Source organism: Ixodes scapularis, unplaced genomic scaffold, assembly GCF_016920785.2.
Source record: "Ixodes scapularis isolate PalLabHiFi unplaced genomic scaffold, ASM1692078v2 PGA_scaffold6__148_contigs__length_123643588, whole genome shotgun sequence".
In the NCBI taxonomy this organism is placed as follows: Eukaryota; Metazoa; Arthropoda; class Arachnida; order Ixodida; family Ixodidae; genus Ixodes; species Ixodes scapularis.
The window spans coordinates 88,465,876-88,529,188 of record NW_024609881.1 but is presented as its reverse complement, the minus strand read 5'-3'; the positions used below and the strand labels follow the sequence as shown (position 1 = coordinate 88,529,188).

Sequence of the window (63,313 nt, the reverse complement as noted above, 5' to 3'; positions counted from 1 at the left end):
AATAATTGTAGTCTCTTTATCTTCTGGAGTGGTCGTCGCTCACGTGACTACTTTAGAAGTGTCGGGTATATATGGCAGTGGTGTAGTCAATACTATGAATTACTGGTGTTACAAATGCTACATGGCGTGTGTATTTGTAATGTCTGCCTATGTTCACAAGGCAATTAGAGAGCGCATGTTTTTATGGATACGTTGTGAGAAGCCTAAAATAAATCTCTAGGATTGATTTATTTGGTTCTCAAAAGACTGTCCTATTGTCAATAGAAATGCAATAGAAACGCTGTTACAATACTTAGGTTTTCGATATAAAATCTATACTATTTCTGTCCAATCCCTATACACTGAATTCCATTACAAGACTACTGAAAAAACGGCCAAAAGCAATACACAGTGGATGAATTTTCTTTAAAACATATCTAGCCTCCCTCTACATTTCGTTCTCTATAGAAGTTCTATAGGAAGTGGATACATCATTTCGTAACGCTGTAGTAAATGTTTGCTTCGCAGTCACCGGAAAAAAAATAAAGCGTCAAGAAGGTCCCACTGTGTTTGGTCTCTCAACCCGAGGATTCAATAAGGATGACGCTGGAGATGCACTTCAAAAAAAAAAGCTTGCATTGAGTAAGAGGGGGACCAACATTATACTGTGGTGAAGCAGAAAACACTATTTATTTCTAACCTAGCACGAAAGCAGAGAGTCAAAGGGTCGACGTGATTTATTTATGTCCCTAGTGTTCATAATATACATGAAAGCAAAATAAAGCAGAAACGCAAGCTAAATGCAGCGCTGAAGACAAGCTGTAACCAGCATCAACTATATTAATTGAAGTAATGCAACAAAAGTATGCGCATATGCAAATACCATCGAATCGAACGCCTAAAACATGCTAAAAGGTATTATCACACGTGTCAATATACCCAACCCTGATATAGACTCACACACCGTTTACAAGCAAGGGTTCTACAAGTTCAACACTCGGCGAGAAAATAGGCAATATCGCCGACTGCCGCGATTGGCCAGAGCCAAGGCAAAGCGCGGCCCTGGCCAATCAAGGCGGCAAGCAATCTTGCGTATAGTCTCTCCCGGAGTGCCCGACTTGGAGCCCCAGGTCGACGCTTCCACCAGGTCTGTGCATTGCGTTTGTAGAGAAACCCACAGATTGCAGTGAAGCGTAGCGTCTGCACATGCGCCGTCCCGACAACAGGACCACCACAGGAACGTGAAGTCGGCGTAGCTTGTCGGTTTAGGGAAGATAAAGGTTAATCGTTTCAGCAGATGCAGCAAAAGCTTATCAGTGCCATGTTATCATCATGTCTTCTATACACACCTGCATGGAAGGAGCGCCCGGAAGGGGGGGGAAAGTCACGTGACTTTTCTGATGCGGAGGCATAGAAAATAAAGTTTAAACCGTATATGAACCCACGATTACATGAGCAAATCAAAGACGAGGAAGGCGAGGCCGAGGTGGCGAGATCCTGAGGAGCAGAGGACGAACCGCGACCAGCTAGTCGCGTCCCGACCGGCACCCGGAAGGTTTCGCCTGACAAAACTCGAGGAGCGGACGCGGTGCGCGTTGTATCATTTGTGCGCGCCGGACTTCGGCGCTCGCTCGGATTGGTAGATTTAACGAGAGCGACGAGAAGAAAAGACAGTCGAGACGTGCGGGACCCCGATGAACGATGAACCATGACGAGAGGACGAGCCGACCCGCCGAGCAGTTTGAATAAACGAATGTGTGTGGCGTTGCCTAGACCAAGATGGGGATTTGCATTGTGAACGGCTGCGAAAATCATCCGCGTGGTGTTTCGTTCCTCGGAATCCCTGTTCGATTACGTCGCGAACTTCGCAGTAGCGTGAACGTATAAACGGTTCTCTTAGATTTCCGAGAGCCACCGAGCTGCTCAGATGACGGACTTCGACCTTTTGTTGCAAGAGTGACTAAACTTCATTGAAGTAGTGTTTCGCACGCTTCAAATGTGATAAATTTAGGGGTCAAAGTGCATATTAAAACAAATCACCCCAATAAAACTCAACTGCACGGTTTGATGTTGGTTTAGATGCATACCAAGAATACCCGAAGATGTACTTCGAAGTGCTGTGAGCGTTCCACAAAACCTTTTTCACGGATGTGCACAAAATATTCGCTGTCGAAATTAGTATATTTACAATTTTATCGATGCACAACATATTTGTCAAATTGAACGGTGTTACACACATCGTTAGAACGCCGGTATCCGCTTGCACAATGGTAGCTGAGCCTAGGAAACCTAATTCCTTAATTTGCTGTTGTTACACGACCAAATAAAAGGCAGCAGGCGTAGTCACCTGCCGCGATCCCACGCAGGGCCACGGCAGAACATGGCACCGCTCAGTTCGTAGATGTAACCTTGTACCGTTCAATGGTCACGTGTTGTTCATATGTGAGAGAGGAACTGGCGAGGAGGATGAGAAACCCCGTACACTCGTAGACACTCATTTTGGCCAAACAAGAAAGCGACAGGTAGCATCACAGCACTCGACAGAGATTGTGGTATCGATGCAGACGTTGAGCTTTCCTGCGTCCTTCAAAAAAATCACACGTGTATCCCAGACGTATCTACTGCAAGAAAAATAGATCGGGAGCTTTTTTACCTCTTATTTGTGCACACGTGTGCTTCAGTACAGTCCGTAACTGGGGAGTTCTGACTGATCACTTCGCGTTAGTGGAGTATAGGAGGATGTCTGCTTTTGCTGCCCTCATCATGCTGACGGCTCTTTTACTCACCGTTTTTCTCAGGTGAAGTAACATTCATTCCTTGGTCGATGAGTCATAGTATTGTTTTCTGTATTACAAAATTAACTGTCGCGTGTTCTCCTCTTATAACCCATGCCGTAAGAACATTGCGTTCATCAATTAGAGCGTTTAAAGTTAGAGGAGCTAGCAATTTTGTATTTCTCCTGAAGTTTTATCACGTTCAAAATGTTTGATATGAAATAAATATCTAATGGCTTTGAGTTACCTATTTTTTCTTCTATAGCTGTGCTTACACTTTCACTTAAATTTTAGAGAAGACGTTCCACTCTCTTGCTCCATTATCCATGCATTTATTTCTAAAATGGCAGAAATCCGAAATGGCAGAAACAGACTTCCATTTCTAAAACGGAAGTCCGTGACCGCGAGTTGCTTTCTCGGCGCTACGGCCTGCAATATATATATATATATATATATATATATATATATATATATATATATATATATATATATATATATATATATATCTTAAAGGACTTAAGTTACGCAAGGACCTAATTTCTCAAGCATTTCGAAAGTCGCCTACAATTCGCTAGAAATAGGTCTCGCGAACAATTCCGGTGTAATTTAAATGCGTTGGAAGCTATACTGAGATCCCACCGCGTCGCGAAAATTCGAACCCGCGAATTATTCCAAAACTTCAGCTTTGTCGGAAATATCGAAATATTTAGCCCGCAAAAAAAACTAAGCTATTTAAAAAAGAAAGAACACATATATATATATATATATATATATATATATATATATATATATATATATATATATATAACTGAAGAAAAAAAAACCTCAGTGAAAACAGCAACAACGGACGTTTTACTAAAGGTTTTTTCTTCTCAGTTATATACCCACGCCTTCGTCCTCCCGCCACCATGACCGATATATATATATATATGTGTGTGTGTGCGTGTGTGTATGTGCACCTGTGTGTCAATTACAATGAAATCGCTGCGTTTGATTATCTTGCTATGTACATAAATGTTATGTCCTAATAACTGTTTATTTGCTTTTTATGGTCACTGACGAGTCAACAAAGGCAACATGTAGCTAGTCTCGATCACCTTATTGCCCCTCAGGTACCAATGAATTGCGTCATTAGCCGACAAGCTCACCGAAAAGAAAAGGACAACCCACAATATTTATATATATTCATATTAAAGACGCTCTGAGTTTCTTAAAGTGCCACCAAAGATGCTATTGAACTTTCAATTCAAGCTGCTCATAAAGTGAGTCTGCATTTACAACAAAAGCCATGATGTGGTGTTATATTGAACAAACGTGATCAATCACCTTTATTTTGTCTTATCTGAAAGGTCACTGACTTTTCAAACTAAAATCGATATGTAATCACCTACATCAGAGTTTATATTTGAGATTATACACCCTGTGAACATTTTTTCAATTTCTTTATTTTATTTTATAAGTAGTTCCTCACTGCTGCCTAACATCAGATCTACCGCCGACACCTTTTTTTAACCTCGCCGATTGAGCAGATTTGTATTTAAGACAAAATACAATATAGAAAAACGTATTCTGAGCAAGGAATGCGCTGGGAATAAGTAAAGCGGTAATCCTAAAAATCACACGCTCACACTCTTTTAACGCCCCTCAGTCTAAAACAAAACATTAATCTATAAGTTCTGTTAACATGCTCATCTAATATTATATCAAGTATTTTTTTTTCTCTAGATGGAGAAAGAAAAACTTTGAGTACTTCCGAAATTTGGGTATACCAGGACCTGAACCGAGCATTCTCTCCGGAAACCTCAGAGAATACCACCGAAAGGTAAAGGTTATTTTCGCCTTGTCCTGCCGCTTGCACCGCTTTGTGGCGGCATCGTCGCGAAGCATCGTCGCGAAGCATCGTCGCGAAGCGAAAGTCTTTATCCATTGTTGGGAAATGTATGACGTTTGAGAGCCCACAAGAGCCAAAAGGTATAGGCAAATCTTAGTTTATTTGGCCGAGGTCTGGACATATATATTTGTCCAATGTGGCGAAACAGCGCAAAAGGCAGGCTTCATTGCTGGTTGCTGGTAGTTTGGCTGTCAAATGAAATCTTTTTGGACATGCTCGCCAAACAGGTGCCAGAGCTATTCGGTTTTCTCATGGCAACTTTGGGCCTCAATTTCCAATGAATTGTGAAATTCTGGCTTCACTGCTGGAATTTAGGTTCATACATGACATCTTTGGCTAAAGTATGAAATTTTGGAATTATGTGGCGAGCCAGAGAAAAAAAAACAGAAACGTCAAGGAAAAGCTATCTGCCACTAACTAGAGCATTTAAGCAAAAACCATTTTAGACACAAGCCCTGGATTTCCAAGCCTGTGCCGAGTCAGACGTTTCGATGGCATGCTACCCGTGCAGGCTCACGTTTCTCAAGATACGCCAGACCCTTATTTTTTGTATATTATGCAATAACTTCGATAAAATATGTCATTCGCTATTAATTCTGTGAAATGCTTTAGAAAGCTTTTCACTGCTGGCGCAAATGTTAGTCGTAAGGATCACTCGTGCACACTTTCCCATTTTCAATAAAAATATTGGTCGTCTTTATTAATCACGTACTGGTTTCCGCGTAGGGCCGACACCTGGCTTTGCAAAAATGGTGTGATACGTACGGCAACATATTTGGGTAAGTGCAGTCATTTAAAGGGACACTGAGATTTAAAAAAAAAAACCTTTAATGAGCCTCGAGAGTGCATAAATTGTTCTAAATTGGTTCACAAAAAATGAAAGCCGTTTACAACTCCCCGTAACGCCGGATTAGAGCACAGCTCTTGAGGAGGAGGAGGAGGGGAAGGGAACTGAGGGGAAGGTATATCCTTCCTCCCTCCACCTCATCTCCTCATCCTGTCTGCTACTCCTCCCTCCGAGCGGTGTCGCCGTCGTATCACGAGGGTCACGTGACCTCAAGGGGGTCACGTGACGTCACTGGGGTCACGTGGCGCTACCGGGGTCACGTGACGTCACCGGAATCCCGTGATCCCTATTAGGTCACGTGAGGATGACGATGACGGTATTAGTGACGTCGCTGATGACGTCATCAATGACGACGACGATGCCGGTGACGCCATCAGTGACGATGACGAATGCGGATGTCGATGACGCCATCAGTGACGCCACTGATGACATCATCAGGGACGGCGACGATGACGATACGGATGCCGATGACGTCATCAGTGACGATGTCGATGCCGATGACGTCACTGATGACGTCATCAGTGACCTCGCGCGTCTCATAATGCACCGCGCGGTTACGCCGACGGCGACCCGACGCCAACGCCGACGCCGTCGCCGCTCAAGCCGGAAACAGGCGCCTAAGAGCTGCGCTCTAAAATGAAAGCCGTTTAGAAATCCCTGTAACGCCGAATTAGAGTGCAGCTGTTGAGGAGGAGGAGGGGAAGGTATGGAGAGGGGGCTATGCCCCTCCTCCTCTCCTGCTCGCCCCCATTTAGGGGGAAATTTTCCTGCTAAATCTAGCCGGAAATTTTCACATCATGCACCGCGAGGTTACGGCGACGCCGACGCCGACGCCGACACCGCTCAAGCCGGATACGGGTGCCTAAGAGCTGCGCTCTAAAAACAACAAAAGAAACAGGCACGTTTGCAGCGATATACACGCCATTAGACGAGGTTTAGTCGGGAGTAGCCCTGCTCTAGTCCCCGCCCATAACAAAACGTGCTTACATAGGTAAGTAGACTTTCTCGGCTCTATTTAATTGATGAGGTGATTGACGTGTGAAATGTTCGCTGTGAAATTGTTTCCCCGTGCCGTAGTAGTATTTTTACTAACAGTGTATTTATGTCTGAGAAACAAACAATCTAGATTTAAGTAAAGACTAATGCTAGAGTGCCTTTCTCGCTTCGGTTTCAAACGATAACAAGCATGGCTGCCCGCGTTTGCGGCATGCTCAACAAGCTACGCATGTTAATCTTGCTTGTTTTTATGAGCTCGAGCCGCTCTGCGTTCAGCGAGGTGTTCTGAGAAAGATTTTATCATCCGAAGTACGCGCCTTTGGAAGCGCTGTGAAGCTGCACGTTTACGTAGCGGGACTGGTTTAAGCCTAGCGTCTCACGTCAGTTATATTTCTTAATCTGGCTAGAGTTATCACAGAGCGTGCGTTGACTCTAAATTAGGATGTTGGTTCCAGTAAAAGCGACCCCGTTGCTCTGTGAATTGCCCTCCGTCGAGATTGCAACCATGGTTTCAATACCGAGAGATACCTACGCGGGTAAGAATTTGCGAGCCATTTGGCTGGAGCAAATCAGGCGTTCGCCTCGCACCACGTTTGTCCAGGTATTTTCCCGTCATCTCGCTTCGAGAGGCTCGCAAGTTTTGCCTTGCCTGCCAAAGCGAATATTTTTCATGTCACGTTTAATGGTGCGTCATGACGCTCACCACCTTGCTCGCTGATGCCCTGTGGAAAATAGAACAAGAACAGATAAGCTGGGGGGACTTCATATTTATTTTGTTGATTTTTTAGTCCTCCCGGTAACTTTTTATCGTACGTCGACAGACACTGACACACGCTTGCATTTGACCCTGGCTCGTGCATGAAGGAATGATAGAACGCCGCTTTTATGGTAGCGTCTTACGAGCGTCGCAGACGTTTGAGACGGTGCTGAATAGCACACAGATGAAGCCGAAAACGAACGCCGACGCGCACCTTCTATATCCGCGTCGGACATTGCAGACGATGATAGACGGTGGTGGAGTAGCAGATGATGCCGGAGACTGCCAGGCGTGGGGTAGCAAGAAGAGGAGGCGACATAGCGGCTCAATCCAGCGAAACGAGAAAATCCCAAGCCAAGCCGGAAGTAGAGGTCGCGGTTGCTGGGAACGCCTTGAAGGCTGCCCAAGTCCCGTCCAAGGGTACCCAAATCCATTCAATAGCGTCTTTTGGTTTTGTTTGTCTTTGGCAGTCGTTGGGGTTCTGTCCCTCAAACCAAAAGTCTCCCTTGACTTAACCTGTGGTTGCGTGATGCCGTCTCCAGAAGCTTCCTACCTCCATGCTGCCGCTCGTCCGCTCAGACGAAGAACAGGTGGTGTGAGACTTCAGACTAGACACAAAGGATGTCGCCGTAGGGTGACAATGAGCTTAGCGAGTGTGTTCAATCGATATCAACCATGCCAATCCAGTAGTAATGGGTGGTTCCACAAGTCTGTGGTAGGGGCTTAGAGCGGGCCCTGATCTCCACCTAAATTGAGTCTAACGGCGTAAATATTTTGCGAATTAATTTTTTTCGTGGAAAATCTACAAAAGGAAATGTTCGTCAGCTATATGCCCTTCAAACTGTTTTTACATAATTTCAGCGCCTCTTCAAGGACCTAAAATATATAGTCATTGGCCTAGAAAGTGCAAAGAGGCTATCTTTTTTTATGCTTCTGTTTTGATAATTTATTTTCTTAAATTACAAAAATAATACATGACCGTACACTATCTAGACTTTATAAACATCACATTTGTCAACGTATTTATTATCCAGATTCTTTCACTCGTTTTGTAAGCTAGGCATTAATTACTTTTTCACAGGTTTTATAATGGCGATGTTCCGACCCTTGTAGTTAAGGACCTTGATTTTCTGCACTACGTCTTCGTCTCAAACTTCAAAAACTTTGCCGAACGCGGGGTAAGTTTTTTCAGCAATGGTAGAAAAGATATATATACTCTGGAATGTTATCCTCTTATACAATACATGCCTTTCTATTTTGACTGCTCATAATGTGTGTCTTACCCCTACCTTTCAAAGAGGTACGGAAGTGTTTTTAGTTAGAATTTCGTTTTACATCATGATGTTTAACTTTTATAAACACTCGATTTAATTTTTTCGTATGATCGTAGAACGATCATGGCTATTAATTGCTTTTATTTAAATAACCGTTGAAACTAATGCTTTAGAATTTTCGAATGTGCCTATTATGGGTGGTTCCTGTTTCGACCCATTCCCAATTCAATCTTCCCGTTTGTACCTTCCCGTTTCGACCCGGCTTAAAACGACCTTCTCGCTTCATCCTTTGCCATTTCGCCCTATCCCGAAACATTGACCTTCCCGCTTCGGCCATCATTTCTTCGCAGTTGGGTCAGTTCGTTTGCATTGTAGGTTCAAGTGTCCAATGTGTGGTCCTCCTTGCTGACCTCACTTCTCCTTCTCCCGAAACAACCTTGGAGATGGCACCGTAAGATAAACGCGGTGTCAAGGAGGACTCACCCGAACATTTGCAGCTTCATCGATTCGATCAAACGGGATGAGGCTTTGACAAGGGTATCTTTTGCAACAGCTTGCAAATAGTGGTGCTGTGCGGGCCAGGGTGCACAAGTGGGTCAGCAAGGACCACAAACTATCAGAACTGGAGTGTCGCTTTTCTGATGGCACGGTTCCCCTGTTCGACCTTTTCAACAAGGCGAAGGCATTGTCTGGTCTATGATGTTTTCCTGTGTGCGCAAGGGTTCTCTGTTCGAAAATGTAAAATAAAATAAAGTCGCAATCATATGCCTGTTACCGTGTCTGATTTATTGCTCTCCAGGGTATCAGGATCACTAATATGAGGTTTTAGAATAATGTACGCAAGCACTTTGGGTACACTAAAAGTAGCATCGCAATGCTGACGCTAATTTTAGCTTACCCAATGTACGCAAGACTTCAAATATTGTACGTAGCGCGAACAAGCCATCAACGGTGTTGCTGTTTACTCGTAGAATTAGAAGGCTGCCATAAAAACTATTACTGTCTTTGGAAGTGCTCATCTGAAGCAGTAGCCTAAGCCCTAAAATTTGGTGCCTGGTAATACCATTTTGAAGTAAAATTTAAAAAAAAAAACGACAAGGTCGTCTTTGCAGTTTCGGTATCGATTTGCGTACATAGACATTTTCGCGGTAGCACGTTATGAGGACCATCTTAAAATAAAAAAAAAAAGCAAAAGCACTTTAAGTGGTTGAAATAAAAATAACATATAACTTCGAAGATGGTCTGAAAGAGGTGCATATTTTTGATCATAATGCAATTAAATGCAAAGGTGCAAGCGAGCTGGACATGAATGACGAAAATAATCCCTGGAGAAAGGAAAACAAGGAGGACAAAGGACAAACATAAAGCTCTAAACACAGCTAGGTGACTGGTGCGCGACCGAAAAAAAAAAAAACCCGGACCAGGCGGAGTTTTTCGGTCGCGCACCAGTCACCTAGCTGTGTTTGGAGATTTGTGTCTGTCCTTTGTCCCCCTTGTTCCCCTTTCTCCAGGGATTATTTTCGTCATTCAGGTGCATATTTGTAGAATACATTTGCATGAAATAATATTTCAGAACATATATTCTTAACTAGAAAAGGTGCGCAAACCAGGGGTAGAACGATTACACTTTTCGCGAAAAGGTGTCGATGCGCAGGGTCTCAGTCAAAGGGGGTGAAAGTGAACGAGTTCAAACGCAAAGGGTCTTTAGGGTATCGGTTGAAATGGGAACGGTTTAATCAGAAGGGTGTTGTATTCGTATATAGTCCATAATGCCGGCAATGAAAAAGAAGCCGATGCCGCGCGTAAAATAAACTGGGCCGGGCGTTTCGGGAATGGGACAAAACAGGACGGGTTCAAACGGGAAGGTCGTTTGGAGAATGAATGGAAACGGGACAAGTTTAAAAGCGAAGGTCGATTCGGGAATGGGTCGAAGTGGGACGGGTTCAAACGGGAATGGGTTGTTTCGGGCTAAACCCACTATTATTTATCTAACTGATGAATTAAACTCGACATTTCATCCTTTGGGACTACAAGAACCTGAAACTATATATCCTATATCCTAAAAAAAGTGACTAGAAAATTTCGGACAATGATTATTTTTTTATTGCTAGAAATTATTTCATGGCACTCTTGGAGGTTATCATGGACATTCTGGTGTTCGGATTAGGTTCATGATGTGTTATAATTTACACCAGGGATCTGTAAAAATAAATGATCATAAAGCACACTGAATTTTTAATTAAACTGCTTAACTCGTTACAAATTAAAAAGTGTTCCGGGTACGTTTTGCTAAAACAAGATGATAACTTCACTCTTTGCTGGTGGTTAGTCAGAGTTATAACTGGTAGTCTCATAGAAATTCCTCGTTAGTTAATTGACATCCCTTCAAAAAGTATACTTAAAGAAAGGTTCCCAATGAGAAAAACAGATACTAAAATATTTTTACCCGACTTAAAATCTAAACGCAATAATATCGAAGTCACTGATTTATAAAAGCAACTTTAAAGTGTAAATTCTTTTACAGGCAAGCTTAACAAAATTGTTATTTCAGATCACCATGCGGACAGATCAGGTGCATTCTTCCCTAGGATCGTCCATGATTCATGCCAAGGAAAGTCAATGGCGTTTTCTTCGAGGCTGCACCTCGCCTGAATTTACTTCGTGCAAACTAAAAGCGGTAACTAAAAACTCCCAACACGATTCCACTTAAGGGGGTTACGAAACACAGAAAAAAGAAACCCGCCAAGAAACGATCACTGTCGATATCATTAAGGTGAACGTATACGCTTCTAAAATGCAGTTACAACCCAAGGTCCTATTTTGTATTGTACCACGGGTCTGAAAATGTCCTCTATATATTATCGTCAAAACTTAAGAACTAGAAACTGCGTAATTGCGATGGAAGAAATATTTAAAAAATGCGTTTAATCTTTTTCATTGAGTCGAAAACGTAGATGGCGAATTGGGGAGTCCTTCTTTTTGGCTGCTCTCAAACGGAAGCGATGTGATAAGTAACGTTAGAACTCCCAATTTTGCGATGTGTATACCATTAGCAGTGTCTACGTCAGGGAGGATCATTGTGGCACCAAGTAAACAATCATTTTACATCATCCCAGCTAACTTGGTCGAACAAACAATAATATACCTTTTGAGGTGTAAAAGACACCTGGATAAGAAAATATTATCGACAGAGCGATTATAGGTGACTGTAGATCATGCCAGCTTAACTAAGAGTACAGCTGGTTAGGCCATTTAAAGTTACCATAATAATAAGAACCCGAGGACAAAGTGATGAAAAGTGCTTTCCTCCGCCAGTTCTGGCCCTTCTAATATTAACGAAAATGACCTGGCACATCGGTACGAGCTGCAAGAAATATGTATTAGAAATGTTATAAATGAGTGTTACACATTTTAACTTGCGAAATTTCTAAATTTGTTTCCCATAGAGCTTATGAAAAAGCACTAGAAAGGAGGAGCCAAGTGAATACGTATATTGAAACGCACTCCACGCACTAGCAAATAAATTTTGGTAGTTTCTATTTTGTTTGCTGGGTTGCGCGTTGAAGCCAATAATAACACAATTATTTTGTGGTTCTCAGCGGCATTTTAAGCAAAAAGAATATGTAAATAAGTTGCCGCGATAAAACCGTTCTAGCTGCAGACACAAACCATCTCGACGACATATAAGAAAAGGCAAGTGAAAAACGCCTTATGTTGAATTCCAGATGATGCCTTTCCTCACTGAACAAGGAGACGTATTCATGAAGGTGCTGGGCAAACTTGCCGATGAAAGGAGGGAGGAGTCAATGCTCGAATCCTTCCAAGCTCTGTCTATGGACTTCTTTTGTCGGGCAAATTTTGGAATAGACTCCAACTTTCAGCATACCACGGCAAGTCTGTTCTACGTCAAAGCCGAGAATGTCATCCCAGGAATGATGATAGGCCCCTTCCACGCAATTGCACGTAAGGAAGGTATCGTAGTGAGCTTGTCACCTATTGCACCACACGAGAAATTATCTGGTGCGATACCAATTTTGGTCATATAATTTTGTTTTCATACCCAGTACCTTGAACATAATGTTTTTATACAGAAAGATTGATACATCAACAATTATAATTTCCCAACCAGGAACGCTTAGTTTTAGGTTTCAAGGTAGATAATGCCAAGTGTGACTTGAAAATGTCAGAATTATGCCTAGTATAAAGTTTCAGACATTAGCAGAATGAATATTTGAACGAGTTGGTACGCATTCATTTGAAAACGTCCCGAATTAAAATGGACAAAGTGAGAGACTCGACGTAACAAAGGTCAGACGTACTTTATAGTTTTTGGTTAAAACGCAATTTCAGCCCCGTCCTTTCCCCCGTAGATTGGAGTTATGGGGTCATCCCAGTGCCTTGCGGAAAATATAGTGCGGCTTCTATAGTATTATCGCATGATCTTTTTTGTGCATGGAGCCCTCGGCATGGCTATAGAAAATGTACGGAAGAACAGCGCAAAACTGGAATTTTGACATATTACACTAAGCAGGATGTGAGCTTATGAAGTACTGTCCTCAACGCCAAGTCGGGTACATTATTTTTGATTGTAAGCAGTTTTATGACCCCATCGATCGCTAATCTTCCTTTGTGCAGCATATTTACTGGTTTTCATGAGCTCTCTTAGGCAAGTAGATGCTTCAGAATTATTTAGAATATGCAGTAGCTGGTTTGCGTTTTGGCAGCCTGGTACGATGAGAATTAAAATGCTATCCTATGTTTTCTTCTGTCCCAACCACGAAAAGCAACTATCCTTACTTGAAACAAATGGCAACGTTATGTTTTCTCAGCTAAGCAAAAACATTTGGTTTAGGTTATGCACAGCCTTAAGATGTCTTTAACAATATCCCGAAAGGGTCGAGCGCTGCTGGGACGGTCAGCGCCGTACCCAGGCGTAGTGAGGTGACCCCTGCGACCCTATTGAAAATTCCATCAAGCTACGTAATTTGGGACACTGACTGCCAGTCAGCAGCCTTGGTGGAACGTGACGGACCATCAGACGTCATCTGATGGTCCATCAGATGACGTCTGACTGCCACTGCCAAGGGAATTTCATGAACAAGGGCAGCATTTATATAAGAGTAAAGCTATACGCACTCATAAATATCGCCAAGTGCCTCGATAAAACAAAATGTTCGAGAAAAAAAAAAAAAACAAAAAAACAAAAGCAGGACCACAGCGGATCAAACCCGCGACCGCTTGCGTACAAATCGGACACCTTAACCGCTGTGCTACGCCACCGCTACGGACACTCGATTTGACTATTCGTTTTATACGAGATGCTTCGGCTGCAAATACAGTTAAGCCGTCAGCATGTTATGCAAAGCACTCGTACATCATTCGCCGTATTTCAGTTCTACTCACCTGCCATGTAGAGTACTTTCGCGTCGTAGAACGATCCTTTTCTTCGCGCGTCATCGGCCCAGTAGACCTTGTACACCTTGTCGTCTTCAACTACACCGCTAAAGTCCCTTACATCGTCGGAACTCACAACGGGCTGGGTCTTGTCGAGTAGAAATTCTACTAAAACATAAGACATTGTAGAGCCCGGGCAGGATTGACAGGTTGGAGCAAGCGGGCAAACATACGAGTCGAGAGCGATCGTTCATGAAAGCTCGGCGAAGCCTCTACGGGCGAAGCGAAGTGCGAAGTGTCGTGTTCGGCGCTTCGGCGGGCTTCTGATCAAGGTTGTCGGTCGGTTGCGTGTCACATCTCTAACGTCAGCGATTTTATGGGCTCACGTCCCGAAATCGTTTTCTCGTGCATAAATTACTTTTCGTATTCATAGATTTGACGAAATAGTGGTATCCGAACGAACTTTACGTCCTTTGACCGTACTTCTGTCTGCACGTCAAAGCTTTCTGACGTACAGTCAGAGGCAATCGATGTACAGTCAAAATCACCACCAGGACATCCTGATGGCATTTTGCGGCGGCCGACTGCCACCAGGAAACCATCAGAAAGCCGACGAGCGGGGTCTGACTGGAGTTTGACTGTCGGTCAGAGTAACTTGTTGGCCAATCAGACATGCTTGACGTACAGTCGGGCACAGTCAGCGGTCCACTAGAAAACATTGACTGCCAAACAGCGTTACATTGATGGATTTTTCCTTCGGGGAGTATGACCGTTAGCACACAAAGCACATTCATGTGCGAACGCTGTCAGCTGGACTCCTCTGCTGACTGCATGCGGCTGCTGCTTCTTATCTGTCGATAAAGCTATCCGCCTCAGTGGCCGTGTCCATGGACAGACTCCGGTCAGTAGAGTTGCGGAAATGAAGTCCGCTGATATTACGTCTGCATTCCTTCTCTCCAAGAAATATTCTACTCACGCATATTTTGGATTCATTTCAGCCGATAGATACTACGGGAGTGTATTACCGATAACAGAACAAGGCGACTTCTTTAACTCTGCGTTTTATTCTTTATCGAGAGCGTGTATCAGCGATACCTTAACTGTACAAAGATAACGTATCTCGTGTTGGCTAACTGTGCACCCTTTTTTTACGTCGACCGCAAAACATGTACTTCTTTTGCGTATTTTCTTAAGCAGGTTCGCAGTAGGTAGGTTAAACGCGATAAATTGGCGCGTAGGAGTATCGTTTTTGATGAGGCAACTGATTTTGTTAAATTCACTATTGGCGCCGAGGTATATCGCCGGCACCCTCTTATCGTTTCCGCTTGTGACATCACGACCAGGATATACCTCGCCGTGACTGGCAGAATTTGCCTCCCTCTAAGGCGGCGACTTGGTAAGCATCATCATTACACGAAGAAGCTATGGCTCGGCCAATCCCCAATGCCGAGCACAGCGCCGCTTTTGGTCGGGCACGCCGCCAATAGTGAGTGTCAACGCAGGAAATGCATGGCGTATTGAGGACCCGAGTGTCTCGTTTTCAGATTGCAGCCAATAAGGTTGCCGCATTCGCCGATTATAACGCCGAAGAAGAAATCACGAAGAAAGAAGCACACGTATAATAAGCCACTCCATGCGTTTTTTTTTTAAGCTGTCATTGAGGAAAACGTTTCTGACAGCTTAGGGAGTTCAGAGAGTGTCAAATCTCGATCGCCCTTATTATCTCTGGTTATTCCATAGAATTTCAACTTAAGCCAATAGGAACGCCAACCAACGATTCACAAAGAAGCGTGAACATTAGACGCGAATCCCTCTGCTTCTTAAGTTGTTAGTAACTCTGCATGTGCTTGGCTTGAAATGCACAACATTGCTGGAGTTGGGATCAGAGGTAGCGCGCTCAAAGATTCCAGTTAACATTGAACTATAAGGTTGTGTTACTTTCGTTTCGAGGGGCCAGAAAGATTGTAAACGATTTTTGAACGCATCTCTGTACTCTCGCCTTTTGGTCTTCATTGTTCGCACATGGAGAGATGGGCGACCCAGAAATAAAACCGGATCCACTGATGGTGATTTCCTTTTTTTTAAACAAATGAAAAAATTAACGAATGTTTCAAAGTGGCCTCTTTTCGTGTCAGCGCTCTGCCTAACGATGCACCTGCCGACTATAATGTTTGAACCTTTGCCACGTACAGAACAACTCCAAATGGCGAGAGCTAGAACTATGGTTCGAATCCGGAAGTGCAGTTGTGTTAGCTCTCCCGCCTCCTCCACCGCGGAGGAGGAAGGAAAGAAAGCGAAACACTTCCTCCCGACGCGAACTGTAGTTCTAATGTTCGCCGCTGTCACAGAATTCTACTTGTAACTGCACCAGTACTCTATGCACCAGGCTTTTGGTATATGCGTGAGACTTTACTAAAGGCTCTTTCATTACACATATATGGGACAAAAGAAGCAGAACCATAAAAAGAGGTATCAAAGTAGATAACTCCAGCTTCACGTACCGCGAACTGGCATGATATTTTTTTTATTTTATCAACATGGTAGAAGGTGCGTTGCGGGTATATCTGCGTCAGACATATTTTAATGCACAAAGCACAAATATTAAATAAGAAGTCAAATTCAGTAGGTATACCAATCAGATCAACTACAACACTCTAAATCGTGACCTGCTGAGTTTGAAGCACGTGCCCTCAATTGCATATATCTCTGTTTCAACACGAGTTTAATTTATGAGATGCAACTTATAACTAGATACGCATACTGAGTAATTTTCAACTATCATTTAACGGCGTTTTGTAAAATCAGTTTGAAATATAACTTTAAGTTATGTCTCGCATTACATGAAAGACTAAGCCTGCACAAAACGCCGGGCGCGATTAAGAAATTGGCTGGTGTCTACAAAGTACTCCTTCCATAAAACTAAGCGTCAAGACAAATGCACATCTAGCAAAAAAAAACTTCAAAGCTAGCTGATGCCTTGAAGGACTCATATTTAAATTTACTTAACTACCCTAACCGGGATTTCAGATACATTGTAATTAAAATATACAAAAAGCAATCTTAAGTGTCATAAAAAACGACTTTTTATTTTTGCTTTCATGCAGGTACCAACAATAATTTTGAAAATATTTCCCATCTTTCTGCAGAATGCACGACGACACTCGGAGTGTTTATGAAGCCATTCTTTTGGATTAATCGAATACTCGGAAGTTTTACCATGAATATATTTGCCGAAGAGATGAAGAAGGTTGTTCGACTCAGAACGAAAAATCCTAAAGTATGCGGCTTGTTTCTGTGACCATACCGCCCATGTGTCGAAGCAAAGCTTTAAATTCATTCTTAAAAAGTTTTAAAGATTGAATTTCGGCATTGCAATGAGCACGTGGATTGCAATACTCGGTTATACTACTTTTGTTAATCTTTATTGTTACTGTTAATGCTATAAGTGATCTGGAAGCAACCTCTTGCACTGCGTTTATTGTTATCATAAGCATATGAAAGGACTATCAACGTTTTCAGGCCGATGTTTCTATTATAATTTGCATTGGAAAAACCTTGATATCATTAATCAGCAACAAAACTATCGCGTCTAAAATATTCTAGTTAATTACTATACACCCGAAGTACCAAAGTAACAAACTAGCAGCTTTCAAATGTAATAGCTTACTTTTAATACCAGTCTACAACTAAAAAACAAATTGCCACGCCTAATTGTTGTGTACCTTATTAACGATTGCTTATGTGAGGACTGGTAGACTTTTTTCAGTTTTTATCACATTCATAGGCTATTAAATTTTTAATCTAAGTGCCGGTTCAGCCTCTTGTGACGGCTTACGTCTAAAGATGTTTGAAGTCATTTATAAGCTTCTGCAGATGTAAGCAGTCCCAAGTGTGGGAACCAGCCTTAAGTGAGGGCCTCTGATGTTTCTGCAATGATTCGAATTGTACACGTTGGCATAATTTAAAATTTTTCTCAGATATATACTTTGTAATTTAAAATAAAACTTTCGTCTTCATGCACATCACTGAATAAAAACTGCCATATGCCTTTCAGCTACGAAGAAACGACATGCTGCAGAACCTATTGGAAGCCGAACTGCATTCCAAGCACTTTACGAAAGGTATCGAATTCGAATCACCTAGGTGGTTCGTGGTCGAATGTTAAATCACATCCTAGTTTAGTAGAAAAAATAAGAATAAGTGTCTTTTACAATATTTTGTACTCCCAAAATACTTTGTTTGAAAGTAGACGCGAACACTTCACAAAAAAACCTGCCATGATCATGGTGATAAACTTTAAGATATATTTAGCTTTTACAAACCTCTTCTCAAAGAAACTTAAGATTTACTTAAAACAGCTCCAAGGTTTACAGAAAAAGGTTTTTTAGTCTCATGTTTGTGTACATAATACAAGGTGAACGCAAAAGAAAAAATCTAGGCATGGAACCATTGTGTCTTTAACCTCACTCTTTTTCTAATATGAAGGATATCTTATATGCAAATACACATATATATATATATATATATACTTTAAACAAACAGGCGGGCTTCAAGAATTTCGGCGCCTGTCCGAAGAAGAGTTGGTGTTGCTGACGACAGTTCTCTTTCTTGGAGGGTAAGCGAAAACGTTCGGCGACATTTTGCCTTTTAATAAACACGTTTCTAACACCCTTTATCTTCACCACGGTTAATAAGAAATAAAATCTGATTAGTCGTTTGTTTCCTTACGGCTTCTGAATGCTTAAAAGATGCTTGGCGAGGCTTCTGATATTCACCCTTCTTGCTTCTTGATTCCTTCAGTTATTGGCCTGTAATGCCTAAATATTACTGCCAGCTGTGTAAGAATAAGACGCTCAAAACGAGCCATGGCCAGTTCATCTTAAGCTCTGAGTAACGGTAAGAGTGAGGAAAGCCGAAATTTATATGTCGCAGACAGCCAACCGGAATGCGTCCGAATTCCCAATAATGGCGTTGTCGATCATAAAAGCGCTCAAACGAAAATGATTATTATGCTTTTAGAACTAAGCAGAGCGGTTTTATGACATGCCTTTACTGTAGTGGTCTGTGTAGAAAGGATTTTTTTTTGTTTATTTGAGCATGTCAGCGTCCAACTGAAAGCGGGAATCTCCAGCCGTTTGTGGGAGCTTTACTTTTTACAGCATCAACTCAGGTACATTTAGAAATAATTATTGTAGATATTTTTGGTAAATCCGTGGTTCCAGAATTGGAGTTTCGCTCCATCTAGTTTAACGCAGACGTCGCAACGCGTTTTTTTTAATTTTAAATCTATTTGAGGTGTCAAAGACAAGGGCGATCTTTGAAATGCCGCTTTCTCTTCACACTTTTTGCCACTGATGATGATAAAAATATTCATGGGCATTTGGAGTCAAAGTGTGGTATCACATTTGATTCGTAATTGATATATGTATACAAAACCGAAAATTAGAATGAGCTGGAAATGCATATTTAAATACCATAATTCCAACAGTTTAAGAAGATTAAGAAATAAAAATTGACGGATAATTTTAGATAATGTCTCATCCTGAACATGTAACAATTTATAAAGTTTAAATGCTTATAAATCAATGATTATTTTTACAGATTTCAGACCACTGCGGTGACATTGAGCTTTATGTCCATGTTACTCGCTATGCATCCAGAAATTCAAGAGAAAGTGAGGCAGGAAGTGAAGGACGCAATTTCAAGCTCGGTAATGCTCCTGTAATATTTACTCACTACCAAGGGTACTAAATATTTAACTACATTACCTGTCAAACAAGTAATTCACTGTATGCCTTTTCTTTGTCGAGACATCAAAAAAGTGAGATCAGATCTTATTATTTTTCAGTAAGTGACACGTTACATTTTATTAACAGCGTGACACGTTTTGTTTCTGGGATTAAAATGTGAGAATCAAAAAGAGCAAACAATGTATTGGCTCATATTTAAGAAAAAACAAGAACACATCACCAATTTATGATTTAAGGAAAAGTCATAAGAGATTACACAATAATATTTTATTAAATTCAAAGAAGTCATATGAAGACGGCATTTATTCATGTTTATAAGTAAATTTAACACAAAAACAAAAATTGACGCCACCTAAAAAACTAATTTATTCCGCAGCCGCTCACGCACATTACATAATTCGGAAAACTGCTAGCTAAAAAAATCATAAAATGAAGAAAAACAATAGTAAAGCCTTCTTCCTCCAAATTCTAAACGCCCACGTCGAATATTTTTAAAATCTACACGAAGAATGTATAGTTCGTCTATATTAATATATATGTGTTCCTAATTTGCAACAATAATGTTTTCCTATAGCAGTCCATAGGTTACTCATCATTTAAATTATTCTTATTCCAAGTTACACTATATGCATAATCTTCATATTACACAGCGAAAAATCTTATTTAAGCGCATAAAACCAACACATAATATTATATAATATTGTACATCTGAGCAGAGCCGTGCACACAGAGAGTTTTGTCAATGGGAGGCGCGGGCAGAGCCAGGGCGTACTTCGGATTCGGAAAGAGGGCTTGGCATGCTCTCTTGACCAACCAGAATCCGAAAAGAATGCCCTAGCGGTGGTAGCGAGAAACAGTTCTGATTAAAGATATATGTTCGTATATGGTTTTAATAAGCACGTAAGATGGAAGTGTAGTGACTCTTCGTGGTTGGAAATAGGGTGCACGTGTTGTTTTGATCATGATCATGCAGAAAGATGTAAGAAGCAAATGCGCCGCTCAACTCTGTTTTGCTCGGACAGAGTGTGACCGCTCAGACGGCAGATTCCCGGCCCTCGGCACTTGGCGTTCGGATTATGTCGATCGTTCCGCTAGTCACACTCTTCTACCATCATTTTTAATGAGCGCGATTGAAACATGATGTGTACCATATTTTCAGTCACCGAGAGTTACTCCGATGCAGTTATCAGGTTTGTTTCTCGCGACCACCGCCAGGGTATTATTTCCGGCTTCTGGTTGGTCACATTCGAGTTTCTGAAGACGCTCTGGAACACGCCCAGCCCGATTTAGGCCAACAGCACCTCCTCATTTCTCTACTAAACTTTCCAACGAATGACCAAACTCTCTACATATACGGCTCTGCATATGAGCACCTACCCCTCATGTGATATATGTAACATTTAACATTTAATTTGACGCATTTTAAATTAAATCTTTCCTTCTTAAAAGGTTAAACATCTGGGTCGTTACGTATATGTTGTTACTCTCCTAACATGCGTCCATTTCTACATATTACTTAAATAGCAGAGGGTGTCTTATTTTACCCAGGTGTGTTGCGCTATTCAACCCAGAAAAAGGCGTGTTGGCTTCGTGTTATTAATTATATTATTTCTTGAATATATAATCCAACAGGGATGTCTGGATTATGACACCACGGTTCACAAACTGAACTATATGACGCAGGTCATGAACGAGACGCTGCGATTATACCCCCCCTCACTTACGTGAGTTGGCATCCCTTGGCTCGAATTCTTGAGGCAGCACTGTTTTGCATTTTATTCTTCCATATTTTCCAACGGACAAAGCGTAAACATTAGGTAAACAAAACTCAGGTATGTGATCAGGAGTCTGTACGTACCCAGAATAGAGTGAAACCTTTCAGACGACGCAGTTGTTTCGGGTAGGTTCACCTAGGTACTCTTAGTATTAAAATTATGTGCGTTTTTATAAATTTGTAAAATGTGGTAGAAGTCTAGATTGAATGCCCTCGGCTTTCAGAAAAAAATACTGACCTGTAATACTAATAATATGTGTCCTCGTGGTGATTGTAAACTATAAAATTGTATACTTTCCGTCTTCACACTTCCGTGAGTAAGTGTTTCAAAATAAGCTAATTTTCGTAGAATAACCATCCATATATTCAATTTACGTAATTCAAATGTGGCACCTTTATTAGTTAAAAAGCTGGCAATTTTTAATACTCGAGAACTGATGTGCATCAAACATTAATGTGGAGTCAGTTACATAGAAGGGCTGCTTGTTAAGCCATATAAACGCCTCCCCCATTTAACACAAATCTGCTCATTTGCGTGAAATGTCATCCATATTCCCAGGTTCCACACAAGAACTGCAAAAAACAGCTTTGAGTACAAGGGTACAACATTTAAGGCCGGAACGTGTATCATGGCACCCGTGATGCAACTACATAGAGATCCACAATATTGGACTGACCCAAACAAGTTTGATCCTGACAGGTAACTATGCACAACGTTTTAATGGCGGGTTGGTTTACATCCCTAAATATTAGTTTTACCTTTCGGGATAGCCTTCACTTAATGCGTTAGAACACCATCATAGATTCATACATAGGCGTAGACTATGGGGGGGGGGGGGGGGGGCAACGGGGCTCGTGCGGCCATGTTGAAATCCGGGGGGCGGGGAAGGGGAGCACCCCTCCCCCCCCCCCCCCCCCCCCCCCCCGGGCCCGGGCCGTGATCCTTACCGAGACGCTGTTTACGTGCCGTGTAATTAGCTGGTAGTAGCGGCATGTAAACAAAATAGCGCGCACGATGCTTTTATTCACACAATACATGGGAAATGGAATTCCAGCGTGTTTTCCTTAGCTTCAATCTCCAGTTCTTGCGAAAAAACAACGCGCAGCACCCCCCCCCCCCCCCCTCCCCCGGAAGAACTCAGCCTGCCCCCCCCCCCCCCCCCCCCCCCCCGGGAAAATTGAAAGTCTACGCTGCTGGATTCATATAAATGTACCGCTGAGAGACTAATATCATCCGATATGCCGAAATGGCAAGAACCGTTTTACTGAGAAATGCTGACTTCAAGTTCTAAAGAATGTACCAACCTGGCACATTTGAAGTAGCGCATGCATTGAATTATTGATTAATTCGCTCGTTTATTTGGAAGACAACTACCATCAATACATAACATTAAGTGCCCTTAAAACATTGACTATCCACGGTGGCAGCTTTTACTGGGTCGAAAAAAAATTAAAGCAGTGAGGGTGGCTAGAGATATGCCATATTTCTTCGCTTCGTTTAAGCGAGGATCCTAACATTTGAGCATTTGTACCCAAACTCTCAATAATTGAATGTATAAGAAAAATTGGTTTTCAGGTCATGGTCGCCTGCCACACAAGTAAAATCTACGCTTGTTTTCACTTTAGCGTACGTAATCTTATTCATACCATTAAACTAATTCAACAATATCTGTGCACGTTCTATCTGCTGCTTTGACCTCTCAATACTGAGTGTAGAAAAAAAAAAAAAAAACGTGTGCCAAAACTTTTGGCTTACTGCCCATTTCCTTGTTCTCCGCCATTCTGGGGAGTATTCAAAACCCCTATCTGTTTACCAAGACTGATCCGGTGTTGCGCACTGTCATTCATTATCTTACGGGTAATCAAAAAAAAAAAAAGTACCTTCTAATATATTTATTTAAACTTTGAAGACAAACTTACGGATGTAGTTGCGCGGACACTACTAGTTGTAACACGGCAGTCGTGGCCGTTCTGTACCCCCATCACCACACAGAATGTTCATTCCGAAACACCGCGCCTACCCCGCCTACCCTCTGCGGTTAAATCACTTATCCGGGTAGCGATCACACTCTCTTCTTGTCGTCTGCTAGGCGACACCGCCAGAGCGCTTGCCAGTGTTTGCTTCCGCTTTTTGGGGTGCCTCTTTCAGTACGATGATTCCTCGACTTACCGAAACGAGTCAGGCAAACAACCAACGAAATGGAGACACCGAGCTAAGCATAACTGCAGCCGCCTGTTCCTGGTGTGTCGTTTGTCAGAATCTGGAGCACGAGTTCGTCTGCTTCTTTTGCAAGGGTTGTGATGACGTCTGAACGCAAAAACCTCTATTGGCTCTGATTGAAGAATAGTGAGCTGAGCTCAAAGCAACCTGCCTTAAGATCTACCACTATCCTTATATCAGAGTCAGTCAGAGCTCGGCGTTTCGAAGTCAGCAAAACCCCTGCAAAAGATGCAGACGAAGTTGCACTCCCATTGTTTTGCTAATTGTGCTTGTCTCGGTATGCCCCCTTCGTTGGATGATTGGCTGATTGGTTTCTATCACACTGGGAATCTCAGTACCGAAAGAGGCACCCGCAAAAGCCCGTGAAGCAAACATCTGCACGCGCTGCGGCGGCGTCTGCTTTGTACCTAGCACACAAGGAGATCGTGTTATTGCAACCTGAAAGAGCAATCCCGTCGCGCAGAGTAGGCGGAGTAGGCGCGGTGTTTAAGAATATCCCTGCCATGTGGCACTGCGGGTGCGGAACGGCCACGGCTGCCGTGCTACACGCCTCGCAAATGGGCTCATTTTTGTCTTCTGCGCATGAGAAAGGAAATCGCGGTGATGTCAGAACGCCGAGCCCTGATTGGCTGATCGCGACCCCCTATCTGAGCGTCGTCTGCTCCTTTGCAACGTCGTCTGCTTGCAACGTTGCCTGCAGATTTCTTGCGACTTTCGAAAGTCGAGCGAGCTCGACTTCGCCTTTCAGAGAGGGCAAACGAAATAACTCGAGCAGTACGTTGTTTTTGTCTAACAACTAGCAGACGCGCATCAAGGAGGGAAGTCAAAGGACTTACTGGCGAGGTGTCCCGAGGCGCCGAGGTTTGTTTGCTAAGAACCAAGAGTGAGCGTGGTTAGTGTCCGCAAGTTCCCTCCCAAATACTGTTTCCCTCCTTTCGTGTGCGGCGAAACTTCTCACTCTTTAACGGCGTCGGTGGGTTGGCGCAGTTAACGTCGTCTGCTTTACGTCTGCTAGTCAAAGCGATGGCTGCTTTGCCTTTCCTGCGTTTGTCGGAGATCCACCGCTTTTTTACCGGCGAGAGTCACCGTTGCCTCGGAAAACAAGGAGATGACAAGAGGAAGAAATTGACCTCTTAACTTAAAATTGAGGTCAGCAATCAAAGTATAAGACGGGAAAGGTTCACAAGGGTCGCGCGGGCATATTCCATTCAGCACGCCAGCCGGTCGTGGGCAGACGGTCGCCGAGTCGGAGTGCCTGCTAAGCCTATCTGCCGAGCTCGCTTGGTCGTTGTCGGTGGAATCGTGGCCGTTGGAACTCTTCCCGGGTGTTTGTGGATCCAGCGTTCTTGTTCGTCGTGGTCTGTTTTAAGTACTTTTACGTTTTTCTTGCTGCTTGAAGTCGGGACGCGTGAGAGGGGCACGGAGAAAAATAAACGTCCGGTGGTCGTCGCGACCGCGACGCTGTCGGCCACGCTGATTTGATCGTAAGAAATGCGTAAGACAGCTTCGGAGCTGTCGTAGGATTTCGTCGTAACCTGCGCAAAACTTACGAAAATTTCGTTTCGGGAATACAAATTTGTACTCAAGTTTTGCCTTACGCATATTTTTGGCGTAAGATCGTTTTGTGAACCTGGCCTCTGGTTTCTGCACTTTCGAAAGTGGCAGGAAAGGTAAGACAGACGCAGACGACGTTGCGAGCAGACGACGGCGCAAAGGAGCAGACGACGCTCAGAGAGGGGGTCGCGATCAACCAATCAGGGCTCGGCGTTCTGACGTCACCGCTACCCCCTGCGCAAAAAGCAGACGAACTTGCCCTCCGCATAGCTTGCGAAAGTGCTTGCGCGGAAACTATAAGCTGAAACAACCCTTCAGGCTTCTTTAGTTTACTGGTCTATTTGTAAAGGAATTTCCATGAAAACATGTGATAGAACGCAAGGCTGGCCTCTCGGCTTCTCGTCGATTAAAAAGTTTAACCCTATTGATCGCCATCCTATAATCGAGTATAAAACCACTAATCGGTTTCGTTCATTCCCATGCAAAATAGTTTTTAAAAAGTAAAAATTAACTGTTTTTTCTCTGCTGAATATTTAATAAACGGCGCAGTAAAAATTAAAAGTTTAAATCAATCTTGATATGGGGTTTACAACAGTCAAAAGACACCCACACGCACAAGTTATTACTTTAATCTCAGGGAACCGAGATGCGTTGATAATCTCCGGCAATAGTGAACTCCTTTGATTGTTCAGAATTGTCTTTGCTCTGCTAAACGGACACTCGCACGTGTTGAAGTTGCTGGGACACGTATAACCTTCTCCATTCGTCTGGAGTTACAGTTTACTTTAAGTCGACATTTTTTTGAAAGTTTGCCTTCATACTGGTGTACTCGTTCACGTCTGCGTGGTCACACGTTGAAGTTTTCCTTCATTTTCTCAAATTGATCGGCTTAACTGGTTAAAAATATTAATCGTGACTAAAGCATTGATTTATTTATCGGTGGGTCGATTCGTCAAACGCGTAGCCGTCGTCTCAATCTTTAAAATATTTCATAATTTGAGACATAATATAGCCTGTGGCAAGTGATGCCAAGGAAGAGTTCGGAGTGGGAATTTCAGCCCAAACTGTATAAGAAGCGGACATACTGACACAAAGGTACTGCGGCCCAGACGAACATCAAAGTTTACCACCTAAGTTTCGCCCCGAAAACTCAGCGAATAAATATTAAACCATTCAATCATGAGGAAAAAGCTATGACTGGCGATCGCGAGCTTGTTCCAGACATGTATAGTTACTGCAATAAAGTAATCAAACACCGTTACATGTAACGCAATCAAAAAGTAATTAAGTACGTTACTCTTTACTGAGATTTAAAAAAAAAAAATTACGCATTGCCTCGGCTTGGAAATAACGTGTCATATTATCATTGCTCTGCATCTGTCATTTTTCAGACAGTAGCATAGCATCTCCCAACATCTGTAGTTTCTATATTTTTGTTTTGTTTCTATAACGCCTTCATTTAGGGGTAACTGTAGCTATGTTGATGTACCTTGTGTACAACATTTTACGGCCCTGTATACAATAAAAGCGCTAAAAAGACAACTTATAGGTCAAAGGACGACGATTAGCGCAGAACGCTTTTCGTCGCCCTTTAACTACTCCGTCATCTTTTTAGCGCTTTTAACCTGTACAATAAATCTCCAAGTAGTCCAAGTACATACCCTATTTATGGCCTATTGAGCATTTAACCGTCGTGCAGATTACAGGCGCGAACTAAGGATGAGAACTTCGTTCAGTATTTTTATTGCAGACGTTCCCCTCCAGAAGTCATTCAATGCCATTACTAGTTAGTTTATCAAAAACACAAAATACTTTTACCCGTTCCTTCTTTTAAAAGTAACTAGGTTATTACTTCGTTAGAACGGGTAACTAGGTAGAAGTAAGCCGTCACTAGGAACGGGTTGCGTAAGTCTGGTTTGCTCCACGAGTATCACGCTCGCATTATGATTGTCGATTACAGGTTTAGTCCCGAAAACGAAGGAACGTACTGCAAGAGAGCATTCCAGCCTTTCGGTGTCGGACCACGCTGTTGCGTCGGATATAAGTTGGCTCTTTTTCAAGTACTGTACTTCACCGCTAGAATGGTGCAAAACTTCAAGATGGAACTCGGAGACGCACACAAGGTAGCTTCTGTATTTGATTCAAAATTAGCTGTCATCTCCTAGATATTGCGTTAAGATAAACATTAAGGGTTTCGAGAGCACTTATTGGGCAAGTTAACCTCCTTCGTTTAAAGACGAACCATAATGTAGAGCAGCTCAGCTAGGGCAGCTAGATTAAAGATACTTGTCGTTGTTAATTAAATTTGCTTCCGAGTCATTTAATAACCTTCTTGTCCAGTATCAAGACATTTAACGGACATATTGCGGTTCAGTTTGATTGGTGGAACTGCAGGGAAGACGAATATAGTATTTAGCCTTTAAAACTTAATTCGCAAGGCTACCTGCATAAGCAACCTAAAGAATGCAGTTAAAGAGAAAATGTTCTTGTCAAGACCAGCTTCCATGAATTCTATTTTATTTGACATTTTATCTACTTTAGAAGAAGTAGGAAAGAAGTCAGAAGTTCTATAAATCTTTCAATATAAATTATTACAGAGACTGCTTTTATATTTACTGTATTGCTGTTGACCTTGATATATGCATATATATATTTAGGACCATAAATAGACCGAAGAAACTATGATATACATTGTCCCCACAATTAGCTCTCTGACCATGAATATTGTCACGGGTGGTGACAAAAAAAAAATAAACAGAAAAAAATAAACGTTTAATGTGGCGAACTTGTGCCAAAAATAAAAGGGTACGAAAGAAAACAGCAGAGCGTCGTGGGCGTCGATGTCGGCGAAACCGCAGGATCGAGCGCAGGGGCGAGACTGACTCGACAAGGTCGCGAGCGGCGTCTTATCTAGAGTGAGTCACTATCTCGAAGATTCGGCGGAGAAGGTTCGAGCGTAGCACGCGCGGGGCGAGAATGAACACGCACTTTCTAGAACGACATAAGCAGGGATAAATGACATAATTTATGTCCGGAGCAAGAATAAACGAGAAAGTTCTAGAAGTCCGTGACCCTGCGCGCGGTATTATCCCCTGCTTTAAAAGCGCATCGTCCCGATGCAGCACAAAACGAAAAAAACAAAACAAAAACAAATCCAAAACAAAACGACAACAGAATCGCGAGCCACAGTTTAGAGTCCACAGTTCACTCGTCGACAAGAGTAAAAAGTTCTATCGTTCGTAATACGGCTTCAGCCGGACGACGTGCACCACCTCGGGTCGCGGCTGACGTCTTGCAGATGGACGCGTTCCGTCGGGAAGGACTTCGTAGTTCAGATCGCCGAGCCGTCGGATGATCTTGTAGGGTCCGAAATAGCGTTTCAGAAGCTTCTCGCTGAAACCGCGGCGCCGTATTGGTGTCCAAACCCCTACCCGGTCTCCGGGTTGAAAGTGGACGTCCCGGCGACGAAGGTTATACCGGCTTGCGTCGACTCGCTGTTGGTCTTGAATCTTGATTCTTGCCAGCTGACGAGCTTCCTCCGCGCGCTGGGAGATCAGTTGAGCGTCGTCGTTGCCATCATCGGTGGGCACGTGAGGCAGCATGGCGTCGAGCATTATGGTAACCGCCCGGCCGTGTACCAGTTGGAAAAGCGTCACTCCCGTGGTTTCTTGAACCGCTGTGTTGTACGCAAACGTAACGTACGGCAACACCTCGTCCCACGTCTTGTGCTCCACGTCGACTTACATGGAGATCATGTCAGCGATCGTCTTGCTGAGCCGCTCTGTTAGTCCGTTGGTCTGCGGATGATAAGTGGTGGTTTGTCGATGGTTGGTGTGACTAAGCCGAAGAACCTCTTGAGTCAGGTGTGCCATGAAAGATGATCCTCGATTTGTGACCAACACTTTGGGTGCGCCGTGTCGAAGGAGGATGGACTCGACGAAAAACTTTGCGACTTCCAGCGCTGTTCCCGATGGCCTTCGTCTCGGCGTATCGTGTAAGATAATCGGTAGCGACGATAATCTACCGATTTCCTTGCGTCGATGTTGGGAACGGTCCAAGTAAGTCCATTCCGACCTGCTGGAAGGGCGTTGTCGGGGCGGGTATCGGCTGCAGGAATCCTGCTGGCTTCGTCAGAGGCCTCTTTCGTTGTTGGCACTCATGGCACGACCTTGTGTACAGATGGACTGTTTTCGGGAGTCTCGGCCAGTAGTACTTGTCACGAATCCGGGCGAGCGTCCGGCTGTAGCCAAGGTGTCGAGCCGTCGGGTCGTCGTGGCATGCTTGAAAGATTTCTTCTCTCAGGCTGGCCGGAACAACCAGCAGCCAGGCAGGGTCGCTCGTTCCGAAGTTCTCCTTAAAGAGCACGCCTCGCCGCAGAACGAAGCTTGACAAGTCTCGGGCCAAGACTCGCGGAACTGAACTTCCTCGGCCTTCAAGGTGTTCGATCACGGCGCAAAATTCCGGGTTGTCTCGTTGAAGTGCTCCCATGTCGGCATCTGTCACTGCGCCGAGAAAACAGGCGTCATCGTCGTCGTCAGTGCTTTCGGGAGGAGATTCGACTGGGGCCCTAGACAAACAGTCGGCGTCGTTATGTGCTTCGTTTTGTGCTGCATCGGGACAATGCGCTTTTTAAAGCGGGGAATAATGCCGCGCGCAGGGTCACGGACTTCTAGAACTTTCACAGATACACGATACGGCTACCGATGAGCAGGAAGTGCGTCGTCATCAGTAATAATTCGATGTTTCGCAACCGTCGTTTGGCGCACCTTTGACGACGTGGAGAAGCACTCACTGAACTCGGCGAGAAGGTCACTGAGTTGTCATCGTTGTGGGGTAGGCAGGACTGGATCGATGTCAAACTGCGAATGCGGCGTTGTCCCGTGTGGCCCCGAAGAGATGTCTTATGCTATTCCGGCGATTGCGGCTCAGTCCATGAGTTCCTCGGCGTGACCCACGGCGGTGCCTTTCGTAAGGTACTGAGCCTCCTGTCGGAAGTTTGTTACGAGTGCAAAAGTGTGTCCGTCTTGGAGCTCCGCGAGGCCTCTTGCGACGCCGATTCCTCTTCCTAGAAGCAACTGGAGGCTTCCCTCGAGCAGAACGTCGCCGCAGAAAGCCCCGTCGATCCCGATGGGTACAAAAACACTGGACCGCGGCGGTAAGTTCACGTGATCTGCGAGGACACGGACCGCGGATGACGTCGCTTCGGGTTCCTCCGGTGGTGAAACAGGTTTTCGCAGAGTTAGCCGGCTTGCTCTGAGGTCGATGACGGCGCCATACTCGCAGGGGAAGTCCATTCCGAGGATAACGTCCCTCGAACAGTCCTGCAGAATGACAAACTTCACAGGGCACGTCTTACCGTGGATCTCGACGCGAGCAGTGCATCGCCCGACTGGTGTGATGAGGTGCCCACCGGCGGTTCGTATTTGAGGGCCTTCCCACGGCGTTGTCACTTTTCGCAGGCGGCGAGAGAGCCTCCCACTAATGACTGAGTAGTCCGCTCCGGTGTCCACGAGTGCCAATGCGTCGTGGCCGTCGATAATTATATTTAGGTTGTTGGACACCGATGCAGGGACGTCGTTGTGATACGTAGCGTCGAGAGAGTGGGAGCGCTCCGGCGTTCTTGGAGGCTCTTTACTTCGGTCGTCTTCGGCAACGCCACCTCCAGGCGTTGCCGCACTTAGTTTTCCCGGCGACGCAAGGGCGACAGTCTCTCTCTGCGGGGTCGTGGCGCTGCAGACGCTGAACGTCTGGGCGACGGTGAGCGGGACTCACGGCGGAGCAGCATTGAAGATGGCAAACGTCGGAGGTACTCCTCGACGTCACGGGGGCGTTCGTCGTACCTTGGGCGCGGGTCGTTGGGGTAGAACCCGCGCAGCCCCAGTTGTCGGTAGGGACATCGACGGTAAATATGGCTGGCTTCACCGCAGTGGAAACACAACGGGCGTCAATCGGCCGTCCTCCACACGTCGGTCTTTCATGGAGCAGCTGGTTCTGAGCGGACGTACGCCCGATCTTCATGGCGTCGTGAATACTGCGGCGCTAGAGGTTCACGTCGAGGTGGCCCCGTATACGGGAGAGCAGGGGGCGGTGGTCGTCGGGTAGCTGCGGCGTAACTCAGCTTTGGTGGTTCAGGAGTGGCGCTGGCGAGAACTTCTGGCTGCAGCGCCTGCTGAAGTTCTTCCTGGTCAATCTCGGCGACTGAGGGCGTAGCTGGGCTTGTGGCAGCAGGTAGCAACTTCTTCAATTCCTCCTGGACGACTTCACGGATAACGTCACGGATGCCGGGGAGGGTGGTGCCCAGGTCGGATCCAGATGTCGCCAGAGTAGTTACGCCAGGGTGTCGTTGGTAGTGTCTGGCGCCGGCTAGCAGGGCCCGTTCCATATTTGTCGCCTCCGCGACGAACTCGTCGACTGTTGTTTGGGGATTCCGGATGGGACCGCCGAAAATCTAGCTTTTTGTACCCCTCATCAGGTGGTGCAGCTTCTTCTCCTCGGTAGCCTGAGGATCGGCGCGGGCGCTCAGGCGGAGAACATCCTCCACGAAGCTGGTGATGCTTTCATTTAGGCCTTGGGTTCTTGTTCGCAGGAGATCTTCGGCCCTCTCACGTCGGTGGTGGCAGGCAAAAGTCTTCATCAGTTCTTGCTTGCACACTTCCTACGACGTCAAAGAAGCCTTGTGGTTTTCTAGCCAGTGCCTCACGGTTCCTTCCAGCAAAAAGTAAAGGTTCTGCAAGGAGTGCTCAGCTGACCACCCGTTATGTCGGGCCACACGTTCATAATGTTGCAGCCAGTCCTCGATGTCCTCGCGGGCGTCTCCGTGGAAAGGCGTCGGAGTTTTGGGTGCGACGGGCAGGTATACGATGCTGGCATTGGACGGGTTTTGCGACGACTGGCTGTCTATCGTTGGCCTCGTTGGCTGCTTAGTCTTGGGCGGCAGAGGTCCGAATTCCGGGTGTAGGCCTTAGGTGCGACGACTGAACCGGATCTCGGAAGTGCTTTCGTTGGTTCTTCGTGGACTAGGCGTCGGACTTGCACTGCGGGCCCTCGGAGGGGTACGCGGCAGGGGCACGCGGTACCCCGCACCTCCACCAAAATGTCACGGGTGGTGACCAAAAAAAACAATAAATAAACAGAAAGATATAAACGTTTAATGCGGCGAACTTGTGCCAAATATAAAAGGGTACAAAAAAACAACAACAAAAAAACAGCAGAGTGTCGCGGGCGTCGATGTCGTCGAAACCGCAGGATGGAGCGCAGGGGCGAGACAGACTCGACAAGGTCGCGAGCGGCGTCTTATCTAGAGTGAGTCACTATCTCGAAGATTCGGCGGAGAAGGTTCGAGCGTAGCGCGCGCGGGGCGAGAATGAACACGCACCTTCTAGAACAACATAAGCAGGGATAAACGACAGAAGTTATGTCCGGAGCAAGAATAAACGAGAAAGTTGTAGAAGTCCGTGATCCTGCGCGCGGCAATATTATGGTTTCTTCGGTCTATTTATGGCCCTAAATTTCAAGACAAAAATAACTTCTGGCTCAAAGAGCTGTGCTACATGGAAGGGACTAAAAAAGAAAAACGCACTTGACGGAGCTTAAATAATTTATGAGCTTTCGTGATGAGTTTAACTGAAACTGCGTTTTTATTGTGTATTCAGGGTGCCATCGAGGTACAAACCATCGGCATGATGGCTTCACCCGGCGATGGATCATGGATGAAATTTACACGGATTTGATATTGCTCCTTTTAAATCAAAGATTCTTGGAGCTAACTCGGGTGCTGGAACTTTGGAGAATCATTAATTGAGACTGTGGCTTTCTTTGTGTATATTTATATTAAAAAAATGTACAAAGCATGCAAAAAAAATGGGTAATCGAAAACAAGTACAGGGAACAAGCACTTACGTTAACTTGTTTTGTTAACTCGACACGTTCTACTTTGCGTTTGCCTTTTTTTTTTTTTTTCGAGTGCCGCGTACATTTATACTATACATAACCTAACTCATTTTCAGAGATACTTTGAAGTAACTGCATCTACAACTATCTGCTTCAACAATTTTATTCTATACAGCTTAAGTAGAAGATATTAACTGGTTCGTTTAAATCACACACGTGGAATTTTGTACAAACTAAATAGTAATACCACCACAGTTTGAACATACACAGTGTGGATTATCTTACTGCACTGTATATACACCGAGCGATTGGGCGGCTTTAATAATTTTTACATTAGCAATTCATCTGATAGCGGCTTTTCTAAAGTATATGTTCATTAAAACTTCATATTTTGAAAGACAGTAAAATGCTGCATTTTTGTGCGGTGGTCAGGAATATGCCGAAAAAAGCTCTGCTTATTCTAGCAAAGTATATCCTATCATTTACGGTATAAATGTTTATATCATTTAACATGTTGTGTTTGAAGCACCATCACGCATGATTTCGTCAATAAAATTACCTGTTCTACAACCAGACTGTGTTGTATTATTAAACTTACTTTTTTCAATTTGCGGCATACCGTCAGAATAAGTTACGCTAAATACGAAGTTCAGATATTTATGAGCAACCAACACTTCTGAACAAAAGGAGTTGAAATGATGGAGAAACTAGGTAGGAAATACCAGTAAGCCCGCACCAAAGATACAAATTATTATATATATATAATATAAACGAAAATCACTGAACAGCTGTATGAGCCAATATGCTTTAAATATTGCACCGAGCTCCGTTTTCTGCAGATCACGGCGACAGACAATCACAGCAAACAGCAGCCAATCATATTAACATTCCAGCGGGAGACGAAGCTGGGAATACCAGTACACCGAGAAAATCTGATGTGCGAGGAATAAATGCGCGCGACATTTATCTTGCACATTTTTCTTCGGCCAATAACAATATGAAGACCCAATCGATCGCTTACTGAGCTGCGTCGTTTGCTGGGGGATGGGGGGGGGGGGGTCGTTGTATTGTTTACTGTGATGGGCTGCTTTCACATTCTGAGGCGATAGAGAAAGTAAACTCGCAGACATTTTCTGTACGGACAGTCGCTGACAAATTGATTGCGATAACTTCTTCGAAGTTCTTATCGACTAATGACTTAATCTCATTGGTTTCGGAGCAACATTAAGATACAAGAAAACCGGCACAACCTTCGTTTCTCAAGCTATCGGTAATTATAATACCTGACGATTTAAAAAACGCAGGATTGGACCAGTACATACAGTGTTTTTGCAGGCTTTACAGATTCGTTTAACAAAATCCGTTAAATCTACACTAATGTGCTCTTTGCAGGTTTGTTATATGGTCAGGCGAACATCATAAAGTGGAATCATCGTCACGAGAAGTCAAATATTTAACTCAAATTTTCTAATTGACTTCGTAATGACTGAAAATAACTTTCCGGTTCCTATTGGATCATTCCACGTCAAACGCCCCAGACGTTGCGCTCAACCCCTTCCAATTTCTAAAAAAAAAAACAAAAAAAAAATCTTGCCTTTTGTTGCAATGTCCGAGCCATGCCCTAAAATATTTTGGCGAAAAAAAAATATTTGATGAAGTGAGCGCGGTTTTAACTTTTAGAAACAGCGTGAAACTAGGCATCACTCAATAATTTATGAAAAATCAACTTTTTAGTGGAACACCAAAAACTATTTTTTCTTAAATTTGCACGGCTTTTCACTTACAATGTGGTTGGGCTTGTGAAGTTTTCTTTAATTTCAATATTAAAACAAGAACTAAACTTTTTTGAAATATTTAACATTTTTGTTATTTTATTAAGAATATCTAATTGCTCCCGGGATTTAATAGAACTTTTTACCGGCTGCCCTTGCAGGTATATAATCCGTCTTTCCGGCTGCAAAATAAGAAATGACCGCGTATCGTGTAATAATCGGAGGTGCAGCCAGCGCGTGGCAGAAGACGGCCCGTTGTGCCCTTTTTACCCGGGGACGGCTCGAAACGCGATGCCTAAACGACGGGTGGCATCAAGTGACCCAGACTTCTCCATGCCATCCCAAAGGTCCTACGGCCACCTCTGATTCCTAAAATAAAATTGATCGCTATTCACCGTAACGTTTGTGGTGCGTCTCTAACATATTTTTTTGACGAAAACAAATCTCATGGGGTGATGGCGGTTTGAACTAGTAAAAGGGGGGTGGAACTTCGGGTCATTCAATAATTGATGAAAAGTAAGATTTATTTACGGAACACTGAAATATTTTTGCCTAAAAACCCTACGGTATTTGGATTGCTATGTAATAAGGATTATGGTCATGGAAGTTGGTATGCTCGAAGCAGTTAATAAATAAAAGGAATATATGAGTATTTTAGCACATTTTAGTTTGGTTACAAAATATGGCTTTGCTGCATGCGACTGTAAATACTCTTAATGACAGCCCTTTAGGTGTACTGTACACAAAAAAAGGTTTCAGGCCTTACAACTAAATATCTTGCAGGAAAAAAAAATGCGAAATTGCGTTCTGCAGTTTAAAGAGCCGTCAATTCTGCCTTGACGTGGCCCAAAGAAAAATACGTAACATGGTGACTTCTACAAAAGAGTTTATTTCCTTTTGTTCTTGAACGTTTAAGTAAAGTAATTTTGTTCTAAAGAGGAAAAGCAGCATTTGAAGTTTAGCTTTCGCATCGCAACCTGGCGTCGTTCCTTGCGCCTGTTCTCTGCACAGCACGCCACCGTCGACCCAGGCAAAGCGTGTGACGGTGTCACGGTGTGCGCACGCAGGTAGAAAGCAGGACCTAGAGTTGTCGGGTACATCTTGGCTGAAGAGGCTTTTTTCTACTTTTATTGCTTGATGGCTTTTCCCATCTTGACCGTTTTGCGCGGCTGTGTCCTCCTTTGGACTTCCAGTGTCTTGATACCAACAAATGCTTAGCGCTGCCAGGTAAGAGCATCCGCTAGTAAGCTAGCTGTTTCTTACGTACTCATCGCAATCACTCTCTCTTCTCGACGTCAGGACAGATGTAGACAGCAACACAAAAGCCCTGTGAACGGGCAATTTCATACGACGATGCAATGTGGTGCTAATGAATGTGCGCAGTTGGAGGCTCACGCCTCGTTTGTGTTTTAATCGTCTTTGAAACGGCAAATTCTTGCGTCGCTGAACAGTTCCGCTTTTCCCCGCAGTATGATCAATTTCATCGCGTTTCCCTTTTAGGAGAAGTCTACGTCAACTGATGCCGCCCGTATTAGGCGTCGCCTTTCGAGCCGCCCTAGGGTAAAAGGGCACAACGGGCCTCCTATGGCTACGCATTGGCAGCACCCCCCATTATCACACGATGCCCGCCGTTTCTTCCCTTGAAGCCGGAAAGACGGACAAGGGGAAGCGGCAGAAAACTCCCTTCTTTCTTTGGACCTAATCGTGTCAGCTGTCGTCGCAGGTGGCGTGCTGTGCGGCTAAGAGGCGTTAAGAAGCGACGTCGGATTGTGGTGCGAGAGTTCAACTTCAATAATTGTTTTCTCACGTTAAACAAAAATTACCTTGATTAAAATTTCAGAATCAAACGACTATCGATTGGTCTTCCGAGCCAACCACAATTTGTATTTTTAGTTGAACCAACTCAGGGTGAAATAAACAGCTGCTTATGCGTCAAAACCCACTTTCTTGCAACTTCGCGATTTTTGTTTACTGCGAAATATTTATTTGAGCGGTTTTAAACATTTTTTTAGATTATATACCTGCAGGGCAGCCGGTAAAAAGTTCTATTAAGTCCCACGAGCAATTAGATTTCGTTTGATAAAATAACAAAAATATTACATTTTTCAAAGTTGTTTCGTTTTTTTTTCTTTTAATATCTAAATGAAACAAAACTTTACAAGCCCAACCCGTTGTAAGTCGAAATCTGCGCAAATTTGACAAAAATATTGTTGGGTGTTTCACTAAAAAGCTGATTTTTTCTCGATTATCGAGTGATGCCTAGTTTCATTGTGTTTTTTAAAAGTTAAAACCGCGCTCACATCATCAAAACGTTTCTTCGGCAAAAATATTTCAGGGCATGGCTACAGATGTTGCGGCAAAAGGCCATGCATTTTTTTTTTTTTTTTTTGAAATCGGGAGGGGTCGAGCGTTACGTCTGGGACGTTTCACATGGAATGATCCAATTAAAACTTGCTCAGCGTCATTGAAGATTAGCGCAAACCAGTCATTTTTTTTTACTCAAGTTCCCTTAAAGGCTCTTGATGAGGGCATTACATAAGGGGGGGGGGGGGGGGGGTACATAACACAAGAGTATAAAACAGTAACAACGACATATGCGAATATATGAGATGCTGCAAAACAACGTGGCATCGCCACGAGCAACGGCAATACACAAATTAGTCTGGGTATATGGGGATGTAAGGGGATGAAAACATTGATACAGCCAGTAAAGCACAAGACAAACAAATAAAAAAGGCACAGTGGGACTAACATAAATGTGCACAAAGTGCGTTGCGAAATGTGGTGGGATCCGTCCGGGTCACAATAAGTGAGGGGAGGTCGTTCCAGTCTACAATAGTACGAGGGAAGAAGGAGGAGTTAAAATAGGATATGCTGCCTGAGATGCAGGAAACGTGACACGGGTGATTTAGCCGCGATGAAGATCGCCTGGGGGGTAGGAGGAGCGGGTCTCGGAGCGCAGGGAGGTAGTAGTAAATTTTGTGAAAGAGACAGAGTCGCGCTATCTTACGGCGGACGTTTAGTAAAGGAAGGTTCAGTTCGCTGTTTAGGGCGAATACACTAACCGACCAATCGTATTTCTTCAAAATAAACCTGCCAGCGCGGTTCTGGACTGCCTCGAGATGATTTAATAAGTATACTTGGTGAGCGCTCCAAATGGCCGCAGCATATTCTAATTTGGGTCGAATGTATGTCTCATAAGCCAATTTTCGCACGAACGGGGGAGCCGATTTCAGGTTTCGTCTTATGTAACCGAGGCAGCGAGACGCCTCGGCGCATATAAGTTCGATGTGAGCGTTCCACGTAAGATCGTTAGTTAGAGTCACACCGAGGTATTTATTGGACGGGACGTCTTCGACTAAGTTATTTTCTAACTTGTACGAGAACTGAGATGCTCGCCGTTTTCGTGAAAACTGGACTAACTTGCATTTAGATTTGTTTAGCGTCATTAACCACCTGGTGCATCATGCCTGGATTTCGTCCCGGTCTCTTTGAAGTAAAAGATGGCCTTCAAAAGAAGCTATTCTTCGGTATAGGACGCAGTCGTCAGCGAAAAGGCGGATGTTATAGGAAATCATGGAATGTCATTAATAAAGATCAGAAAGAGTAGGGGACCAAGAACCGAGCCCTGGCGAACTCCCGAAGTAGCGTCAGCGCGGGTGGATGAGGAGCTATTAATTGTTGTTGAGTTGAGTGCGACAGGAGAGGAAATCCTGGATCCAGGAGAGAACGAGAGGGTCAATTCCGAGGCATGAAAGTTTGGCAAGCAGGCGACAGTGAGCAACGCGGTCGAAAGCCTTTAAAAAGTCTAAAAATAGGGCATCACTTCGGTAGTCGGATTCAAAATTAGTGTATAACTCGTAGGTGAATTCTACGAGTTGCGTCTCACAAGACAGACCCTTACGAAAACCGTGTTGCTTGTTGTAAAATAAGTTATTACTCTCAAGATGAGACACAACGTTTGAGTAGATAATATGCTCTTGGAGTTTTGAGGCTACGCAGGTTAGAGATATAGGGCGGTAATTCGAAGCCGAAGAACGATCCCCATTTTTAAAGACCGGAACGACCTTACCCAGTTTCCAGTCGGATGGTAGGCATCCCTGCGATAAGGACTGCGAGAATATTAAGTAGAAAAATCCACTGGATATTGCTTTGGTGCAATGAAGAATTTTGGGGTGATGTCGTCAGGTCCTCCAGAGGATGTCAATTTCAAGTTGTCAAGGAGTTTCGCTATTCCAGCGCATGAGATGTCAATAGGTTCCATTGACTCGTACGGTAGTGCTGCCAATATAGGGACGTCGGCGTCTTCTAATGTAAACACAGACAAAAAATAGTCATTTCATACTGTGGCACAGTCCGCTTCAGATATCGGGGACCCGTCCTCGTCGTTTAGCTGGATAGAGGAGGAGCGAGAGTTGGGGGATATTATCTTCCAGAATTTTTTAGGGTTGTTACGCAGGATACCAAAAAGATCCTCAAAAAAGAACTTGTGTTTAGCCAGACGAAGGTTCCGAGTGTAGGTCTTAAGGCACAAAAAGTATGCACCCCAGGCAGCGTCGCAGTCTAGATGCCTTGCTCTTCTAAACAATCGCTTTTTTTTATTGTTAAGGGACCTTAATGCTTTGTTATACCATGGGTTGCAATCATCGCTCCGTATATGTACAGAGGGTACAAACAGGTCAACGAGATTTTTTAACTTATTCTTAAAAAGTAACCAGTTCTGTTGTATGGTCCTAGAGTAAAAACTGGCGGTATACAAAGGAAGATATGCAGAAAGATTGCTGCTCATTGCGTCGAAATTGGCTTTGGAGTAGTCCTTGATCATTTTTGAGGATGGGTTTCTATAATGGATGGGTAAAGTTAACTCCACGGTCAGCAGATTGTGGTCGCTAAAGCCTTTCCTTTGGCAAATAGATGTCACCAGGTCTGGGGACGTCGTTGGAATAAGATCAAGGATGTTGTCTTCACGTGTAGGTTTGTCGACGACTTGGGTGAGATTATGGTTTAAGCATAGATCGAGAAAATCCCTGGCTTCACTGGACCCACTAGTTGTTAGACTAAACCAATCTATGTTAGGGAAGTTAAAGTCGCCAAAGACTAAGGCATTTGATCTTGGGTACCGCTCATTGATTTCAAGCAGCAGAGAATGAAGCTCGTGGCAAAATATGCCGCTATAATTCGGAGGTCTGTAGCAGACACCGATAATAGTTTTTGTGCAGGACGATGTAACACAAACAAAAGTAGCCTCGATATTGGAGCTGGTAATAATATGAAAGGAAGAAATGCATTTTTTTACCGCTATTAGCACACCACCTCCTCTCTGTGCGGACAGATCACATCGGTAAATATTAAACATTAAGTTAGGGGGGGAAATGTTGCTGTCACTTATCTCAGGCTTTAACCACGTTTCTGTAGCAATGACAATGTCAGAATTATTATCGTGAATAAAACCACTGAGCTTCTCGGGTCTGGGAAGGAGGCTACGGATATTAGTGAATGTGACTGTATGATTCGAAGTCTTTATACTTTTGGCACGTGAGAAGCCCGGCACCGTGCTGAAGTCAACACCCGTGCTACATAATGTGCTGGCGGTGCACCGCCAGCACCGTATGTGTTGCGAGCGACGCTTACCGCTGCAATAACGCGCCCGCACTCTGTTTCCGTCGTTTATTGCCAGCGCTTTCTTACTCTAAAAAAATGTCTGTGGGTCTTTTTTTCACGCACAACACTCGGAGAGGCAATCACCGCGACTGACGGAGGCAGCTCAGCGAATGACGATGCCGATACATATGTTTAACCAAAAGTTGTGACAAAACGCCTGAGTTGTGACACTAAGCAATGCAAAACGTCACGCTTGCATTGCTTCATGTCACAAATCAGAGTGCGTTTTTTGGTCTAAACATATGTTTCGCCATCGTCATTCTCTGATCTGCCTCCGTACGTTGCGTGATTGGCTCTCCAAGTGTTGAATGTGAAAGTAGACGCACAGACTCTTTGTTAGTGTGAAAAGGCGCTGGCGATAAACGACGGAAATAGCGCTCGGACGCGTTATTCCAGCGGTAAGCGTTGCTCGTGTAGAACGAGTGGTAACCTTAGCCTTCCAACAGGCACCCCACGTGCTACAAGTCTTTCTGAAATCGACAGTGTTGGTGGTATTGAACGACGATAAGCAAGTGACTAGTTAGAACCCTGTTTATTTTCATCAATTAATATATTAAACTATTTTATTTAATTAGCCAACTCATCATGAAGATAATCCTCCTACACTCTGTCCTACCTGACCGTATGGCTCGCCAGCACAAATCGCATTAGAGTAGTTTTCGCGAATTTTGTTTTAAAATATCGGTAACACATAAAAAAAAAAACTGCATTCAGGCTTTTTGGCGATTATTCGTCCTCTTCTGTTGTTATTGGCTGACGCCACAGTTCTATGTGGAGTGAAAGTTTGTCTGCTTCAAACGCAGGAGTTGTGACGTCAGAATGGCGCCGAGCTCTCATTGGCTCTGATTGAAGGATAGTGGGTAGACATCAAGGAAGCTAGAATTGAGGTCTACCCACTACCCTTCAATCAGAACCAATCAGAGCTCGGGGTTCTAACGTCGCCACCACCCCTGCAAAAAAAAAACAGCAGAGTAGTTTACGCTTCGCATTTACTGCGGATCTATAAGATAGTGCTTGGGACGCTCAAGCCAAGAATACAAAAAGAGCTGTTAAAATTTTACAAACTATATAAACGTACTCGACTGTCTCACGTCACCCCACTGCGGTGGCGCTGCTGTCGCTACTGCGAATGCCCAGACGTTTCATCTCGTACGAATTTTGTTTCTGCACACACGCCGTCCCCTCGCTAGCTGATGTGGGCTAGAGCCACTAAATGAGCTGCGCTTAGAGTATCGGCACTCCGTTCCCCGACATTGTTGTGAGCGCCGCCATTTTGGCTCGTATGCAGAGCAGACGCAACTGCCGATCGTCATGATTCAAAAGTGCGACTTCCTCGGCATTCGGTTCGGTGTTAGAAAGGTTATGTAACATTGCTTTGCTCTGCCGCGAACTTTTCGAACATTTGTGGAGGGCGGAAAAGCGCTTCCTGTGATTTCAGATAAAGCTTCAGATAACTGGCAACCATGATTTTAAGACACAATATGGCCAAGTGACGTTACTCTGAAGCGTAGCTTATTTAGTGGCACTAATGTGGGCGAAGCGGGTACTTTGCTTGTAAACAGTGTTATATATACCGAGTGCAATGACACAAAACGCAGCGTAACACACACGTGATTTCACCAAGAAGGCTTTTGTTTTACGGGAAAAGACACCACTCCTTCGGGAAAGGGGAACTGATATTGAGTGATTAAATACCCATATATGCATTGCCAGTGGGCTCATTTTCGTCTTCTGAGCACGGGAAAGAGGGTGCGAAGGTGGGAGAGGACATTGTTGATAATTCCGACTAAGCTTCTAGCCCGCGCATGTCGGGAGGTCGGTTTGGGGGTATACAACATCGGCGTCGGTAATGGCGGCCGTGCCGTAGCGGTGACCGTTAGTCCTTTGGTTATTGCAGCGCTGTTAAGATTTGCCGAGTTCGCAAGAACGAGCACCTTTGTGACCCCTACGCCTCTTCTTTGTCTTCTCGAGACATTTAGACACAAGATAAAGACCAAGAAAAGCACAATAACGAACGCACGTGGCCAGTCTCGCAGTGAAAACGCAAATCGCCACAAATAACAAAAAAAAAACAACAAAAAAAAACGTCGTTCGATTGTGCCGGTGAGGTGCTTCTTGCGCTTACTTTACAATCACATCGCGTTTTAACTTCTACCAGGTCTTTGTAAATCTTGCGTCGTGGAGTCAGTAACCTTTTGCTTGAAAAACAGCCGTAAGATAAATATTTCGCGATCCTCCAAACCCCATCTCCGCAGGTGACAATGAAGAGTAGATGCTCTCCATTTTGTGTCGAATCTGCATGGAGGCGTTATAAACCATATCCCGTCTCATTTTAAATACGGTCGAAGTCAAAAAGCTACATGTTCGATCATAGCTGCCTGCATGTGCGTTAGTGCAGTGCAAGCTTAGTTCACAACAGCTTCTCGCTTGTAATTTTAGCTTCGCTTGCACTTATGTGAAACGCAGTATAGTGTAGCACAGTCATAGCACTAAAAATAAATACATAGCGCGCGACATTTACCCCAAAGACATGATTACCTTTTAGAGCGCAGCTCTTAGGGGCACGTTCCCGGCTTGAGCGGCGTCGCCGTCGCCGTCGCCGTCACGTGACACCCAAGGTCACGTGACTCCCCAAGGTCACCACAAGGTCACGTGACCCCTCCCCCAGGGTCACGTGACGCCCAAAGTCACGTGGCTCTCCAAGTCACGTGACCCCCGGGGTCACGTGACCCCCGATGACGTCATCAGTGACGTCACTGATGACGTCACCGGCATCCGCATCGTCATCGTCATCATCATTGATGACGTCACCGGCATCCGCATCGTCATTGTAATCATCACTGATGACGTCACCGGCATCCGCATCGTCATCGTCATCATCGCTGATGACGACATCAGTGACGTTACTGATGACGTCACCGGCATCCGCATCGTCATCGTCATCATCACTGATGACGTCACCGGCATCCGCATCGTCATTGTCATCATCACTGATAACGTCATCGGTGACGTCACTGATGACGTCACCGGCATCCGCATCGTCATCGTCATCATCACCATCCGCATCGTCATCATCGCTGATGACGTCATCAGTGACGTCACTGATGACGTCACTGGCATCCGCATCGTCAACGTCATCTTCACTGATGACGTCACCGGCATCGTCATTGTCATCATCACTGATGACGTCATCAGTGACGTCACTGATGACGTCATCAGTATCCGCATCGTCATCGTTACTGATGACGTCATCGGCATCGGCATCGTCACGTGACCCCTTTAGGTCACGTGACCCCCACCCAAGATCACTTGACCCCCCCAGTACCCTTCCCTCCTCCTCCTCAAGAGCTGCGCTCTAATTCGACGTTACAGGGAGTTGTAAACGGCTTTCACTTTTTTTTATTCGTTTTCAACTCAAGAATTCAATCTGAATGGCTGGTACGTGTAATACAGTGCACCAACTCACGGTAAAACTTTGGCGTTTCGCATTAACCAGTACAAGTTAATTGCAAAACAAAGTACCGATACCATCCATCTGCAATGTGTGTCGCAGAGTGTGTCTTCGAACCAGACAGATCGGCCTAAACATTCGGAGTTTTCGCATCATCTAAGCTTAGCTAATGAGCGCTCCACGGACATGACTGTATTAGTAAACAATGACTAACATGTATGCTTTTTTGTTCTGTTCGCTCTGCAGATTAGGGTAAACAGAAACCAGTGGGCAAGCGACCACCTTTGCGACTTTCAAACATCATTCCTCTCCTCTAAGTCTCAGACAGGCTGTTGGCATCCTGAAACGAATTCCAACAGATAGCGGTCACTCTGCTATCGTAAAGAATGTCTGGAGGCAGTCTCCGATGTTGATCCATACTTATAGTCCACTCCCTTATGAACCTTCCGTGCTTCGTCAAGGTTAACCTAATTATGCCAGACAGTGAGTGACTACTCGCACTATGTTGTGTTAGTGACGGTGGCATGAGAGACTTCAGTACTGTCGCTGCAGATAGGGCCTAACCCTCAAACCAAGCTGTTGGTGGTGTGTCTTCCCATACCATTTTTTTTTTTGAAAACACCAATATTATTTTGGTGCGTCCTGCGTCTAACGTAGACTCGCCAAGGATGTCTCATCTGTTTCCTGGGGAGCGGTAGTATGTCAGATGCTCACCATGTATCTTTTAGAAACTGCCTGGTCAGCTCTGCAGCATCTGTATCTGACCTTACGTTCCGTCGTCTGTGATTCCCATGGTTACGCTGAAAGCTAATAAGTCCACTGAAAAAAATTTTACGAATGAACAAACACATTTCACGGAAAGGCCCAATGGCTATTTTTTTCTTTCTCAAGTCAGTTTGTTTCACAGATAGCACATAAAGTCGCAAGTAACGTCGGATAAGCCTTTGTTGGCGTTAGACGGACAGGGAGTAGAAGCAGAAAAAAAAGAAGTCTGCTAAGATGCCCCGGCACGTGGGTACGGAAAAAGGGTTAAAGGAAAAGAAGAACGACGACTATGAAACGTGAACGATTGACCGATTTGGCCTTGCAAGCTTTCAAATTTCGATGTATTATTCTCAGCGGTGTAAATAGTAAAGTGTTGCTCGTTGGGTGAAAATGGAACCATTACTGTGACGACCCGCAGCGACTGCAACGTAGAAGGCTGGCAAAGCTATTGGCGCCTGCACAAAACTTAGACTTTTGCCTTACCTGCACACGCTTTCAAATGAATGAGACATCAGGTGTAGCCACACTCGCAGCAGTAGCCTTTATAGTATTGCTTCCTGTGCTTTGTATGGAACAATATAGCGATGGTACAAATTTTAGTACATGTATGTAAAATGCATGTCTTGTAAAGTATATGTCTTTCCTGTATAAAAAAGTTCAGTGTTGTGCTCCGATCTAAAACCCCTAAATATAGGTATTCGCTTGCCCCTCCTGGTATATTCAGGCATTTTGTGAGTGGCATTTGTACCCTATTTATGCCTCGGAGCAGCACCGCTGTAAGCATGTAGGACTAGAGTTGACCAGAAACAATGTCATAACTGAGAGTGCTTAAGAAAGGAGGCTCAGTTTATAACAGTTTGTTCAAATATGCCAACAATCTTTTTAATTGCAGTCCCATTGATTATGCAGCAGATTGTTCGTTCAGCCTAGGAAGTTGCCATCTGAAACACTATGTACGAACAACATGGATCAAGCTGTTTTTAGACTTGCCACACAACCACCAGGATGCTATTTGCCGTCATGGATAAAGGGTCAAGTTTACTTTCTCGGACGTTTACGCACATCATTTTTACATATAGCTTTTTTAAGTACACGACTCGCACAACCTCCATGCTGTGCGTGGACCCCTTCGCGAAACACAGAAGACCATGCTGCGGAACTCCTGTTATTTCTAACACTATGGCGCAAAGGCTGATATCTCTCGGCTTAGTTTCTGGTGACAGGTTATGTCTCAAATGTTATATGGAGTGTCCAAATCTGAAAGAAGCGTCCGAGCTAGACGGCCACGCAGCAGCTCAAATGTCATCCGGGGAGGATGCTATGGATGCACCTTACAACCCAACAACAGAGGCCTCAGGAAACAGAAGGCGTCCCGCAAAGGACCGCGAGAGCCCTAAGCTATCCAAGTGCACAAATGCGGATTCAAGGAAACCTGTAAAGGTAAGACGTGCCAGGGATCAAAAGCAAGAGCCAGGAGCCCTCAGGACGATAGGCAGTCGTTCGAAGAGCCGCCAGCCGTGCATCAACTGCTAACTCGAATAATGGGGATGTTGACAGTATTTTTACCACTAAAGCAGCAAGTTGACGAGTTGGTAGAATTAAAAGAAACTGTGATGCACATTGAAAAATTGGTAAAGTTGATGTGGGATAGCTATGAAAAAGTACTGAAATAAAATGAAAGAACATGACAGCGACATCAGAGAAATAAAAAAGAAAATAAATGAACTAGAGCAAGAGCGAAAGACTGATGAAACTGCTCAAATAAAAAAAAAAAAAAAAAAAACTAAACAGGCGGAAGCAGTATGGACGAGTGAATAATCTCAAATTACACGAACTCATTGAAATACCAAATGAGGATCTGCTTGATAAACTGAACCCGATCGCTTTTAAAGTCGAAGCGCCAAGGTTGACAAATTATAACGTAGAGGCTGTTCATCGCGTCCCAAATAAGGCAAAAGAAGTGCCCGGGGTTATCGTGCGCTCTGTTAACGGAAACGAGCGAAATTTGTGGCTTCAGAACAAGCAGTAGTCAAGGCGCGAAGCAAGTGCAGATAATGTGTACCTGCAAGAGAACATGACTGCGTCAAACAGGAAACTCTGGATAAAGACCAAGTACCTTGGTTACAAGTTTGTGTGGCACCGAGAAGGAATTTCGTACGTAAGAAAACAAGATGGCGAAGGAATTATTCGAATCGAGCATGAAGGTGATCTCTCAAAAATTAGATAAAAATTGCCTAAAGTGAAAGTTGTGTTTCTTTGTTTTTTGAGCTCATGGCAAAATTTACGTGTCCCACGCCAGTAGGTCTAAATGAGCACGGTCTTTACAACAGTCTTATTTTAATAGGTGTTTTCATAAAAAGAAAGGGCAGTTTGCTGCGGTTCATTTTAATATAATAAGTCTAAGAAATAAGACCAATGGCAATAACGATTTTTTTACTCGCTTTGTTTACGTCTTGATGTAATAATGTTTACAGAATTATGGCTCACAGAAAGAGATCACGCGCCATATTTTGAAGGCTACAAATGTGAAAGCGTTGCAAGCACGCAAAAGCGATGTGCTGGCGTTGTGATTTATGTTAAAGGATCCATTAAACGAATTTAGGATCGGGGTAAATCACTTTAGATCGGTATTTTACTAATAGCACATTGTTCAATGGGTCAAAAGAAAAAAAGGTAGAAAATCAAAAGCCTGATTTTCAGAGCGAAAATTTGTAAACACAGCGGACTATTTCGTGCCTCCTCCCCTTCGTACCTTCTCCGATCGCCCTTTCACTGTGACACATCCGCGGTCCCAAAAGCGCGTCATCGGGTCCAAACGCACGTGACACGAAACCGGACCTCACTTAGTTCCTTCACCCCTCAGCTGACATTGTGGTGGAAGCTACGCGCTTGCCGGATCAATCAGCCGCCTCCCTTTCATCACCTGCCCTCATTATCTGCGCCTGGGTATGCGCGAAGGAGCGTGATCACGTTGCAAGTCTGGCTGGCCCCACGAGCTCGTAGCTTCTACAGCACTGTCAGCTTCGGGGTGAACGGGTTTGGGAACGCAACTTTTGTCTGAACTTTGAGCGACGGGCTAATCTTCTAGGGGGACAATGGCTCTGTCCGGGCACACAAACCAGATTCCGAGCAAAAGGGGCCTCCTCTTTTCGTCTTCTTGAACTGTTTGGTGGAATGCGCGATTTATGAGTTGAGGAGGAAAGCTAAACAGGAAGAAGTTGGAAAAGCGTTTCATGACCCCTTTAAAGGGCAACTCCGGCCAAAACTCAAAATTAATTAAATTACTGGTGAGCACCAAATAAACTATCTTCAGTGTGTAAAAGGATAAGCAGATTAGGAGAGGAATCGGATTTGCCAAAAGAGTCGTGCAAAAAACATGTCACTAAGTTCCGTGAGTGCGCCACCAGTGTCACGCACAAAATACCCTTGTCATGTGGTAAGGTGTACGTTGGCCAGACGGGGAGGTGCATTAATGATAGGGTCAGAGAGCATGCGTTGGCGATCAGGCAGTCCCCGTCTGGCCAATTAGCGGTCCACTGTGACCGTTGCGATTGCGGGCCCAACTCTGAAAAGTGCAGCCCCATCTTTGGTGACACCTGTGTCATGGGCCATTACAAAACAAAAACGGCAAGAGAAATTCACGAAGCCTTCCTGATTAGGTCCCACCACGACAATACTTGTATAAGCGCCCCCTCTTTGTCCTTGACTGATAAAGAATTCTACTATTTGAAGAACCAATGACGCTGGCGTTTGAGGGGGGTGTTTTTAGACCATATCTTTGGGTGTTCTGCCAAGTGTGCCCGCTTTTATATTTCATAATTTTTTTTTTAAATTCTTACATCCAAATAAACAATTTAGTTGAAAGTTACGCCGCGTCCTGTCTAGTTCTCCCTTCGCTTTTTGTCCCTGTTGTTTTGGCGTATTACACGATAATCGACTGCGCTGAACTTCGATGCGTAGTGACTGCTCCAAACTGCGCAGCAAAAATTAACGAAAATAGAAAGATAACTGTAATAGGAAGGACGCAATCCCTTCAAAGCTGACACGGAGGAAATACGCAGCAGGGAAACCGTTCCCAAAACCTTAAAACATATGCATGCGTCGCAAGTGCCTTGATTTTGACAAAAACGACAACAAAAAACGTGTAAAATCACAAATGATCCAGGACACATGATCATATAATAGGGAAAAAATTCTAAATTTGACAACGAATTTTTTTCGCTTCTGTTTTTGACATTTTAGAAACACCTGGCCGTCCACGCAAGTATCGCGGCGCTGCGGATCCCTTTAACCCAACTATTTCTGTTTTATTTTTCTCTCAGAGGTTACTTTCTATCAGGGTACGTGCACCAACCGGATTTTCCTTATAGAACAAACTGGGGTACCATACTATGTATCTGCTTGCGACCGGAATCGCCTTGACCGTGGCCTTAATTGTCATTTTGATAAGGTAAACAAATCCTTATTCCTTCGCAGGCAAAGTCACAATATGATTCTTAAATAAAACAGCATATAACTGAAACACTAGTGTGTCCCTAAAACGCATTTAAGCTCTGGTTTGTAGATACTGTCCGATAATAAGCCTAGAACTAAAAAAAGCGCTCCAGGTGAACTTTTCTCTTTGGGGGGGGGGGGGGGGGGGGGGAGGTGCGGGTTTCGTACTAATGATATGCGTGCCTTACATTTTGTGACATAAGCTGATTTAGTGTTATTTGATGATGACCAGAATTAGGTGTATTTTTCAAACACAGATTTTCATTTATAAATATGGATTAATTGCACAAAAGTAATTGAGTACCCGATATTACCGTACCCTATTTATTTAGAGTATTCGAGCGATTAGCTTTCTCAAGTGCTTTGGGCAAGGTTGATGCTCCGAAATGTTTACAGTGTATATATTATCTTCGTAATGTATATTATGTGAAGCAGTCATGCAGTCTTGATTTTTTAAAGAAGTCGAACCCCATTCTCTTTTGTAGGAAGAGAAAGAAAACCTTTAGTTACTTCAAGGACCTCGGAATATTTGGACCTGAGCCGAGTATTATTTGGGGAAACCTTGCAGAGTACCACAGAAATGTTAGTTACGTTCATTTGTATATGTTATTTCAAATAACCGTACCCTGTAAACAAAACGTGCGTTAGTTCATTTTGCTGCAAAACACGGAGGCAGCCGATCACGGCGAACAAATGGAGGATTCCCGCACATTTTGAACCTTGGAATACGATTGGACAGAAAACAACGCGATGTTTAGCAGGAGAATGGCCTTTCTCTCTCTCATTATCTCTGCGCACGTAACATTTGGTCAAATATAAACGTAATCTGATTTCGGTTACTCGCTGGGATCCTTTCGCTCTCCGCCGTTGTCAGCTGTCTTTAGGTGCTGAAGGAAAGTAGACTCAAAGTCTTCCTTTAGAGTGTCGGATTTGTTAAATAATTTCGCTGCCGTAAAAAAACAAAACAAAAAAACAACAACCTTAAAAGTAGGTAATCTAATACCTCTGTCAGACGTTAAAGTAAATGTCATTTTGATCGAATGTGATTCACCGCACGGCGAATCAGCTCGTGATACTGATTCTGCACGTGGCGCGAGCACGCGCAGCGTGGTGTATTAAACCCGCGGATTGGCCGAGCTGTAATGTCATTTTGTTAAAAGGTCATTTAACTTGCCCGTCTGACAGGGGTATAATACTGTTTCAGACCACTTTGAATGCCAGGCCCGAGTATACTCGGGCGCGTTCTCCCGTGGATTCTGTTTTGGTTCTCTCCCTACCCCTCCCAACTGAACAGCAATAGTTTTTTCTACGTATGAGCAAGCGATAAAAGACAATGGGTTATCTTCGGGTGTCAATTTTCGATTGCGTGCTTTGGCCGACTTCTATTTCCGTATGAGCCTTCATTGTTAAAATATGACGAATTTGTGTAGCTTTACCACGCGCCATATGGCGAACACTGATATACTGAAATTAGTAATAAACTCGGTATTCCATGACTACGAAAACTACTAAGTTACAGTTTCGAATGAACAAAGGCCCCGTGAGGTCGCTCAAAAGAGTGACCTCGAGGCGTGCTCGAAATGCCACTGCATAGTACCGTGTCTCGAAAAGCAGAATACGAGAAATATGGCCTAGGTTGGAGGCACACAGGCCTTAATTTACTTTATGAGCACACAATAGTCTGTCTCCTATAAATAAATATTTTTTTCACAGATTATGCTACAGCCTTACTCAGATCAAAATTTTCGTTCTGCATGTGTCGAGCCGTGCCCTAGCGTAGAGGTAGGGCACATCTTATTTGCCCACTCAAAATGTTAAGCTGTACTCTAGCGTAGAGCCTCTTCTGTATTGCTTAACCTCTTCGGCGTTTTCAGTAAACTACAGGTTCTCTCGAGAAAACCCAACCGCATTTTCTTGCCAATCGCTGGCATAAACGGCGCATCGTCTAAAGCTCAGCATACAGCTGTATCTAGGACCAACCGCTTGAATAACACGCCAATATTTCAGAACATAATTTCATTCCTGACAAAGCGTTTCATCAATACTGGAAAAGTTCCTATGCGAAGACTGCGACTCGCGAATCCCGGAAATGCACAATAGAAATAGTGGTGGCTGTCAAAAACAAAACTACTTTTTCCAGTGAAAATCGTTTCTGACAGTTTAATCAGGTGACATTAAGCGTTGAACCAGTGTCGTCTTGACCACGGTTCCTCTTTTCCTGTGCAGTCTGACAAATTCGCGTTGCAAGTATGTTTTCTTGGAGTGTTCAATTTCTCTGTAGTGTTTCGCATTTGCGACCCAGCAAATAATCACCTTAATGTATTGTGCCATTCCCTGATATAAGTTCGAAATGCTTTTGTTTCGAGGCTTTGCCTTACGAATCCAATATATGAGTTTAATGTTACTCATCCGACTGTGTTCTTTGTGCAGGGGCGTCACTATGCTTTGCAAGAGTGGTGTGATAAATACGGTAATATATTTGGGTAAGTGCAACGATTTCAAAGCAATAACGTTTTATTTATTACTTTAACATGCGAAGCAAGTGCCATGTTATAATTTTTATACTTTAATGGTTTTTGTACTTATAATTATGATATAGACTGTATAAATATAAGTTTTATTTGTAATGACTCGCAGGGTGGATTGTATACATTCATTCGTAGATATTTTGGAACCACTGAATGTTGATATCCTTACAGGTTTTACAACGGTGATGTTCCCATTCTCGTGATCAAGGACATTGGCTTTTTGGATTATGTTTTTGTGACAAACTTCAAAAACTTCGTGGACCGCGGGGTAAGTTGTTTTAGCCATGTTAAAAAAAAATAGAATCGGTCGATATAAATGAACCAAGGTTTATGACGTTTACTCAATATTCTGTAAGTCCATGAGGTCTTTGCCTTTCTGTACCAATATAGACCTAAAAAAGAGCAATATTTCTAAGTATTCAATAAGTAGAGCCCACGAATAGCGCAGTTGTCAGCATAGGATTTGTTTTTGTGAATACATAAATTATGACTAGAATTGAGACTGATGTAGGCGTTCTTTTTTATAACAACATAAGCGCCTTTAGAGCTATCATGAGCGAACATTATTACTACCTTATTCGTCTGACACACTTTGAAACCGAAGAGCGACAAAGGTTTTAAAGATAGGTTAGGAAGCCTAGTTTGTTATTTTTATTGATTACTTTATTTAATGGATGTGGGAATTTAGTTTGACAATTTATATTCATTAAAGGTAAAGAGAACTTACCAGGGATGTATATTCCTGTTTCCTTCTAGTGATTTGACAGTATTATTTTTGCTCCACCATAAACCCCCAAATGCATTCATTCACTGCATTCTTTTATCTTACTTTTTTAACCGTACGATATTACACGCGCCATTTTAAATATGCTCAGTTTTCTGCTCTATTTTAAATTTCGAGGGCACCGCAAGGTGCTGCCAATAAGCCAAATCGAAATGACGACGAAAGCACATCAAACAACAATGATTAATATCTTGACGGTGTGTATACCGATGAACAGCAAATTAATAATTTTATATGATGTCCTTGGAGTCGTGTAATTATAACAGACCCTTATATTTATAGGGGTAAATTTTAATCTAATCATCTTAAAAAACGCATGCCCATTTAAATTCTATAAGAACGTGCGTTTTTTTTTGTTAGCAACCAATATTTTAAAGTTAAGACGTTTGTTCCTACGAAAAGCAAACGTCCTGACACAGTCATTCTTTTATTGCGTCTTTTCAGATAGTTGTTTGTGGTTTACTTTCGTTTCATCCCCATTATGTCTCAGCCTCCGCGTGTGTATCTTTTTTTTTTTCGAACTTGTTTTTTAAACCTTTTTAAGACTACATAATTCGTCACAGACTTAACAGAAATAATTAAAATAAGATCATCGTTTTTTTAAAGCATTCTTAACGCGGCCCCCAATCCCAACATTTTGTCCGTCAGTCCGCCCGTTTTCCCGTCTCTGCATTTTCCCCTATGTTCAGCCGAAGAAGTGTGGTTACATGACGACGTCTGATGTCATGTGACCTATAGGTCAACTCAACTTCCCCGCTAAATTTAGCATGAAAATTGAGGCCTTGACACCAACTCACTTTCCCCGCCAAATTTAGCGGAGGAAAATCGACGGCACATAACCTGACGTCGCGTGCGTGACCTATACAACTGTTCGTTCAAAATATCCCGCTAAATTTAGTGCGAAGATATGCATCACGTGACAGACCAATTAACTCCCAAATTCTCTATAATGCGTTTTTCTACAATGTAAGACTTTGAAGGTAAATGTGGCTGCCATATTAAACGCAGCTCCTGGGCGACCGCTTCCGTGTTTAGCGACTTCGGCGTCGGCATCGCTGTAACCGCGCTAAATTTAGCGGGAAAATTGACGTTACGTCCCTTTAACACCAATTTCATTCCGGTAAATTTGGCGGGGAAATTCAGTTTCTTCGAAAGATTTGGCGGATAAATTCAGTTTCTTCGCTAGATGCAACGAACAAATTCAGTTTCTCCGTTAGATTTAGCAGGAAAATGTACGTCACATAATCTCAACAACAATTCGCTTGCCCGCTAGGAACTGAAATGGTGTTGAGGTCACGTGACGCCGATTTTCACGCTAAATCTAGCGGAGAAACTGAATATGTTCATAGGTGACCTGACACCACCAAGTCAGGCGACATCACTTTCCCCGCTCTATTTGGCTGGAAAGCTAAATTGGTATTCAGGTCAGGTTGCATCAATTTACAGCTAAATTTAGCGGAAAACTGGGAGGAGAGGGAGTATGAAGGAGGAGGAGGATGCGAGGGTACGCAGGACCAGGAGGGGAGTGTATGGAGGAGAAGGAGGAAATGAGGGGGAATCAGGAGGAGAGTAGGAGGAGGGGATAGAGGAGGGGGACGTGGTGGAAAGAAGAAGGGGAAGAGGTGAAGGTACGAGGGAGGGAAAAGGGCGTACCCTATCCTCCGTACCCTCCCCTTCTCCTCCTCGACAGCTGCACTCTAATTTCGCGTTACAGAGATTTGTAAACCTCTAATTTTTTTCTGATATAGTAGATCAGCTCTGCCTCTTTAAAACTTTCTAAAGACGCATACCAATGTCACTAGCAACTTAAAAAGCCAAGGGTGCGGGTCATTGTGATTGCGTTTCTTGCATCGTTATCCGTCCTTGTGCGTTCATATCGGCTAGTGTCGCAATCTGATTGGCTAAGGTGCAACAAAAAGATGCGGCAGCCTCACCGTACCCCTCGTTTTTTTTAACCTTGTCAAGTAGTTTACATAATAAACTTTCTATTCCAGGTTACAATGAGAACAGATCAGGTGCACCCTTCCCTTGGAGAGTCCTTGATTCACGCCAAGGGATCGCAATGGCGATTTCTTCGAAGCTGCCCCTCGCCGGAGTTTACTTCGCACAAACTGAAACAGGTATTTGGAGCAGAACTAGATTTCTTAGGTCTAGGTTATAAGAAACGATATCGCATAAGTCACGCGAAAGAAAAGACCATCGCTCTAAATTGAAACAAGGGATTACTAATCTAATATCGGAAATATTATTCAGTTTTGCCGCTTTCGTAAATAGACTAAGCAACAGAAGTTTTAACTCCGTCTGCCTATTACGATAGTGGTGGTAATTGAATCCGTATGTTTAAGAATACGACGCCACCTGGACAGGAAATAAAAAGAGAAAATAAAATTGTTCTGAACCGACGTTCACCTAGTCCTCTAACAAAGGAATGGCTCTGTTGGGGCGAGTGGTATTTCTTTCAGTGAACCGAATTTCTGCAAGGAGAACGTCCCGTCTTCTTTCTAAGTGAGACGAATATTTCATGAAAACAAATGTCGCGTTGCACATTTTTGAAAAACCGAAGACAACGGAGGAAAAAGGGGACAACACACGAAACGTCTCCTGGGCGTTTTGTGTGTTTTTCGTCCGTCGTCTCCGGTTTTTCAAAAATGTGCAACATCAACCAGCTTACCTGCCTACTCACTCTACCCTCAAATGTCACGTGCTTTCAAAGTGACGTTTTTGTGTCGACAAATATTCGGCTTACGTGGACCTCGGTTCACAAATAAATACCAATTTTTTTTTTTATCTTGCGATACAGGTGAAGTCCTCTCAAACTTTCGTACTCTATCATGATCGCTAGATTCATATCCGCGTGGCATTCGAACTTTTTATGTGAATCGATAAAAAGGGTGTTTCTTCTACTATCAGACCCTGTATTCTTACCTATATGACGCTGATATATATATATATATATATCACTGCGTTCTCTGTATATCACCCCTCCATTTCCATGTAGCAAAACTCGGAACGTCATCCCGAAAGCGAAGACCGTCTGTCTCTTCATCTTTATTTTCAGATGATGCCTTATCTCGTTGAGCAAGGAGACATCTTTATAAATCAACTTGACAAACTTGCCGGTGAAAGGAGAGAGGAATCAATGCTCGACGCTTTCCAAGCTCTTTCCATGGACTTCATATGTCGAGCCGCTTTCGGAATAGACACCGACTTTCAGCATAACAAGAAAAATCCTTTCTACGTCCAAGCTGAAGGTGTTATTCCCGGTATGATGAAAGGCCCTTTTCACGCCGTAGCACGTAAGATATACTTTTTTCCGGCATACGCACCTTGTTCCTCAATATTATATTTTAAGTGGCGGGCCGTGGCCAAAAATGTTTCGTCACTCGCACAAGTGCCGACGATAAGTAATTTCTTTTGGGTGACACTCTGAAGAGCAACTTAGTTTTTTTTCTACAAGAGAGAACCAGACCAGAAAATGCTCCAAATTAAGAGGTATATTTTATTTCGTGGGCAAATATTTCTTAAACTTACTTTTTTGATCGCGCCCAAGTCACCTAGTGGTGTTATGAGGATTATGTGTGTCCTTTGATTCCTTTTTTTTTTTTTTCCAGGGATTAATATCGCTATTCTTACCCAGTTCGTTTGCACCTTTGCAATAACAGCATCATTCTCATAACCTTAAAATGCATGCCGTTACTCTTTTGGTGTTAGCCTGGTTGCATCTGATACAACCCGTTTGCTCTACTGACAACTCCTGGCTAGCTCAGTCGTAGAGCGCTCCAATGGAAGTTGAGCGGTCCCTGCTTCGATACCACGAGCAGGCTTATTTTTTCGGTCACGCACCAGCCTCTATGCTGTGCTTGGAGATTTGTGTTTGTCCTTTCTCCCCCTTGTTTTTCTTCTCCAGGGATGAATATCGTTATTATTTTCCATCTCGCTTGCACCTCTGCATTAGTAACATTATCCTCAAGTACTTTTTTAAATACAGCTAAATTGCACCTGGTCGACAAGTCGCTTAAATTTCGAAAGTTTTAAAACATTAATTGAAAACAAGGGAGTGTGTTCGTGAATTAGATACGAAAACACGATAGAATAAAACATAGAGGACAAACCGTCCTTTATGTTTTATACCTTCATATATTCGTGTTTATTCGTATTCATGCCCGTTCTCTATTAATTATCGTTTCATGTATTCCTATTTAAAATATAGTGTTCTTTTGCGATGACCGGGAACTTGTTTTTTTATTTATTAAAATCGTTCGATAATAAAATATTCCCACTCTGTCCCTGCACCCGTGTTCAAACCTTTTAACACACCAATATCGCAACGGAATATCCTTTCACCTCAAATTTTGTATCATTTCTGGCAAACCTCAAATATCTTTACCTGTATCATTACCGAGCTATCAGCACTTCAAGAGCACGTAACATGAAAATTGAATGAAATAATGAATGAGCGAGTGAGTGAATAAATGACAGTAAACACATTCTAGAAAAAAATTTCAATCAAAAATAGGTTAAAAATTTATGCGGCTATGTACACTGTAAATTATTTACAGACGGCTTTTTTAAAGAAAAAATGAGTTGTATATAGCCTTGTAAAATCATAACTTTCTGTCGATATCTACTTTTGCTCCAATTTCCTTTCTCAGAGTGCACGACAACACTTGGAGGATTTATCAAACCATTATCATGGCTTAATCGTATACTCGGAAGTTTCACCATGGAAATATTTGCTCAAGAGATGAAGATGGTTGTAAGACTGAGAACGCAAAATCTTGGTGTATGTGTTTCTTTTTCTTGCATTTATATCTGTAATTGTCAAACCAAAGGTTCGAATTGTGTTTAAAGAGAACCGAATAGAGGTTTGTGATATTTTATCAAGAACGTTTATTGTAATGACATTAAATGTGAAGGTACCACTGTTTGCCATTTTAATATATGCTGAAAGTTTAACTATACTTCAGAAGTTTTTAGAGTATGTTTCTAGTTATCAGCAAGATAATAGGGTTGCGAAACTGAGAACACTAAATCTTGCGGCATGTGTTCCTTTTTCTCGGTATATGTATAATGTTATAAAGTTGTCATGCCACAGGTTACCATTTGTTTTAACTACCAAAATGGAGGGTTGTGGTTTTTAAATGATAACGTTTACAGAATTAAAATCAAATTGACAGAGAAATCTCTTAGTTATTTTAATCTCGCCGTTAATATCTAGACGATGTTCGACAACTGATCGTGATGTGTTTGCCATTATCACTGAGTTTGCGACTGGACTCCAAATGTGCTTAGGGCTTAAAAATTTAGTGTATTTTTGCCATATTTGAGACAGTAAACCGCTGAACTATTAACAAAAAAATTACCCTTGCACCGTCGACCCTTTGCTTACTAAATTTTCATATGCTAAATCATCCTTTGATATATTGGTACTAATAGAAAGGTTTGGTTTCGCACATCATTAAGAAATTGCAGGTCAACTTCTTCACTTATATTTAGGATCGTTCCAAATGTAAAACTCTATTTTTTAAACTAAGTATTACCCATGTTTCTTAGTTTAGTCATGTATAACCTCTTAAATATTTTATATGCATTTTTATATAGATTGTCTTTTTTTCCTGTGTAGCGTTTTCTACGTAGGTGTAATATATAGAGCACCTGCAATTATCGGCGATATTTCTTCCAGATACAAAGAAATGATATGTTGCAACATTTCTTGGAAGTGGAAGTGATTAACAAGCACCCCTTCAATAAAATCGCATTGATGAACGCCAAAAGCTCAGAGGGTAAAATATAATTTTTATTTTTGATAGATAGTTCAAAGAGCAATGACCTTTGTCGGACAATTCAACATTAGAGTTCTTAAAATATAGAGGGAAATTTTTACGACACGAAATAAATGAGGAATGTGGCTCTGTCAATTTGATCTTACACTACATTCTTAAAGGGGCCCTGCAACCATATTTAAGCGGCTACCTTTTTTGCGGTTTCCACGTCTCTTGGGGTTCGGGCAAGCCAGCGGGCACGGAGAGAGTAACTAAATATCAGTGCGTCATATTTTAACCGGACGACGCAGAAACATCCTCCGCCTACGGGTGCGACCCACGGTGCCAAAGCGCGCGATATACGACGTCTTTGGTCCTGGGCTTACTACTGGTCAGAACCGCTAAAATCTTTTTTTTAGTCGATATACAAAATATAAGTGTCGTGAACCGTTTCAATTATGTATGAAAGTAGTTTTTGCTCAGTATTTGAGATCATATAAGAAACAAATGCGGTTTATAAAGTAGGGAAAGAAGAAATGACCCATCGACATACCCGCGACCAAGCGGCGGAAAAAATGGCGCATATAGATAGGGCTAGTGGGATAAGGCGTCAACGAATGGCGAGCATAGAAAGGTCCCGGATCTACGCGGCGGCGCTGCGGTTCTCTAGACCGTTTTACTGAAAAAGGGCGAGAGAGAAAAGGGGAAAGGGCTACCGGCGCTTTCCTCCTTTCTGGTTGTGTAGAAAGGGTGAAAGTCCCGGGGATGAGAGGCTTGGCCGGTGCTGGGTGTCTGCTGTGCCCCAACTTCGTTCGCGCTTTCTTTTCTGTTTTGAACTCGCAAACTTAATTAGACTAACGAGATTCGATGGTAACAGTCCCCCGGTCATCGGGACACCATTGCTCGGTCATAGGATGCACGAATAACGACAGAAAGTTTCGAATACTGCCCGAGGACCTATGTAGCTTGCAAGGAACCCGGCAAGGCGAGAGCGGCTGCAATGTCTTTAAGCTCCATCGCTTTCCACATGACCCCGGTCTTGGCGGCAGTGGATTGCGTCCGTAAACCGAAAAGACATTTCCTCAACACCATCCTCTCGACTGTGCTCGGAACATCTTGTGAATGGAGCGCGCACCGAACGCTGTACTGCCGATGAACATGGGGTACGCTCGCAAGGTGCGTGCCAGTTTTCTCGTGATATTTGCTGTTTCAGCTTGTAAAATTTTATAAATGAATTTATCTTAATATTGATAATTTGCAGTGGTGACTGACGCGATTTCATCACTTACAACACTTAGCTGAAGGCTTATTTCCGCCGCCGGGTGAGGCTAGACATTGTTGAAAAGGTAGTTCTATCAGTTGTCCTGAATCGCGATCTCCTGCGCAATACCAGAGAGCCGGCAAAAACGCTCCTTAGATTGCCACTGGTGGGTTGTTTCCGTTGTTTGGGCGCTTCGAAGAGCTGGATAGTCACTGCAGATTACGTCTCGTGTGTTGCGATCTGCGTCTTCGAGCCCAGTGTGCACGTTTCTTTGTTCTAGTCATGGCATCCGTCAGTGCGGCAAGGGGGGGAATAGCGGCAGCGAACGTGTCAGTGATAGAAATTGGAGGTTAGTACTCAAAATATTTCATCAAATAGTAAAATAATTCGTGGCTGCGTTGAGGCTTTCTGCAATTCGATATAAGCACATCTAGAACGTCTTCGTCGTTCATCCACAATGAAATATAAGAACACGGACACGCAAGATAAAAGCAGCGCAGCAAAATGATCTGTAGCAGCTCCGGGTGTTTACAAAAGTTAATTCAGGTTCCCGTTTTGTGTATCGCTTGTTCATTACTAAAAACGGCTACGTTGAAATGGGCCTATTGCAAGCAAAAATTTATGAATGGTTCACCATTTCCAGTCATCCGGAAAGCGGTGAAGCTTCAAAACATTGCAGCCGCACTTGCCTTGCCGGATTCCATGCAAGCTACGAGGTCCTTGGGCAGTATTCGACGCTTTCTGTCATTATTCGTGCACCCTATGACCGAGCAATGGTGTCCCGATGACCGGGGGACTGTTGCCATTGAAGCCCGTGGCTCTAATTAAGTTTGCGAGTTCAAAACAGGAAAGAAAGCGCGAACGAAGTTGGGGCACAGCAAACACCCAACACCGGCCAAGCCTCTCATCCGGGACTTTCACTCTTTCTACACAACCAGAAAGGGGGAAAGCATCGGTAGCCCTTTCCCCTTGTCTTTCTCGCTCTCAAAGTGGCGCTACCCACGATAAAACGGTCTATACCGGCTCCAGGATCCGACCGGTTTCGAGCTTTCCGAAGGCTTTCGGCACGGGCTTGACTGGCGATTTTGCCATTTGGCGGTATGGCAGCGCAAAGTGGCTCCCGACCTGAACTGATATTTACTCCGTGTTTGCTGTCGTTTGTTGCCAATGAAGTGTTATGCCGAATCAGTCTTCAATCGTGCAGCAATGCAACGCGAGCCGCCCTAGCCACCCGCTTCATAGAGCCTGTAGAATATTTGTATGAACTTACATGTTTCAGTGAAGACAAAGAAAAGGACAAATACTTGATCGCGAAATTTAGAAACGGAATGAAGAGGAGGATGAAGACGTGATCGCAAAGAAACGCCTCAACGGACCTCAACGTATTCCAAATGTAAATATTGTATATAAAACCCTTTGATTACTCCTCCTGTACCGATATTTTACAAAAAAACATGGTGCCGAAACCCGGGAAATAACGAAAAAAACGATGGAAAGGCTCAAGAGAAGACGAGGAGTAATACGGTCCACTGTTACCAAGCTTGTCAAATACATTTCCTCGGCATTAGAGCTGACTCCGCTACCAGAAGGTGAAATAGAAGGGAAGCTCAACTTCCTCACATTGAAAGAAACGTCGCTACACCAACTAGGTGCGGAGATCGCAGACCTCATTGACCAGAACGAAATAGAAGAAGAAACACAAACCTGTACCACGTACGAAGAGACTATAAGCAACATTAAAACAAGAACGGCCCGAGCGTTACGAAAACAGCACTACAAAGAAAGAGTTTTTTCTAACAACGACACTGAAGCAAATGACCCTAGAGAACGTCAAGCAAGTGGACCTAACGTCAAGCTTCCACGACTAGAACTTCCAAAAAACAACGGAGATCTGGAAGACTGGCAAACGTTTTGGGACCAGTTTCAGTCCTCTATAGACCACAATCCAACACTGTCTCCAGTCGACAAGTTCAAATATCGGAAGATCTACCTGGTCGGAAAAGCCGATGCTGCTGTCAAGGGGATTCCCGTGACCAGTGACAATTACAGCGTTGCGATTGAACTCTTAAAGAGAAGATTCGGTCAGCCCACTGTGATAGTTAATAACCATCTTTCCCACCTTATGGACACCAAACCAATAAGATCCTCAGAGGACACAGAGGGACTCAGGAAACTCCATGATGACGTAGTGACAAGGATCAGGAGCCTACAAAGCCAAGGAGTGAATGTACATTCTTACGGTGTTCTTCTGCATACCGTACTCTAAAGAGCCCTCCCTTCTGATCTTCTGCTGAGGTACAACCGGAAGTTGGACGCCAAAGGGCCTTCAGGGGACGGGGAAGACGATCTCACAGTGCTTCTTGCATTCCTTGATGCTGAAGTTATAACAAGGGAGAAGTGCTTTCAACTCTCCACACACTCTTCAAAAGAAAAGTTCCGTCCATCACAAGGGTCTATTGTTGACAAGATAAGTTCTGCATCGGCTCTCCCTACACTAGAAAAAGTTAGCGTCCACTGCTGTGTTTTCTGTGGCTCTGGTGACCACCCGCTGCAGGAATGTACGACACACCTGACATTACTAGAGAAGAAAGAGAAACTTAAACTTGACAACAGATGTTTTCGATGTGGAAAACAATTTCACAGAGGAAGAGAGTGTCGAAGCGCACGAACGCTTTCTTGCGCGAGTTGCGGCGGCAGACACTTCACAGTGTTGTGTGATCCAGAATGGGCTGCACTCCGACCATCACCTAACGTTCCTGGAGGGCCTTCGCAGTTCATCGGGATATCTAGGGCGGGATCAAGTAGCCCCCAACAAGTGTTACTTCAGACTGTTAAAGTACTAGCTAAGGGTCAAATTGAGACAACACTTCGAATCCTGATCGATGGGGGGAGCCAGCGTTCCTTTGTAAAACGGACTGTCTCAGAAAAGCTCCGTTGCCGACCCGTCGGTGAAGAAGACCTCACCATTTTCGCCTTCGGTGACTCTGCACAAGGAACGAAAAGAAGGTGTCGCCGAGTCGAGATTCTTCTGAAAAGCCATCACAGCAGAGCACAGATTGTCATAGAGGCCTTGGAAGTCCCCGAGATTTGTGGAGAAATTCTCTGCGTAACAGACACCAGCCTCATACAAAATCTACAGTCGAAGGGTATGACTCTGGCGGACCTTCCCTTAAAGAACGAAAAACCAGAACCTGGAGTGAACATTGTCATCCGGTCTGATTATTATTGGAAAGTAACGACTGGGAGTGTCAAACGTATCAACTCATCTCTAGCTGCTGTGGAGACCATATTTGGCTGGTCTTTGCAAGGTCCCGTAAAAGTGAGTAACGCCTCTAATTTATGTACCGCCACTGCTATGTTCACGATGAGCGTTGGCGAGGCATCTAAAGACATCTGTTTAGAACTGTGCAAATTTTGGGAACTAGAAAGTCTGGGAATTAGGGACTCCCCATCGAAGGACCAAGAGTGTGGCTCTTTTCTGTATTTACTAAAATCGTTCAACTCCTCCGTGAAGAAGATAGACGGAAGATACGAAGCCCGGCTATTGTGGAAGTCCCCTGAACCTCTGTTACAAGACAATAAGGATGTTGCAGAAACTCGCTTAGCTGCATTGCTCAGAAAACTACGTAGAGATGACTGTCTGCTCATGCAATATGACAAGGCTGTGAGGGAGTACCTTATTAAAGGGTTCGCCGAACGAGTCCAACCAGATGATGACGAGGAACACAGTGAAA

The 63,313-nt window shown here is 43.7% G+C and overlaps 2 protein-coding genes across 2 annotated transcripts; both read left to right on the top strand.

Annotated features, from left to right (window-relative positions):
- Positions 1-2,718: 2,718 nt before the first annotated feature.
- LOC8042297 (cytochrome P450 3A14-like) lies at positions 2,719-33,654 on the top strand. The gene is made up of 14 exons (XM_042294510.1): positions 2,719-2,777; positions 4,479-4,575; positions 5,371-5,423; positions 8,326-8,422; positions 11,070-11,195; positions 12,244-12,481; positions 17,059-17,189; positions 17,967-18,033; positions 18,455-18,527; positions 19,514-19,622; positions 21,295-21,386; positions 21,996-22,136; positions 27,172-27,334; positions 32,864-33,654. The coding sequence occupies exons 1-14, from the start codon at positions 2,719-2,721 to the stop codon at positions 32,939-32,941; spliced, it is 1,524 nt and encodes a 507-aa protein (XP_042150444.1). The 3' UTR covers positions 32,942-33,654.
- Positions 33,655-49,141: 15,487 nt separating this feature from the next.
- On the top strand, positions 49,142-58,350 carry LOC120838909 (cytochrome P450 6B5-like). The gene is made up of 8 exons (XM_040209045.1): positions 49,142-49,200; positions 49,730-49,826; positions 51,675-51,727; positions 51,944-52,040; positions 54,551-54,676; positions 55,615-55,852; positions 57,209-57,339; positions 58,240-58,350. The coding sequence occupies exons 1-8, from the start codon at positions 49,142-49,144 to the stop codon at positions 58,348-58,350; spliced, it is 912 nt and encodes a 303-aa protein (XP_040064979.1).
- The last annotated feature ends 4,963 nt before the right edge of the window (positions 58,351-63,313 follow it).

Coding starts and splice junctions, on each gene's coding strand:
- LOC8042297 (XM_042294510.1), top strand. CDS start 2,719: ATGTCTGCTTTTGCTGCCCTCATCATGCTGACGGCTCTTTTACTCACC. Junction 18,528..19,513: donor ACAGTTCTCTTTCTTGGAGG/GTAAGCGAAAAC, acceptor TTATTTTTACAG/ATTTCAGACCACTGCGGTGA. Junction 27,335..32,863: donor AACTCGGAGACGCACACAAG/GTAGCTTCTGTA, acceptor TTGTGTATTCAG/GGTGCCATCGAGGTACAAAC.
- LOC120838909 (XM_040209045.1), top strand. CDS start 49,142: ATGTATCTGCTTGCGACCGGAATCGCCTTGACCGTGGCCTTAATTGTC. Junction 52,041..54,550: donor AAAACTTCGTGGACCGCGGG/GTAAGTTGTTTT, acceptor TTTCTATTCCAG/GTTACAATGAGAACAGATCA. Junction 54,677..55,614: donor CTTCGCACAAACTGAAACAG/GTATTTGGAGCA, acceptor CTTTATTTTCAG/ATGATGCCTTATCTCGTTGA.